A 72,089-nucleotide genomic window follows, 5' to 3' on the forward strand; every position below is an offset into this window, starting at 1 on the left:
TAAGGCAATACAACTTTAACTCTGTACTCTCTTGTGAGATTTTAATAGCTTTGATGTAGTTCTGCTCTCTGGAAGCATTAGAGCACACATAAAGTGTGCATATTCATTGTAGAAAACATGATTGTAGGACAACCACAGTGGCATATTGCAAAATAGCACTAATTCTTCACCTCTTCCTGTATCTATGCCCTTTGTCAGAAAGCTTTGTAAGGTCCTCCCCGCTCTAACTCTGGGGTCAGCCATGTGACTTGCTCAGACAAACAGGGTCTAAAAAATCACTTGTACAATATGGCTTACTCTCTTTAGCTCTCTATCATCCATAAGAAGGACACACCAAGGCTGGTTTGCTGGAAGATGAGACACATGGAAAGGAATTTAGATACCTCAGCCAAGGCCATTCAAAATCACGCCAACTCCAGCCTGCCCCTGACATATGGAAGAGTCTAGCTAAGACTAGTAGATCCTTCCCAGCTAAACTTGAGATTTGTGACGTAAATGAATGTTTCTTGCCTTAAGTTACTGAGTGTTGGAGTGGTTTGATAGAACATTAAACTGCTAAACCCCCTCAAACCTATTTCTGTAAATTGAATTAAATGAAAAATACAAGTCAGTTCCTTGGGGGTCTTTTCCATCTTTAGAAACTAAATTCCTGCAAGCTACCCTGGCTTGCTTAGGTGCTGGGTATAACTCAGGTATTCTGCATGAAATGATTTGGCAGAACAAATCCATACCACCTTTTCCCTTCTGCACATCTCCGTCTTGATTTCAAAATATTTATTTCAATTGGCATAAGGGAATCTTTTCACATGGGGTTAAAAAATTTGATGGATTACATTTGGAAAGAACATGGTGCACTCAAGCTGAGAGATCTCAACAAATAATCATCAAAAGGCTGTAAAGAATAAGCCTAGTGCCAAAAGAGTTATGTGAGTTCTGGCACATCTAATAAAGATATATTTCTATTCATAACATGAAATTAATTCGCCATTTCCAAAATTCTTGAGTAATTAGTGAATGTGCCTAAACTTCTCATATAAAGTGCCTGCATTTTATTTATCTTGAACAGATTTATTGAGGTATAATTTATATACAAAAACTACACATATTTAATGTGTACGATTTGATGAGTTTGGACATAAGCAAATACTCACGGTACAATTACTACAATCAAGGTAATAGACATCCAACAACTCTCAAAATTTCCTTTTGTCCCTTTCTTTTCTTTTCTTTTATTCTTTCTTTGCTTCATTCCTTTCTTTCTTTTTATTTGGGTGGTAAGAACACTTATTGTGAAACCTATCTTCTTAACAAATTTTAAAGTGCATAGTACTGTACTCTTAACTGCAGGCACTTCATTATACAGCCCTAGAACTTATTCACCTAGCATAAATGAAGCTTTATACAGGTTGGATAAAAATTTCTTATTTCCTCCACACCCAAGCACCTGAAAACCACTATTGCATTCTCTGCTTCTCTGAGTTGGACTATTATAGATGCCCCATTTAAGTGGAATCATGCAATATTTATCCTTCTGGGATTGGCTTATTTCACTTAGAATAATTTCCTCAAGATTCATCCATGTTCTTGCAAATAATGGAATTTCTTTCGTTGTATGGATTTACTACATTTTCTTTATTCATCTGTTGATAGTAGACACTTGGGTTGTTTTGGTATCTTGCCTATTGTGAATAATGCTGCATATTTCTCTTCAAAATCCTGATTTGATAATCCTGAATTATTTTTGATATATGTTCAGAAGTGGAATTGATCAATCATATGGCAGTTCTATTTTTTAACTTTTGAGGAATTTGCCATACTGTTTTCCATAGCTATAGCACCGTTTGACAAGGGTGCCAAGAATAGTACACATTGGTGAAAAGATAGTTTGTTTCATCAAGTGTTGGGAAAGCTGCTATTCACGTACCAAAAATAAAATTGGACCCCATCTTACATAATCTACAAAAAAATAAACTCAAAATAGATCAAAGACTTAAACATAAGTCTTGAAACTATAAAACTACTCAAAGAAAACATAGGAGACATATTTCTTGACTGTGGTCTTTGCAATGATTTCTCAGACACAACAACAAAAGCATAGACAATAAAATAAAAAATGGACAAGAAGGATTATATGAAATAAACAAACAAAATCCTTCGCAGCAAAGAAAACAACAGAATGAAAAGGTAAACTACAGAATGAGATAAAAATATTTGCAAATTACATATCTGATAAGTGGTTAATTTATGAAATATAAGCAACTCATACAACCCAAAGCAACAAACAAATAAACAAACAAAACCAATTCAATTAACAAATGAGCAAAAGACTTTAATGGACATTTCTCCAAAGAAGACATAAAAATGGCCAAACAAGTATATGAAAAGATGCTCAAAATCATTATTTATCAGGGAAATACAGGTCAAAATTACGAGATATTACTTCACACCTGTTGGGATTGCTATTCACAAAGAAAACACATACAAAAAAACCAAAATGTAAGTCAGCAAGGATGTAGAGAAATAGAAACCTTTGTATGCTATCAGTGGGAATGTGAATGTTAAAAATGGCATCTAAAATTAAATGCTATAGGTTAAGTGTATCGAATGTATACTGGCTCACAAACTACATAATCTTAATACTTGATCTTACAATGCTTGTGGTTTTTAAAAATATCTGAGGATGTTTATCTTTCAAAAATAAATATGGATGATATATTTAGTATTAAAGTTATAACATATGCTTTTGGCGAGTACAAACAAAAAGATTTCTTAGAACTTCCATTTATGTCCTATGTCCTGCATATAAAGGTTTATTTTACTTTAATAGGAAATTATGTTTCCCAAATTATTAACAGTCCTATTATTTTCATTCCCTTATAACTACTTCCCTTCATCTCTAATATGAAAGTGCCAGAAAGTTATTATTATTATTATTATTATTATTATTATTATTTGAGACGGGGTCTCACTCTGTAGCCCAAACTGGAGTGCAGTGGTGCAATCTCGGCTCACTGCAAGCAGTTCTCCTGCCTCAGCCTCCCAAGTGTGGGATTACAGGCATGTGCCACCATACCCAGCTAATTTTTGTATTTTCAGTAGACACGGGGTTTCACCATGTTGGCCAGGCTGGTCTTGAACTCCTGCCCTCGTGATCTGCCCGCCACAACCCCCAAAGTGCTGGGATTACAGGCTAAGCCACTACACCTGGCCAAGTTTTTTTTTTTTTTATCATTTTTGATTTATAAATCACGTGGCAATATAGTTAAAGCATGTCCAATGCCATTAACGATTCAAAAACGAAAAAAAAAAAAAAAAACGCGTTTTTTCTGGAGACCTGTTCACAAGTTCATTAGTAAAAGCATGTACTGAAACTCATAATTGTATGTCACATTTCCTCTAAGTTTATTTTTCTAAAACCATACTTTTCCTTGTTCTTTCTTATTGGTTAAAAAAAAGGCTAACATATTTTTCATGTTTCAACACTACAAACACGCAAATTCTCCATTTACTCTTCATTGGTTTTCATAATACTGCATTTCCCACTATATCTCCTTGAGTATAATGGAATCACATAATAAAAATATATAACTAAAGTTTTAGAAAATCTACCTCTTTCTAGAACAAGTATATTGAAATATTTTAAGTCATAGAAAAATATGTATGAAAGCCTGCACTGAGAAGTCAAGTTTTATTTTTATGTATTTATTTGCCAAGTGACCATAAAATATACATGTACCCTCTCTCCCCAGAAAAAGCACGTTAAGAAAAGTAATGCTTGCTAAACTTAGTTTACCCGTTTAAAATTAATTACATCTAGCTTACCAGATAATGCAATCAAAATCATTAGGATAAGTGTTCCCAGCAGATGAGACTGAAAGTTCATCAGAAATCTTGTTTTTTTTTTTTTTTTTTTTTTTTTGGAGATAAACGTAGCCATCTTCCCATTCATTCCTTAGACAAGGACTTTTCCCAGATAACTTTAAGTAACAAAGTTCAAATACCTGAATGTGGACCTACAAATGTTTTAAAATTCAGATTTCTTACAGATATGTAACATTAACCAGCACCCACCGAGCACAACATCACATACTGAGTAACTTACCTTTTCCGTTCAAAGTGTAAATTAGAAGAGATATATGTATTAAAATCTTTTCCAGGGAATCTACAACATCTGAGAAAATGTATGCATAAATATACCTGGTTAACTTATCCCATGATGTGTTGTACCTAGAAGCTGTATCTACAATCTCATATTGGCTGGTAGAGAATATACAAAACTATAGCTAATTATAAGTGAGTCTTCAACATTTCTAACCCAGTTATCTCTATTCTAGTGGAAGCTGCTATAAAAGATTGTCGAAGATTATTAATGAGAAATGAAAGCTGGACATGAAGGAAGTGTCCACAAACACCCTTCTCATATGTAGGGGGCAATTTCCATTTTTGAAACTGATAGGGCAGAGTCCCTTATGAGAAAATTTAGCTATATTTCCAAATTCGTATAGGAATTAAGTGTATTATAAATTTGGTGCTTCAAATCAGTGTGTGCCAGGGGAAAGGGATGGATTATTCAACAAGTAATATTGGAACTAATAAATTCTAATAGAATCTAATCTGAAAAAATTAAAGTTGGATTCATATCTCCCATACTACAATAAGAAATATCCCTAATAAATACATAAGTGCATTTAGTAAATGAAAATTTATAAATCTAGAAGAAATCATGACTGAACTTTTTATAATTCTCTAGATTTCACAGCCTTTCTAACTGTAATAAAAAGCTTCAGAAACATTCATAAATGATTGATATATTTGAATATATAATATATTTTAAAAATCTTGATGGCAAAGTCAACAAGTACAGAGTAAAAGAGAAAGCTGACAAACAGTAATAATATTTGCAGAAATATGGGTGCTCTCCTAATAGAAAAAAGTTTCTACAAATCAATAAGAAAAGGGCCAGAAACTCAAAAATATAAGCAATGAATAAAGTATTAACATAAAAACAAAGGAGAAAACAATAGAAACAACAGATTCACATAAATGAAAATAAAAGTGAGTCTCAAAAGTATTAAAAGATACTCAACCTCATTGATAACTTGAGAAATGCAAATCAAAACTATACTGCATTGAATTGGTAAAGATGAAAAAATTTGATGGAGCACTGTGTGGTAATGTGCTGACATGTGTAGCACATGGCCTGCAGAAAATTAACCCAGAGGATTGACACAGAGATACAAACTAAATCATTGTGTCTTTATTTTGTACACCCTCACATAATTCCTTTATTCAAAGTGCATGGGAGCATAATATCAAGAAATCAAAAGAAGAAATAAATAAAAAGAAGAAATAAAGATAATAAATTTTTACTGAACTCCTTCAAATGCATTGTTGAAAAATTAGTATTCTTTTTCAAATAACTTTCAGAGGAAGCAAAGGCAACTTACCTTTCCTAACTTAAATGACTCCTCAAAAATCATTTAGATGGCTGAATTATATATAAATTGGGTTATATAGAGATATGATGATAGATGATACAGATGATGATGATGAAGATCGATAATAGATAAACTAGATAGATAGTTTTCTTCTCCTCACTTTTGCCAATAAAAATCTGTTTGCAGAATTTCAGCTAAGAAATCATTTGGTTACCTACAGAACCTGTTTCCTTTTTAACAAGTGGTTATTCTTATAAATTATGTAACACATCCCATTGTTAAGATTGTGTAAGATTCCACAGAGATGTAATAAAATTCATATGCTTTAGCTGAAAAATGTGCTTACATTACTTGCTTCAAAACCTTTTCCATCTTTGCAATAGGTGCAATAGATATTATATAGATAAATTATTCATGTATTTGTGTTCTTTTCTGCCATGAAACAATAAAAAAGGTTTTTTGAGATCCTTTGTTATGATCCTTTAGCTGTAAGGAATTCCTTCAGCCTTTTAAAGCAATTTCCTATTTTCTTGCTACTGTAATATTCTTAAATTTACATTGGTTATATGGCCTTTATTTTTCCCTCTCAGCATCATTTATGTCTTATGACCTAAAATTTCATAATGATATGCCATATTGTGTTGCTTATTTTTCATAATGCTGGGCTATAAAGAAAATGTTTGAATCTGAAAATATGCCTCCTAGAGTTCTGAGAAATTTTCTTGTATTACTTATGTAACTACTGATTGTTTCTCCTTTTTCTCCATTATCTCTCTGGATTTTCTATTAGTTAGAAATTAAACTTTCTGGCTTGTTACAGTCATGATTATATATTTTGTAATTCATTATACATTTATTTGACTTTTTTATTATTGTGTGGGAGATATTGCCCTTCTTAGCACAAGTCTTCTACAAAATATTTTGTTTTTATTATATTTTTAATTGATAAGACCTCTTTCTCACTATTTATATGGTCTTTTTTTGGAATATAACATGCTTTTTTAAGAATACAACATTATTAATTACATCTATAGGTTTTTATATTTTTCACTCTCTATCTGCATTGCTTTTGCTTCTTCCAAATTCCCTTTCCCTTGCTTTGAATGAAGCTTTTTTAGAAGCAGGTTTTCTCCAAGGTAAGATTATCTTTGCCTGCCTCCTTCAAACGTAAAATAAAGGCAACAACAACAAATAATCACCAAAAACATGTTGGAGGTTTTGTGTGGTGAACAGCAATTTAAAGTAATTAGGCTGTTGTTTCATTAGGGACCAGTAAAATGTCCATGTCAGGTCTTTTTTCTCCTGCCAATCCATTTCTTCAGAGAAGAATCTTCCAGTGCTCTACCTTAGTATCTTTCATGTCTATATTCAGATCTCATGAGAACATTCTCACTATCACGAGAAGAGCATGGGGGAAAACACTCCCATGATCCAATCACCTTCCATCAGGTCCCTCCCTTAACACATGGAGATTACAATTCGAAATGAGATCTGACTGGGAACACAGAGCCAAATCATATTACATATGATACCAATCTTACATAAACAAGAGGGGTGGGCCAGGCACAATGGCTTATGCCTGTAATCCCAACACTTTTGGAGGCCGAGGTGGGCAGATCACTTGAGGATAGGAGTTTGAGACCAGTCTGGCCAACAGGACAAAACCCTGTCTCGACTAAAAATACAAAAATTAGCTGGGTCTGGTGGCACACACCTATCATCCTAGCCGCTTGGGAAGTGGAGGCAGGAGAATCATTTGAACCTGGGAGGTGTAGGTTGCAGTGGGCCAAGATGGCATCACTGCACTCCAGCCTGGGTGACAGAGTGCTACTCTGTCTCTGGAAAAAAAAAAGAAAGAAAGAAAAAAAAAAGTGACAGAGCCTCATCTACATCTACTATGTACCTACAAAAATTATAAAATAAGGTAATAAACATTTTAAAATTTAAAAATAAATAAGAGAGGCACATGTGGGTGTGGGTGTGTGTGTGTGTGTGTGTGTGTTCAAAGAAAAACTTTGAAACTGAGAAAACATGTAGAAATGGTAAGAGAATACATACATGCGTTATATGAGTATGAGTCCATTACAGTCCCAGATGATTTACATCATAGAATGATGAGACACTCACTGGTCTCATTCAGTAAATCACCCAATTAAAATAATTGTTAACCATGAAAGAGGTAAGATAAGGCTAGAGACTAAAAATTATCAATTATTGTTCATTTCTAACATGAAGAAAGGGTCCAGCATGTGTATTGAGCCTCACTGTAATAAACTTCTTTATCAGTAAGGATTCCATTATTATATATCGTCTATTGAGGCCTACCTATCAAATTATCAGATGCCTCAATGCTGAGATAAAATACTAACAATGATAGAAAATTCTGAATATACTGAAGAAGTTAGACGAAAGTAGTAACATGAAATTTTGCAGATAGAAGTGAAGAGTCCTAGAATTAGGTTCAAAATACCATCAGTAAAGTTATATGACCAGGGAAACCTATTGTAACAAGTTGTTCCAAGGAAAACATTCAAATACTGTCATTGAGTTCAAGCCTCATCATAGCAAGGCTTTTCCTAAATGAGTACACTCTCACGCTGCATTAATGGAAACATAGTGTCTACAAGAAGAGAACTCAACAATTCTTTGAAATATCTAGAACAGCATGTTCTGCTCCAAGAACACTTTAGGGCACAAAGAACAAAAGAGGGTGACCAGGACGACACGTGTTTGGAAACAGTTATCAGGAAAGCTTGTAGGAACCAGGGATGTCGAAATGAAAAGAGATGTTTATGTGAAACAAATCTCTATTTAAAAATGTTAGAAGCTTTGTCCAATGATCAGAATGATTACACAGTCGATGCAGCCCAGGAAGCAGGAGTAGGAAAATTGAAAGGAAGATACAGGAAAACTGACTTTCACTTCGGAATCAGAGAGAGAACTTTCCAACTAAGAGGCTAGGGCAGCATTGAATCCTCCCTCCACCTCCACAATATTTCATTATGCCCTAAGCCGCCAGATGCTGCATCCACAATGAGATGATGATGAGCAAAGATTAAAGGGATTAGGCCTCTCCCATCTGGAAAAAAGAAACAACCATTAAGAGATGATATAGTCCATTTTAAGTCAACAAAGATGTGCTCACTAAATCTCAAAACTAGTAGGACCTCGTCTATGAGCTACTGTTTTAAGTTAAAAATGGATAATATTAACAGAAAGCATTTGCTAAACATAGAGTATGTGCCAGAAACAATTCTAAATGCTTTACCTAAATTGTCCCATGGATTCATGCAAGAACTCAATGTGGTAAAAATTATCTCCATTTTGCAGATTAGGAAACTAACATTGGGAAATGTTTTTAAAAGACGTTATCCTTGGTCACAAACTACTAAGTGGTAGAAGAAGATTTTATTTCATTCTCAGGATTGTGATTTCAATGCTTAAGTGTTTTCTGCTTCGATGCTGTGTCTTGGCACACGGGAGGCAGAATTAAAGACTATATTGCTGGCCTAGGCAAAAACAATGTCATCTTTGAAAGAAGATAATGAAATCCAGAAAACAGATTAGTGATTTATTTTCATCAAGAAGTTTCTGCAGTTCAAGAAAATGACCTTGAGACTTTTACATCTTTCATTTTCTTAAAAACAGCACATATAATTCTATTTATAAAGTACTTTACACTAACATACATTTTTTACACTTAAACACAAAGTGTATTTCTCAGAGAATCTGAAATCTGTTAGTTGACACTTATGCATATTTACCATAATAAGTCACGTTGTCCCTGAGATTTCTGAATGATGGTGAATTGCATTTTGAGTCTTCCTAAGAAGGTATAAATTAGACTTATAACAAGATTAAAAGCTGTACAAAGAAATAGAAATCTCAATAAAGGTAATTATATGGACAATTATGGAAGTTAGTATTATAATGGTTTGTAACTACATTTTTGTTTTCTACATGACTTAAGAGACTAATACATTAAAACATTATTAGATTAAAATTTAGTATCATTTTAACATTGGTTTGTAACTTCATATTTTGTTCTCTACATAATTTAAGAGACAAATGCATTTTTTAAATTATTAGTTTATGTTTTTGGGTATACAATGTATAAACGTAATTTTGTGATATTAACAATTGAAAGAGATGAAAAAGGAGCTGTAAAGGAGCAGAGTTTTCATATGTTACTAAAGTTAAGCTGCTATTAAAAAAAGAATAAGATTATTATTAGGTACATTCTATTATGCCATATTTTGAGAATGTGCATAGCATGACTTTTTTTGATAATCAGAATACCTCATAACGCATTTATGAGAAATAGTACATTTCTTGTAGTACTTTACCCAGCAGAAGCAGACGTAAACTTTTAACCTCATGTGGTAGTATAAGTGAAAAATAGATTACAAAAGTGAAAAATAAAATTAAGTTTAAAAATATAGAAAGATTCACAAGCCAGAAAAAAGACAATATGTTGTGGTAGGAAACAAAGCTATTTGAAATTTATTTTTAAAAATTGAGATGATATTAAGGCAAGATAGGCACATCCCTCTTCAGAGAAAGAAAGCTGGCTTGTATAGAGCAGCTTAGACCTGACTCAATGGTTTATTCTTCTGCTCTTACTTTAAAGGTCTGATACTTGCAGATATAGTCAGGTGTCAGATGCTTACTACTGATAGACATCAAGATCAATGGCAACACACCTGGGAAAGTGTCTCAGTTTCCCATTGACTTCTAAAAGCAATGCCAAACAAATAACTATTTTTTAGAATGTTCGTAGTTGAGCCATAAACCCACACAAACTCTTATGATTGCCTCCTTCTTGATACTAGATTTTCCCATTTACATGGCAGAAGGGCTGTCATAATAAAGGTCTTAGTTTCAATTAAGGCCACCAGTTACAGGAAATACAGACAAGTTTAGCTATGAACAGAGAGTTTCTAAGAGGAGACTATAAGCATCAGGTCCACGGGACAGTGAAGAGGAACAGCATAAGGATCGATCATGGGGAGGGAGCCTAAACGTTCCTAAGAGTAAGGCTGTAGGAAAGAGCAGATATCAGAGGAGTTTATATACTGGATGGTGATCAGAGTCATAATATGAGTCATAGTAGATTACATTTATCACAGGGTTGCTAAGGGATTAAACCTTTGCCGTCTATTGGATGGAGTGTAGGTATGGGAAGTTCTAAGGCTTCTCCAGCATCAGCTGTGGCCTTGCTCCCTAGAGGAAATCACTGTTTCTAGTGGACAGAGAGACCCAAGTTTTCTTGGAAGGAGTAAGCAAGATGCAATCATTAATTTATTCATCTCCCTTTTTGTAGAAACGACATTGATATGTCTCTTAACCAATGGTGAGGTCAGGGAATATTTCAAATTCATCTTTGTGCCTCTAGACTCTACTACAGAGTCTAGTACATGCCAGATGTTTAAAGTAGGTATTGAATATACCACTAAAGGTGAAAGACAAGTAAGATATGAAGAATTCAGAGGACCACAACTACTCACATTATGACTTTAGAAAATAAGATGAATGAATAAAGCAAATGTGGTATATGTACACATGGAATGCTAGTCAGCCTTAAAAAAGAAGGTAATCCTGTCATTTGTGACATGAATGCACCTAAAGGACATTATGCTAAATGACATAAGCCAGGGACAGAAGGACAAATACCACGTGATCTCACTTACATGTGGAGCAATAAAAAACATTGAACTAGTAGGAGTAGAGGCTACCAGGGACTAGGTGGGTGAGTGGAGGTTAGGTGGATGTTTCTGTTTTCCCAATCTTACTAAATCGTTTCCCAATCTAGTAAATAATTTTCACCTCTTCAGTTTATACATCCATTATAAAATCACCCACTGTGATGGTTTGGAGTTGAACAGGGAAAAGGATAGGCAATACACTACCTCTAAGTGACTCTAAGAATGCTGCTTACTACTACGTGAATTTGAACAATTAACTGACAGTCTATTATCTTGTTTATCCCAAACATGTAAAAGAGTAATAAAAATACCCACACTACCCGTATGTGGTCTTATATAAACAACAGCGCAAATGAGATCATATATAGGAATGTGCAGGGTAAGTTATAAAGAATTTAAATATGTTGCTTACTATTATCTTGCTGTTTCTACTTTGCCACTTAGAGAAATGAGTGTTAATCCCTGTCATTTCATCTGCTGAGGACTCCAAATTCTGACTATACACAGACATTGACTCTTGACCATGGGTGTTAAATGTAAAGTCATTCAGAAAGGAAAATATTAAACACTAGCTTTTATAGAACTGTGGGTGATGATAAAATTTTTTTGCCCAATTACTTGAAGTTTGCCATCTCTGCCACTGGCAAGCATGCAAACATTTAACAAGTATCTAATGAGAGCAAGTAATTGCACACCCTCTGCACACTGCTCAATTGTTCCCTGATGTGCCCTAAATGTGCTGACATCAACTTTCCTTCATCCATGTCCCTCCAGGCCAGGAACCTCAGATGGCTCTATCAATGGAAGGCACACTGTGCTTATTCTAATTCAGTGGAGAGGAACAAAGACTACGATCTTGGAAGCAGCAAAAAGTACCTCTCTTGAGGCAAGAACTTGGCAATGGAAATATAAAATGAAAGCCTGACTCCAAACAAGCTTGGGATTGTTCCTTTTTTACTAAACTAATATTAACTATGGAAGAAATTTTAAGACAAAATTGACCAATCTGAATTTTCTTTTGCTTAGATACCTGGCCTCATCCTTAGACCTCTCCATCTCTGACCCAGAATATCTATCTCTTCCTCTATAGAAATACTATACACATTGTATTCTCCTTTACATGATGTAATTCCATACATATTATTCATTCATTAATGTTTAACACATTTATACATTTATTATTTTATTCATTCAATTCAATGCATTGCTTTAGTAGTAGTATCAACATTCATCATAACCACTTACTGTGTGTTCCAAGCATCATAACAAGGGCTTGATGTGAATTATTTAATCCTCCTAACAACTCTGCAAGGTAAACCCTTTATTATCCCCATTTGACAAACCAGTCTCAAGGAGGTCACATTACTTGCCTAAATTCACCCAAATAAGCTAGTAAGTGATGGGTCAGTGATTTAAACCAGGTCTGTGTAGCTTCGGAGTCTGAGTTCTTAACTATTATATTAAACTGGCTAGGTGTTGGGGCCCTAAGCATTGGGAGAACGTGCCCTGCCTCTTAATTTTAGTGGAGAAATGCAGAGGGAGGGCTGGAAGACTTGGAGAAGTTTGCTGAAGCTCACTTGAGGTGAAAAGTATTAGGAGAAGGAAAAAGGAGGGAGGGAGATCAGGAAAGGCCTTAGAAATTGTAATAAAGAGTTTTGATTTTATGCTGAAAACAATGGAGAAGAACTGGAGGATAAGGTTACTGTGTCATATTTATGCTAGATGAACTGGAATAGGACATGGCAGGAGGACCAGGGAGCAGATTGGAAGGCGGCGATAGTGATAATCCAGGTGAGAAATGATGAGGACTAAGGTCAATGACTAGGAGAAAGGAGAAAAACGGGTACAGAGAATGAGGGAGATGGAGTGGTACAGACTTCCTCCAAAGTTTTTGCTTGGAGACTCTTGATAGTACATTTACCTGTAAGGGAATACAGGGGCATTGCAAATGTGGGGAAAAATGACATGTAAACTGAGGAGCTTATATAACACAGGTGCTATGCAGTCATGACTTTGAAACGTAGTTGGAGCCATTGCCATTTGTACAATGATGAGCCATAGGATTCCTTTCAGATGTCAACTCTGATCAGTTAGTGCTGACCAGAGCAATATGTCATCTGAAATCTAGAGAAGAGATATGTGAGAAAGGCATTCAAGGCAGGGAATAAGATGTAAAGACTTGTAGTCAGGAATGAACATATAGACCTCTGCTTTAGAAAGATACTGAGAGTACAGTGAAATCAGCAATGCTGTAACACTAGAGTGCAGAATCGGACTGTCTGGACTTGAATCTCAGTTTCCCATTTACTGTCTACATGACCCTGAGTTAGCTACTACTAAATCTGTGTCTCCAAGACTTTACCTGAAAAAATGGGCACAATTATAATTCTTCAGAGTGCTGTGAGAAATCGATATCCTGAGAAGTGCTTAACCATGTAAGAAAAAAAAAATCAGTTGCTCATTTTGTAAAAAAAAAATAAAAAATAAAAAATAAATACGTACTGTGTGTATGTTATACATATGTACCAGACAGAAATTAAAGAGATATGATAGAAAAGAAGTCATTAAATATTTTAATGTGAGAACACCTGTCCTTAAAAGGACAATTTTTCTCATAGGAACTAATATGGATTAATCACTGTGAATTAAGGATTATTCAGTCAATTTTGTTTTCTTTAGACAATAAATTTGAGGCCCAGAGATGTTCAGTGATACAACCAAGGTTACATCCAATCAAGCCAGAGTCAAAAATCAGCAGTTTCCTAATCCTAAGTAAGACGAATCTTTCACTACATGATGCTAGATAATAATATGTTTAAAGAAAAATCTATCAGTTAAGTCAAAATCTTTATGTCACTTCTACCTCATTTCTATCATTTATCTATCAAAAATAACTTGTGTTAAGTTGTTCTTAGAATGTCAAATCTCTGAAGAAGGGGTTGTTTTTGTGTTTTTTTTGTTTTGTTTTGTTTTTTTTTGCCTTTTTAAAATTAACTTTTCCCATACACTGTGCTGTGTATATAGTAGGCAATTTAGACTATAATAACCAGCATTTTGTTTATCTGACTGAAAGAGTGTTATGGGGTATCTGCCCTCTGGTGAAAATCACACACTAGTAAATTTCAATGTTTGTTTTGCTTGTCTCTGGAAAGTTTGTATTTCTTATGAGGCACTTTTTTTCCGAGTTATTTTTATGGATGGATTGGAAAGATAAAAAGAAGATGGTAGACTGAGGGCAAGGTATAAATACAAGCTAATGAGCTAGAAAAATGGATTTCCTTATATAATTTTCACCTTCCCTTTTCCCTTCCCCACTGAGATACATATATAATTTATAATAAAATCATGTTAGACTGTCTGCCAAAGATAGAATATAAATTTCATTACAGTAAAGCTAAAAATCTAGATACATAGTTATGCAAAGTTTTAACTAAGTCTAATCTACTGCCATCAACTGTGAAGACAGCCTCATGTTCCCCAGGATAAATAATGAGAGTTTGTATTAATACATTGAATGAGAAAATGCTCCTTTGCATTAAATTTATTTTTATTTTTATCATACCTTCCCATATGTCATATGTCCCGCAGGACTTGCTCTCTGTTTATTTTGTACTCATTAGATTTACGTAGTTTTTATAGGTTAAAAGAAATAAAAGGGCTTGGGTACTTGCATATTGATTGGGCTGGGCAGTTTAAAGACATATTTCCTTCTCTTGGTTAACAAATAATTTGGAACATAGCAATAGGGGGAAAAATGTAACCTGGATATTGGGACAAACATTTCCAAGAAATTCTTGTAGTTACTCGTAAAGAATGACATCTTAACACAGTACTTTTTAGATGCTTCAAGCAATTTTCAAAAGAAAATGAGAAATAATCCAGTTATGAGGTAATTCAGAGTAAACGGTAATGCATACATAGAAAGCACATAAATGATATTTAAATGCATGCTTAAAAAACGAAGCATTTCCATTTATGGGAAAGACTAGATGACTCCAATAAAATTGTTCTTATCGTATAGCACTTATTTTGTACTTTACATTTTAAACCTGTGGTACTGTTATTGAATTAAGCAGAAGAGTTCCAACATTTTATATGAATTACTTTTCCCCGCAAATTATGCGGGACTAGAAAGTACACGAGAAAGTTGTAAAAAAAAAAAAAAAAAAAAAAGCTATTGTTGATAACTTTCATTTCATCACTAAGAAAGTTTGTAAATCTAAAAAACTGAATGTTGATTTTAGAGAACTATGGAAAGGGGGCCAGAAGCAAAAACAGATCTTTTCAATTGGATTACAAATAATGACACAAGAACCCATCTGCCTATGTTTTATGGTGAAGAATGCCATGATTATTTGATGAGTAGGAGGGAAAGTTTGGTGGGATGAAAAATGGAACAAAACCAGGGAAGCTGGCTGCCTCAAGTTCAACAAGAAAATGTCAAATTAAATGTGTATTCTCTTCCTGAAAAATACCCACCCTCATTATGCAACCATGTGTTGATGACTGATGCAAATGAAATTTTCAAGTCCCATACAAATGTGTTGCTTATGATGTCAGCTTAGAGCGAGCCAGTCCTCAGCAATACACAGAATTAATATTGTAGCCTTAGAAAAAAGATGCAGACATTAAATGTTTATCGGCACAATCTCCCTTTCCTCTTTACTATATTCTTATTTAATCACTGAACTACTAGAATTGGAAGAGTTGTGGATTTGGATTAAATATAATTTGAATCCTGGCTGTCACCTTTATGGGGAAAATTAGGCTACTGCTACTTCCTTAAGGCAAACACATCTGTGATTTAAGCTAATAGTCCCTGCATGTCACTATTGCTTCCTCAAACAGGGCTAAAATAGCATGGCTTTGCAATAGAACCTGTAATCTTAAAGAGAAATCATATCATTTTGAATAAAGTCCACTTCATCTGATAAAACATTTGCTTGCTGACTAGTGATTTTCCAACTGAATAAGTGTTTCAGTTAATGAGCATATGTGTTTGATAAAATGAAAAAAAAAGCTGTAGATTCAGCTTTAAACTCTGAGATACTGTATTCATTCTCAATTTCTAGCTTATAAAACTGAAAATAACTTTTTGAGATAAAAATGAAAAAAGATTAATCCTTTGGTTTTGTTTTCTGAGATTTACCTCTATCAAAAGTAGTTGTTATTTTAGTGAGTACTAATGTAAGCACTGAACACCCGCACTATAAAACATTTTACACAAGAAAGAAATTATAGTAGTTCAGTAAGTTAATGGACTTGTCTTTAAATTAATAAGTAGTAACTGGAGAAAGTAACAGTGATAACAAATGCAAAGTATCAAAGAAAAATTTTCAGAGCATTTAATCTGAACAATTTCTTTAAACTTTAAATTTGAAACCCTTTAAATTTTTTAGTTCCAAATTTACTCATAATTGTCATCATATATATTCATTTTAATAATTTAATTACAGTACTTCAGAGCCATCTATTTTTTCTAATTATAATGAAAATTATACAATAATAAAAATATTCAGTAGTGACTCTGACATCAAATACTGATATAGCAAATTATTTACTCTTTAAGAAAAAAACAAACCCTGAAGTTAATTCGATCTAGGTTCTTTTGTCATTTCCTCATAAGTGTGCAACAAAGTATAGTCCTGTAAATGTAAATACCAATAAAATAGTATCTTATTGTTCTTCATGGAAATTAGTGATGCATAATAATGCATGTCATTAGGGATAGTGAAAACCATTGGAGAAATTATTATTGCATTTTAATGAAAGAGTTAAATGACTGGGATTGTCAACTATGATAAAAGAATAATCATCTGAGAAAAATTAATTCTGGCATTTGGTAATTACTAGTTGAAAAATTATAAATTTCATTGAAAGGATACTTTGTCTAAAATGTTTTATGCTATCTCAAATACTGGAACCACATATGGGGTTGCATGTAGAAAATATTTTATTATACAATCATAGACTATTACAATTCAAAAAATATTTTAAATCATTTAAAAAGTATTCTTATTCAAGTTATAAGGGCACCAATAATAACAACTACATTTTCTGTGAGAGTTAAAAATTTATAACCATCACAGGATTAGTTGGACAATTATTTTTAGTGTGCGTAGTTTTAAAAATATATGTGATAAAACATGAGTTAAACTTTGATGATAAGTATGTTGATTGGCTTGACTGTAGTAATTACTTCACTGTGCATATGTGTATCAACATTAGTATATCAAAGCATTATGTCACACACCTTAAGTATATATAATAAAAACATTTTAGATGTTATTTTTCTGATGTTATGAGGCTAGTACAATCCCATTTTAAAAGTTTACACATCACAAAATTTTTTAAATCACATTTGATATTACCATACATATGCTGAAAAATTTTTACTTTTCCACTGTGTCAGCATTTAAAATGATCATGCAAAATTGGTGGTGGGCAACACTGCTGGTGCCGTTATTAACAGAAATCAAGTCAGTGGCACCAAAACATACTAGTAGTCATTGTGTTCTTCACTGTCACATATTTAAAATTTTCTCTTAAAAATGTTTTAATAAAGCAGTATAATTTACTGAGTTTATCAATTATTGACCTTTGAGTACATATCTTTTAATATTCTGTGTAATAAAATAAGTAAGTATAAAGCACTTCTGCTATATATTATGAAATGCGATGGTTATCTCTAGGAAAAATGCTTATGTGATTGAGTTGAAAGCTAAATTAGCCACCTGTATCATAGAACTTAAGTTTTACTTGAAAGAATAACCAACAAACAAACTATGGTTATTCAAAAGTGGATATTTGAAGAACCAAGATAATTTCGAAAAAGGATGATTTTGAAAAAAGGCAAAGGACTCACACTTCTGGATTTCAAAACTTTCTACAAAGTTGAAGTAACCAAGGCCGTATTGTATAAACATAGACATATAGATCGAGGAAGTCGAACACAGAAGCTAGAGCTAAACATTCACGGTCATTTGACTATTGACAAGGAAGCCAAAAAATATTCCATAGGGAAAGAAGAGTCTTTTCAACAAATGATGCTAGGAATACCAGATATCCAGGTGCAAAAAAAGGAATTTGAAACCCTACTTCACATCATTTATAAAAATTAACTTGAAATGTCTCACATACCTAGGTGTAAAGGCTAAAACTGTAATACACTTAGAACCAAACATAAAAATAAATATTTGTGACTAAATTAGGAAGCAGTTTCTCAGATAACCAAAAGCACAACTGGCGAAAGAAAGAAAGAGATTAACTGAGCTTCATTAATACTAAAAACATTTGTATTTCAAAGAATATCATCAACAAAGTAAAAAGACAACTTACAGAATGAGGGAAAATATTCGTAAATCATAATCTGCTGACGGTGTATTTTCCAGATATATAAATAACTCTCAAAACTAAACAATAAAAATACCCCAATTAAAAATGGGCAAATTTTCCAACAAGACATACCTCAAAAGAAGATAAATAAATGGCCAATAACACATGAAAAGATGCTGAACTTTGTTAGCCAATTGGAAAAAGCTGTAGGATTCCACTTCACACCCACTAGGATGGTATAATAAAAAAGACAGACAATAACAACTGTTGACAATAATGCAGAGAATTAAGCTCTCATACATTGTTCACGGGAATGGAATGTAAAATGGCAGACACCGTAGAAAACAGTTTGGCAGTTCCTCAAAATGTTAAACACAGAATTACTATATGATTCAGCATTTCATTTCTAGTTGTACACCCAAGAAAACTGAAAACGTGTCGACATAAAAAGCTGTACTGTTTATGGCATTATTCATAATAGCCCAAAGTGGAAACAACCAAATGTGCATCAACTCATGAATAAATAAATAAAATAAGTCATATTTATATAATGGTTGTGATATATCTATATAATTTATATCCAATAACATAAAATATGGTATATCCATAAAATATAATAAATAAATACGATAAAGCCATATATCCAAATGCCCATCAACTGATGAATAAATAAAATATGATATATATAATATAATATGTCATATCCATATACCATATATATAATCCATATAATAGTATGTCCATCTAATAATATAATGAAATATTAGTTGGCCATACAAAAGAATGAAGTCCTGATGCATGCTACAACATGGATGAGACTTGAAAACATTACACTAAGTGAGATGCCAAACACAAAAGACCATGCATTGGATGATTCTATTTATATAAAACATTTAGACTAGGCAGATCCATAGACACAGAAAGTAGTCATTTCCTAGGATTTGGGAGTTGGGCTAAAATGAGGAGTAACTGTTAATGAATATGACGTTTCTTTTTAAGGTGACAAAAATGTCGTAAAATTGTAGTGGTGATGGCAAAATTTTGTGACTATACCAAAAGTCAATGAATTGTAAAATTCAAATAGGTGAATTCTATGGTATGTGAATTATATCTCAATAAAGCTGTTTTTAAAAAGAAGTATTTGGCATACTTTTTCTCAAAAATGAGTGAAGTGAGCCTGTCACTTCAAGGAAAACAACTGATAATACATGTTGCCAGTGATATATAATTAAGACTGTCAAGAAAAAATGAACGTTTGAGAAATTTGCTTCTTGCTGCCATGCGCTTAGCGACTTCCCAGTATTAGATTTTTCTAATGAGAATAGTAAGAATATTAACAGTTTTTTAAATATATTTATGAAATGTGTTGACACTTAGAAGATATGCACAACCCAGTAAACCAATATTTTTCAAATGACCAATGAATGATGTTACAGAAGGTCATGCATCGGTAAAAGATCCATTTAAAGCACAAAAGAAGCTGGTAGAATTTAAAGTAACAGAGTATGAAAAGTGTATTGATAGAGTATTAAAAGTTTATTAAAAGATATGGCTTCAAATCTGCATTGTAATTAACCTTTAAGAAACTACCATTTATTGAGTTTAAATGAGGAATTATCCAAAAAGGCCATTAATGTACTTCTTTTTCCAATTCCATGTCTACATAAGCCAGATTTTCTTTTTATACTTCAACCAAAAGAGCATATCATGATGGGTCGATTGCACCCAAATATGAAGATCTAATTATTCTTTATTAAGCCGCACATTAAGGAATTAAAAAGTAAAATACAACTCTGTTTACTAACATTCATTATTTTTATTATTAGAAAATAGTTATTTTTCCTAAAATAGCTATATTTGTTTCATGCTGTCTATGGTAATATTTAATGGGTTTAATATTATTATTTTTAAATGAATTATTAAATATTTTAAATATTTTTTGCTTTCTAATTGATAAATAGTAATAGCTATAACACATCTAAACAAAATCTCTTTGAGATTAGATACTCGTGATTTTCTAAGAGGGTACAGGGGCCCTGAAACTAAGAAGTTTGGGAAACTCTGCTCTACCCGTTTACTTTCTAGATGGGCTGGGCTTCAAGTATTTTTCTGAAGTGTTAGGTATAGAGATAGTATGCCGAATAAACAGTTCAAACGGTGAGATATCTGGAAGTAGAAAGTGTTTTCCAAAATTTTTAAAATTCAATTTTTAAAAAAGTCAGCCACATATTTTTGTTGAAAATGAATTAAAACAAACAAACAAACAAAAAACAGGAAACAATTTCTATGTTGTTCCAGGCAGCTGAAGATGTAGCTCTAGGGTTTTCTTAGTATATTGGCAGAATTGCAAATTGACTAGATGTGGAGAAAGGATCGGATCCCAGTATCTGGAAAATTGTTTTGTGCCACTCGCAAATACCTTGTAAAGGGAATGGTGTTTTTACAATCATGAGTTTTGATTTGGTAGAAATTCTAATTGAAAATGGGATAATCATTTGAAAAGGTGGAAGTACCTAAGTAAATGAGTTACTTGGACTGATAATATAGGTAAGGCTAATTTTGGCTTTTCCTATGTCTGTATATATAAAACCTTTCAAACATTTGTTACAAATGTTTGATCTATTTAAAAATGTGCCGTTTCTGATACTGGAACTGAAAATGGGTCACTTTCAATGACACAAGCAGAAGTTCTAGTATGACTGTGAAAATCAGATCAGGTGAATTAATACAAAACTTTGGAATATTTCAGAAAATATTCTGATATTTGGGCTTTTGGTGTTTCTGAGGCACAAGGCTAAATCTCAAATTTCTTCCTAATGAGAATCGGCCTACTGATGAGGCCAACTGGGTATTTGCAGGGATGTGGGGTGAATAGCATGATCACATGTTTTCTTGACCTTATCCATCAACCTGGTGTCTCATCACAATATTAAAGCCCCTAAGAGGTAGAGTGCCATCATAGGAGATTTCTCTTTAAATTAAGCTCTTTGAAATTAGAGAATTGTGATTCAAACAAAGTAGAGATAATGCCCTTTTCTTTTAAAGAATATTTAACATCCAAGCAATGACACAGGAGATGCTAAAGGACTTCTAACTTTCAAGTGCCCTCTGACCCATCGTACCCAATTAAATATCTACTCATTTCTTCCAGAAATCACTGCCTGTAGAGGTCAAACACTCCAACATTCCCCATTCTCTGTCCTATGGAATAAGTATCTCTAACTTCTTTAACTTAATTTCTGCCTTAATTCTTACTTTCTAAAAGCAACATACTCAATCCCACCCTCTCAGTATTTGGTTCTGGCTTCAAGCACAGAATATTTCTGTGATATCATCTTTGTCATGAGGCTTTCCTGAGCATTGCTATAGCTGGAAATATCTGGAAAAACCACCAGCACCCTTCCTTTATACTGACTTCAGAATTAATTCCCAATGGCTTCTGGGTGGCGCCAGAGAGGCTAAGTCTTCATATGAAATCTGTATATTTACGGCAAAATGATCTAGTTTTCTTTCTTCTTTTTTTTTTTTTTTTTTTTGTTTCTTTTTTTTTTTCTTTGAGATGGACTCTTGCACTGTCACCCCGGCTGAAGTGCAGTGGTGTGATCTCAGCTCACTGCAACCTCAGCCTCCTGGGTTCAAGAGATTCTCCTGCCTCAGCCTCATGAGTAGCTGGGACTACAGGTGCTCCAGCATGCCCAGCTAATTTTGTATTTTAGTAGAGACAGGGTTTCATGATGTTGGCCAGACTGGTCTCAAACGCCTGACCTCAGGTGATCCACCCGCCTCGGCCTCCCAAAGTGCTGGGATTACAGGCGTGAGCCACTGCACCCAGCCGGCTCTCTTTTCATGACAAATATTAATAACATATAGTAAAACACAGCTTATCTATGCACAAAATCTAAGAGAAATTGTGGTAATGCCTTAAAATAATATAAGAAGAAGAAAATGACACTCTAAAGTATTATTTCCATATGAAAATATTTGGGCACAACAACACTGGATGACGGAATGCATTATTAGTCAGGTGTATGATCTCCTAAGGTGCTGCGCAGGAGCAGGGTCTCCAGTGAGAGCGTGTCCCCAGTCCCCCTACCAGCTTCCCTGAGTGTGGTTTTGCGGTTGCCTGGCATGCACGAAATTTCCCCTTAGCTTCTAGATTGCTCAGGAGGAGCATTTGTCTGTGAATTTTTACTTAATTGGTGAGTTTGTGGGAGAAAAGAAGATCCAGGGCTTCCTACTCCACCATCTTACTGACCCATCACTGCTTCCCTCAATTAGCTGGGTGTTTGCACTTTGTATAGAACCACGTGAATATACTAAGGTAACCATGTGTTATCTACTTCAATCCACACGTCACTTTGTGGATAGTAAAATTCTCGCAAATGGTAAATAACTCCTGAAGAAAACAAAATCCAATCTTCTTTCTGATTTATAAGGTAATTGAATTCCTATAAACTCCTGTGTATATTAAAATTTTGTAAAAAATAATGTTTTTACATGCAAAATGAAGTTTGTGTTAGTTATCTACTATTGCATAGTAAACTGCCCCAAACCATAGAGGCTTAGAACAATAACACTGTTGTTTCATGGCTTCTGTGATTTCATAATCCAGGAACAGCTTACTTGGGTGACTCTAGCTCAGGGTTCCTCAAAAAACTACAATGAAGTTGTCAGCTAGGGCTTGCTACTCTTATCTCAAGGCTCAACTGGAAGACCTACCTCCAAGCTTACTCACTTTGCTCTGAAACGGCTCAGATCGTCTCTGGCTGTTGCTTGTGAACCTCATTTCCTTCCCACATGGACCTTTCCATAAGGCAGTTCCTAGGTTATTTCTTCCTCAGAATAGGTACTCTGAAAGAGATAGAAAGAGGGACCACTAGCTTTTTGTAGCATAGTCTTGGAAGCGACATCACATAACTTTAGCCATATTCTGTTTGTCAAAAGCATCACTAAGGACAGCTCACACTCAAGAAGCAGGGGATTGCACAGAGGCATAAACACTCAGGGGTGGGGATTACTGGGAGCCATCCTAAAGGTCATCTACCACAGACGCTTGGATAATTGTGAACAAGCTTTTCACCTGTATTAATGTCATGAAGGACAAAGAAAGGCTCAGGAACAGTTCCAAATTAAAGGAAACTAGAGGCAGGGCAACAAAATGTAATACTTGATTTGGGGTTAGCTCCTGTACTGAAAGAAAAAAAAGTACTATAAAGAATTTAACTGAGTCAATTGACAAATTTGGAGTATGGCATATGGATTAGACAAATGTATTTTTATCAGTGTCAATGTTTCTGAGGTTAATAACTGTACCGCGATTATGTCCTTTTATTAGGAAAAGTACACTGAAGTGTTTAGGGATAAAGATGCATAATTTCCTTTCTTTCAAATGGTTAAAAAACAAAACACACACATATGTTCATGTCAATGTGTATAATGGGGAGAGAGCACAAATGATAAAGTAACCGGAAGAAAGTATTAACAATTAATTGGTGAACCTTGGTAAATTACTTATGATAGTTCTTTGTACTCATTGCAACTTCTCAGCAAAGCAAAATCGTTTACAAATAAAAGGTTTAAAAAATAGTACAGTCACTATAGAGAGGTTATAAAGAGTCCAGTCAGAGAAGGCACTATTGCTAAACATTAGACAACATTTGTTTTAGTGCAAATAACATACAGAAGGCAGTTAAGCATGTTTGAGTGTCTTCTATGTGCAATGTACCAAAAAAATGCTTTACTCATTTTCTCTTATTCTTGTTCAAACTTAAACACATTTTTGTGAGGTGAGAATTATTATTATCCAGTAACATATTCATAAATGAGACAACTCAGAGAAGTTAAGTAACTTGTGAGAGATGTAAAGTTTTAAAATGGCCCAGCACAGATTCAAACCTTGAAGGAACTGACTCTAACAGATAAGAAAATTATTTACGTAGTAAGCCAATAGGAAACTGGGATTCAAACCTAGATTAGTTATATCCTATTAGTTCATTAAAGCAGGTCAGCTACTATCACTAGCTAAAAGTAAGTTCCAAGTTAGTTCAAGTGATTTTTGCAGATGCAAATAGTGACATTTCCTTAGAAATACTTTTGAATCAAGAACTCAGTAACTTACGATAATCACCAATAGTTTACTAAAATTTGATGTCTGAGCAAAATCTTTAAAATTCTCTGCAGTTTTGAATGCCTTTGATTTCAGGCATTGTGAAAAACTCAGACAAAATAACACAAAGATTAGTGTTCAAAACCAGAGAACAAATAATTCTATCAATTGCAGTTTTCCTTTAAATCTGTGCTCTTCCATTTTTACCTGTGTATCTTTATAATTCCATTCAAGCTAAGGCCCAAAGAAAATAGGCCATTCAACTCCAGTGCTGCAAACAGTGAGTTTTGGCATGGGAACAAGGTGGATGGCAGGAAGGCAGGAAACCACGTGTTTTCCTGGGACATGGGACTGCCTTTGCCAAGGAATAGCTTCCTGATGACCTGCTCTTGTTCCTGCCCTGGGGCTAAGCTTCAAGTCTTCTTGACATTCTGATCTAAACTCTACTTTTCAGTGCTGGTGAGAGAGATGAATGTAGACCAAGAACTCCTCCTGTGAGGGCAAATAAGCTTCTTTCTACAACATTCAGCCTTGGAAGACAGGATATTTGCTGATCTTGTTTTTCTTTCAATAAAGGAATGTGAACTTTTAACTTGTGCGTCAAAAGTAGTTATGTCAGTCGGCTGTGACAGTCGTAAATGTAGGTCTTTGGTAATTCCTTAATAGTTAGCATTCACTGAGTTCCTGCTATGTGTCTGGCATTGTGGAAATTAATTACATAGGTAGTAAGTCAGGCCACTGGAATTTAAATCCCATTCGATTGACTTGTGCTTAATAATTAATTTCTATTCTTTCTATGTGAAAGGAGCTGGGATGAATACAAGGTTAAATTTGACATGGACAACAGTCTCAGCAGATTACAATTAAATAGTGGGTTTAGCATATGTACATAAATAGTTAAAATATACAGTAAAATGTACTAAATGTTATAAGAAAGAGTTAAGCAATTTTATGAGTGTGAGAGATACTAACCGACATGAATGAGAAACAGTTTTATACAGGTGGGAAAAATTAAGTTAAGCAATTTTAATATCAGATGTAATTAGATGAATACTATGCCATTCTCATCAAAAACAAAACAAACTCCCTAAGGAAAATATGGTTGCTAGAATATAAGAGATAGTTTTGAGAATGGCAAATATTTACTTTGGATGAAATACTGATTGTATAAAAAGCAAAGTTTGAGAACAGTTTATGGAATTTATTGGATGCCAGCTTAAGATACTCGAATGGCACATTTTACTCAGAGCAAAGCTATAGAAAGTTTAGAGTAGAGGAGAGACACAGTCAAGGCTTGCTTTGGAACTGTAATGTTCACTGCAGAAGCCATCAGCACATGTAGTTATTTAAGTTTAAATTTAAATTAACTACAATTAAATAAAATGAAAAATTTAGTTCCTCAATTGCCTTAGCCATACTTCAAGTGCTCAGTAGTGTTCTGTAGCTAGCAGCTTGTATCATGGGCAGGAGAGATGCCGAACATTTCCGTCATCACAGAAAGTTCTATTGAGCAGAGATGCTTTAAAAGATTAATCCAGTAGTGCATTATAAATGGATAGGACAGGGGAGGAAACTAGAAGGAGCGAATTGACTTTCAGTTAATTTTAGAAGTCCTGAGCAGCTATAGGTGAGAACAGAATTTAATTTATCAAATACAAAATTTTACCTTCTACTCTTTCAAGTTTTTTACAGATATTCATGATAAGGACCATGTATTGCATACTCCAGGGATACCAGTCAGAATTCAAATTCTTTACAATCATGAAAATACATTTTCTTGGGCACTCACGAGAAAAGAGAAAAAAAATGAAATGATTCATCAGATTACAAATATCTAGAGACACCAACTTCCACGCGGAAACTGGGGAATTCGAGCAGATAGACTTCCTGAGAGTTACCTCATGAGGGGATTTCAGGTAATAGCAATGTGGCTTCCAATTTGATTTGAGTTTCACTGTGGTCCAAATTCATCTAATTGCTCTCTAAAGTCTGTTTATACACAGAAATACATTAGTAAGAATTGACACTTTTGATTTTTTTTCTACTTTTAGGCTTTACTTTGAGTTTTCATGTAATCATCATAATCTAGAATGAGGGTCTTTTACTTGTTACATACAGGGAAACTGAGGCCAAAGGTAAGTGACTTGGCCAAGATCACACAACTAGTCAGTTTCAAAGCTAAGGGTAGATCCAGTGGCCCAGGTTCTTTCTCCTCTACTGTGGCATTTTCAGAGTAACCTAGAAAAAGATACGTTAATTTCTTTTCATATGCTCAAGAGTTAGGGTGGTAAGTATAGCTCTGTAATTTAACTTACAGTCCAAACACTGTCATCTTCAATTATATATTTAATAAATATTTTTTGTGAGCAATTTGCTTGAAATTAGGAGCAATGGGACTTAAATCTCACCAACTTTCAAATGGATCCATGGGACAAAAAGCTTAAAGATTCATGTTCTGGTTTGACATGACTCCTTTCTCCCCCACTCAACCTTGATCTTCTGACTCCTCAGAATACTTCATGGCCCTTACCTGTTTTCCTGCCTGTCATCCTCCACTCGACTGGATGCTCCTTCATAACAGAGTCCATGTCATACTTGTCTTTGTGTCCCCAGAGCTTATCTCAGTTCTCAGTGCACGGTAGAAGAACTGGTGAATAATGTATGAATGATACATGGGTAAAGAGGTTATTTGGAAACTCTGCTTCTGTCTACTCTTGTTAATCTTTCTTCTGACCTTTAGAGTACACAGCCTTACCAGGGGCACAGAGGAAAGTCAGGCTTGTCCAGCACACTCCAGGAGGCAATTCAAAACTACAGTGTGAGAGGACAGGACTCCACAGAATTCTCATTCTTTCATCTCCACAGATATTTACCTAAGCAGTCTTTGAGCATGCCTGGGTCACTTTAATATGGGGCCATTTTGTCCAGTCCCTTTTGTTTACCCTTTTTCTCTGGGGACAAAAGATAGCCTGCCAAAGCTTCATAAAGGTAAATTCAAAAGCCCCCATGGGATCCTTGGGTATACGAGAACCTGTCTGCCACCTGGCAGGGACAAGGAGGCTGGCTGTGCCCTCCATAGCTCCATGGCTTCATTGTTGTACTGTCCAAAATTGCAAGAGAGAAGTCAGAAAACGTGACTTAGCCCTACCATTCCTTTTTGTATTCTAAAAGAGCAGATAGAGATTTCCTCAAGTTGAATCAAATGGTTTGAAATTCAAAATGTTTTCTATGACCCTAAAGTCTGAAGCAAAACAATACAAGATAAAAATGATGTGTTGTAGGCATATCAGGTATGAAGTACCAATGCCTATACTAGCAGCACCTCTATGTCTCTTGCACCTGGCAAAAGGTTAAGGAAGATTGAAGATTCCCTCATGATCCAAAGAACAGTGATCCAGATACAAAGAAACAATGTTGTCCTTTGTTTTCGTCCTGGCCATCCCATTACTGCCTCCTACTTCCCGCCCTTCAACACGATCATATTTCTAGTAACATCTCAGTAATTATAATAGATGCACAAGCTGTCAGACACTAAGACTCCCCAGGCTCCTTTCCAACTTTGTGTCTAGATATTATTGTTGTTCATGTTACAATAAGGAAGTTAGGGTATAGACATTAAATTTTTTTTTTTTTACAAGACAGGCCTTCTCTGGCAATCAATGTTGTATAAAGCTTGTCCTAAAAAATATGCTCATTATCGTATTCCCATCAGATGACATAAAACAGCTCATATCATAGAGAAATTATTTTTCATGAATGAGTATTTTTTAAATATCTCTTTAAAAACATATATTTACCAATACTAAGGCAGTTAATTTTTCCATCACTGGGTTAAAACTACTACTTTGCTCCTATGAGAACATGCCTTTATTTGTGTTACTGCATAGTCCATTGAGAGGAGATATTTCCAAACCCCATGCTAACAACTTTCATGCTAATAGACTTCAGTGCAGGCTGATGCTGTGCCATCACCAAAGGGAAGGAGAAAGCTCTTGTTAGAAGTGACATGACTTGATTAGTTTCATTTCAATGCATTTAACACAAAATTCAATGTCTATTTGACAAATATGTACAAAGTCAATGACTGATTTAATCTTAATTGACAAAAATTGTATACATTCAAAATGTAAAACATGATGATTTGATATGTATGTATACCTTATGAAATGATTACCACAATCAAGTTAATTCACATCTTCATTATTACCTCACAAAGTTACTATTTTGTGCATGTTTGCATGGGTGAATGTATATGTGTGAGTGTGTTGAGGACACTTAAGTTTTACTCTCAGAAAATTTCAAGTATACAATACAGTATTATTAGCTATAGTCACCATGTTGTACATTATATCTCCAAAATATATTCCTCTTGTAACTGAAAATTTGACATTTTGACCAACATCTCCCCATTTCTTCTGTGCCCCAGCTGTTGACAACCACCACTCTACTCTCTATATGAGTTTGACTTTTTTAGATTCCACAGATGAGCAAGGTAATGCAATATTTGTCTTTCTGTATCTGGCTTATTTTATTTAGCATAATGTCCTCTGGGTTCATCCATGTTGTTACAAATGACAGTATTTCTTTAATTTTTATAGCTGAATGAATACTGTGTTCTAAGTACACCACATTTTCTTTATCCATTCATTCACTGCTAGGCATTTGGGTTGTTTTTATATCTTGGCTATTGTAAATAATATTGCACCTGGTTCTCTTGGGCACAACAGTTCACAGGTTTTAATGATAAACCTTGAAAGGTATGTTCAGCTAAATAATAATGAAAACATAAAAAATCTTTTGAAAATGCTTTGAAAAGGCCCCAACTATTGTTGAATGCTTTCAGTAGAGAGTATAGATTCTATTCAGTGATTAAGACATAATTTTTATCAGGAGGCTGAGGCAGAGGCAGAGAATTGCTTGAACTCAGGAGGCAGAGGTTGCAGTGAGCCGAGATTGCGCCACTGTATTCCAACCTGGGCAACAGAGTGAGACTCCATCTTAAAAAAAAAAAAAAAAAAAGACACAATTTTTAGATTTTATTAGTGATTAAGACATAATTTTCTAATGTCATTTTATACATAACAATACATTAACAGTAATTTTGGAGTTGGGTGTGGTGGCTCACACCTGTAATCCCAGGACTTTGGGAGGCTGAGGCAGGAGGATCACTTAAGGCCAGGGGTTCAAGCCCAGCCTGGGTAACATAGTAAGACTGTCTCTTAAAAAACAAAAAAAGTATTACCCAGGGAATTGAGTTCAGCCTCTCTTTCTCACTGCAAAACCTCGTGTCAGTGATCTCTATAAAAAGAAAACAAAATAATAACTTGCATATTTTCCTGTATCTGCTTCTTGACTTAATTTTTTTTTTTTTTTTTTTTTTTGGTCTTTGAGGACTTCTTGTTTTTTTTTTTTTTTTTCTAATTTATTTATTATTATTATACTTTAAGTTGTAGGGTACATGTGCATAACGTGCAGGTTTGTTACATATGTATACTTGTGCCATGTTGGTGTGCTGCACCCATCAACTCGTCATTTACATCAGGTATAACTCCCAATGCAATCCCTCCCCCCTCCCCCCTCCCCATGATAGGCCCCAGTGTGTGATGTTCCCCTTCCAGAGTCCAAGTGATCTCATTGTTCAGTTCCCACCTATGAGTGAGAACATGCGGTGTTTGGTTTTCTGTTCTTGTGATAGTTTGCTAAGAATGATGGTTTCCAGCTGCATCCATGTCCCTACAAAGGACACAAACTCATCCTTTTTTATGGCTGCATAGTATTCCATGGTGTATATGTGCCACATTTTCTTAATCCAATCTGTCACTGATGGACATTTGGGTTGATTGCAAGTCTTTGCTATTGTGAATAGTGCTGCGATAAACATACGTGTGCATGTGTCTTTATAGCAGCATAATTTATAATCCTTTGGGTATATACCCAGTAATGGGATGGCTGGGTCATATGGTACATCTAGTTCTAGGTCCTTGAGGAATCGCCATACTGTTTTCCATAATGGTTGAACTAGTTTACAATCCCACCAACAGTGTAAAAGTGTTCCTATTTCTCCACATCCTCTCCAGCACCTGTTGTTTCCTGACTTTTTAATGATCACCATTCTAACTGGTGTGAGATGGTATCTCATTGTGGTTTTGATTTGCATTTCTCTGATGGCCAGTGATGATGAGCATTTTTTCATGTGTCTGTTGGCTGTATGAATGTCTTCTTTTGAGAACTGTCTGTTCATATCCTTTGCCCACTTTTTGATGGGGTTGTTTGTTTTTTTCTTGTAAATTTGTTTGAGTTCTTTGTAGGTTCTGGATATTAGCCCTTTGTCAGATGAGTAGATTGCAAAAATTTTCTCCCATTCTGTAGGTTGCCTGTTCACTCTGATGGTAGTTTCTTTTGCTGTGCAGAAGCTCTTTAGTTTAATGAGATCCCATTTGTCAATTTTGGCTTTTGCTGCTGTTGCTTTTGGTGTTTTAGACATGAAGTCTTTGCCCATGCCTATGTCCTGAATGGTACTACCTAGGTTTTCCTCTAGGATTTTTATGGTATTAGGTCTAACATTTAAGTCTCTAATCCATCTTGAATTAATTTTCATATAAGGAGTAAGGAAAGGATCCAGTTTCAGCTTTCTACTTATGGCTAGCCAATTTTCCCAGCACCATTTATTAAATAGGGAATCCTTTCCCCATTTCTTGTTTCTCTCAGGTTTGTCAAAGATCAGATGGCTGTAGATGTGTGGTATTATTTCTGAGGACTCTGTTCTGTTCCATTGGTCTATATCTCTGTTTTGGTACCAGTACCATGCTGTTTTGGTTACTGTAGCCTTGTAGTATAGTTTGAAGTCAGGTAGCGTGATGCCTCCAGCTTTGTTCTTTTGACTTAGGATTGTCTTGGAGATGCGGGCTCTTTTTTGGTTCCATATGAACTTTAAAGCAGTTTTTTCCAATTCTGTGAAGAAGCTCATTGGTAGCTTGATGGGAATGGCATTGAATCTATAAATTACCTTGGGCAGTATGGCCATTTTCACGATATTGATTCTTCCTATCCATGAGCATGGTATGTTCTTCCATTTGTTTGTGTCCTCTTTTATTTCACTGAGCAGTGGTCAGGATCAAGTTCACATATAACAATCTTAACCTTAAATGTAAATGGACTAAATGCTCCAATTAAAAGACACAGACTGGCAAACTGGATAAAGAGTCAAGACCCATCAGTCTGCTGTATTCAGGAGACCCATCTCACATGTAGAGACATACATAGGCTCAAAATAAAGGGATGGAGGAAGATTTACCAAGCAAATGGAGAACAAAAAAAAGCGGGGGTTGCAATACTAGTCTCTGATAAAACAGACTTTAAACCATCAAAGATCAAAAGAGACAAAGAAGGCCATTACATAATGGTAAAGGGATCAATTCAACAGGAAGAGCTAACTATCCTAAATATATATGCACCCAATACAGGAGCACCCAGATTCATAAAGCAAGTCCTTAGAGACTTACAAAGAGACTTAGACTCCCATACAATAATAATGGGAGACTTCAACACTCCCCTGACTTAATTTTTTAACATTTTATTGAAGTAAAATATCCATTCAGAAAAGTGAGCAATCATGATTATGCCACTCAATTAATTTACACAAATTGTTCACATCAGTACATCCAGATCAAGAATAAAGAGATGCCAGTAACTCATAACCCAATAAGCCTCATTCATACCTCCTTTCACTACTCTACCCTGGCAATGATAACATAACTACTATATTTATGTCTAATGATAGAGCTTAGTTTTAACTTTTTTTTTTTTTTTTTTTTTTTTTTTTGCTTTATTTGAATGGGATTATTCAATATGTACTATGGTGTGTCTGGCTATTTTTGCTTGTCCTCATGTTCATGAGTTTAATCTATGTTGCTTCATATGGCAGTGAACCTTAGTCTCACTGCTATATGATATTGTGTTGACACACCACAATGTATAGGTTGAAAAATATGATATTGACAATATTTGAACTACTTGACTAACAAAACCAACAATTGTACATGGTTAAACTAATATTAATCCACTTTACTCTTGATAGGCATTTTAGTTTCCAATTCTTCAATAATATTAGTAGTGTACTATGAATATTTCAGCACATTTTTAATGAACATATATCAAATTATTGGGTCAATGGATGTGCATATATTCAGCTTTAGAAAGTAAGGTCAAACAGATTTCCAAAATGATTGTACTTACTCACTTTCCCAAACACATCATATGAACTTTCCAGTTGATTGATACCCTTGCCAACACTAAGCATTTTCCCTCATTTTGATTTTAGCCATTTTGGTATATGAAGTTATTGCATTATGGGTTCTATTTGCATTTCTTTCATGAATAATAAAATTGAGCCTCTCTTCATATGTTTATAGGCCATTTCAATATCTCTTTTGTGAAAGGTTTGTTCACATCCAAAGTTTTCCAATTTTACCTATTGTTTCACCTTTCACTGATTTGTAGGACACTTTTAGATATTCTGCAATCTTTTGATGTTTATTTTAAATATTTTCTCACACTCTGTGACTTTAATTTTCATTTTCGACCTACTATCTTATGATGACAAAAATTTGTAATTTTTACACTGTCCTATTTATTACTTTTTTTCTTTTCGGCCTAGCATTCTATCCTTTTTAAGTAATCAGCCAAATCAAAGTCAAACAATGTTCTATATATTGCTGTAATGGATTTTTATCTTTCACCTTTAAATTCGAAATTCACATATAATTGATTTTTGCTGTATGATGTGAGATAGGTGATCAGAATACTTTTTTTGTCAAAGAACTATCCAATTGAACCAGAATCACTGATTTAAAAAAAAAAAACAAAAAAACATATTTCAAACTACGCTGCGTTGTCATCACTGTCATGAGTCAAATGAACAAAGAAGTGTAAATATATATATATAATTCATAAAAATAAGAGATATCTTCTGTTCTATTAGTCAATTGTCTACTTTAAACCAATATTGCATTGACTGAATTACCAGAGCTTCATAGTAGTTCTTATTATTTGGTAGTATTTACATCCTTGAAGCATCTTTGTTCTTAAAAATATGTCTACTCTTGGTCCTTTGCATTTGCATTTTAATTTTAAACCTTCTGTTCATTCCAGAAAAACACTTCTGCTAGAATTTTAATTGGTATTAATTGAATCAATAGATTAACTTAGGATTAAATATCTTTATAATATTGGACAGCAGTATATCACTTTCTCTCAATAGTGTTGTTTAGTTTCAAAGTACAGGTCCTCCACAACTATACCTGAATTGATTTCAAAATTTTATGTTATTACAAATACCATATTTTAAAATTTGCTTACTATTTGAATGACTGGCATATAGAAATGCAATTGATTTTATAGATTGACCTTGTGTTCAGTGACTTTTCTAAATTCACTTATTGATTTTAATAGTTTGATCATAAATTCGTTCGGATTTCTAGGTATATAATCTGCTAATAATTAGATTTTTGTCTTTATTTACAATCCTAAGGGATTTTTTTTTCTTACCTATTGCATTTAGTAAAATCTCTAGCACAATGTTAAATAAAAATGGTGAGAGTGGGCATGCTTTTTAAACTCCTGATTTTAAGGGGAAAGTTTTCAATATTTTACCATTGAGTATAATGTTTGTTGTAGGTAGTTTGCAAGCATTCTTTGTCAGATTAAGGGAGTTCTTTTCTAGAATCAGTGTGTTAAGAATTGCATCGATAACAGATGTTGATTCAAAAGCTTACTCTGCCTATATTGAGAAAATCGTGTAATTTTTCTTTTTTTCTCTGTTATGGTAAATTACACTGAATTTGAAATAAAAAATCAGACTTTTACAGGTGAAATAAATTCCACTTTGTTGTGTTGTATTTTCCGTTTTGAATATTGCTTGAATTAAATAATAACATTTTGTGAAGAATTTTTACCTCTATGTTTATGAGAGAAATTGGTCTCTAATTTTTCTTTTCATAATGTCTTCATCAGATTTTGGGTTATGCTAGTCTTATTTAAGATAAGTAGTTGGGGAGAATTTCCTCAGTTTTTATTATCTGGGAAAGGTTGCATAAATTAGATGTTAATTTCTTTCTTAATAGACAAAGAAGCCTGTAGTGAAGCATTTTCTTTGTGAGAAGATTTTTAATAATAGATTTAAATTTCTGGTAATGACAATGTATGTTTTCCCTCATTTTTGTTAAACATTCGTCCTAGAGCTTTATTAGTTTTATTAATGTTTTTTAACAAAAGCTTTTGGCTTCGCTGATTTTCTCATTCTGTGGCATTGCTTTCTGATGTTATCCTTATTTCCTTTTTATTCTCTTTTCCGTGGGACTGATATGCTGTTCTCCTCCTAACTTCACGACATGGAGCTTTAAATCTTTTATTTTCAACTGTTTTCTCCCGGTATAGGCATTTACAAGTATACATGTCCCTGCAAGCACTGCTTTTAAGATGCTTTAGTTTCATCCTACCAATTTAAATATTTGTGTTTTTATTATCATTTAGTTCAAACTAATTCTCATTTGTATTTCTCATTTGTATGATTTAGATATGTGTTATTTAATTTCCAGACAGTTGTGACTTTTCTTGTTATTATTGAAATTTAACTTAATCCTTTGTGATCAGGAAATATACAAGAAACCATCTCAATATTTCAAAATTTCTGGAGGCTTTTTATGGTTTTTCAGATATTTGATTTTAGTAAACATGCTGTGTGAACTTAAATTCTGTTATTGATGATTGCTTATGTCTGTGGTCCCTTAAGATTCTGATTTGTTGCTCCAGACTCACACAATGGCAAAGGTGTCCTTGTTTCTCTCTCCTCAGCAGAGGGTCTGTACATGGGCCATGTCTGACCATCAGCTCAAACCCAGGAATAGTAATTCCTCCACAAGAAAAGATATCTGGTAATCCGCAGCTCACCTGTTTGCCATTCTATTTTTGGTAATTTTATTCCACCTAGTTTTTATTGACTCCATAGATTTTTGAAGTCTTGAATAGTATGATTTTTGTAATTTATGTAGCTTTTTCACATAAAAGTATAGTGGAAGCATTAGTTTTCTGTGATCTACTACACCCTACCTGCAATGTAAAATCAAGACTCTTTTAAAATACTTGCAAAAATATACATATATTTTTGAAAAAAGAATCATTCCATGCAATTTGTACAATGAAAAGAATAGTGTTTCTGAAACCTTGATTTACTTTGGGAAGCATTTATTGATTTTCTGCTAGGTCCCCACCATGCCATGTGCTGTGGAATCTATAATGATTTAGACAGTCCTGAGACCAGATGACTTTGTAGTCCACAGATGAGTCAGGTATGGAAATGAATAAACTGCAAGGCAATGTAACACATCTTGTGGTTTGGAGATATTTTTTTCCTCCCAGAACCCAGAAGAAGCAAAGACCACCTGCCTAGAGGATTCAGGAGAGAGTTCACAAAAAATCAAAAAGTTACATTTGGTCCAGAAACCTGAGCAGAAGTTGCCAGGCATAAAAAAAGAAGTGATATTCTAGGCAAAGGGATAGCATTCGCAATACCTCGGTATTATGAAAAGATATGGAACGTTTATTAAAGTGAAACATGAACTATAGAACCACATGGGTGGGGATTTGGGATATGTGCAGGAAAATAATGTCAGAGACATAAATTGGGGTCAGATTAGGAGGGGCATTGAATGCCAAGCTAGACACTTTAGTAGTTTTCCTGAAGGTTATATGAAGTTAATAGAGATTTTCACACAAAAGGATATTACATAATTAGAGATAAAATGTTTAAGAAAGAGTTCTGGCAGCAGTGGAAACAGCAGAATCAAAGGGAAAGAATCTAAAGGGGATTTAAAAATGTTTTCATGGAACTCAATATGAAATTTGTCTATAACAGAATGTTATTTATAAATTGATTACTGGATTTTGATATACTAAACCATAAAAATGGCAAAATTGACCTCTGAAATTTATTAATAGAGATGGCAATTGGCCTAAACACAAAGCTTACCTTGCTTGCTTTTCATTAATGTATGTTTAATGCCACTAAGTGAGTAGCACTTTGTCCAAATCGGGCTGTTTTCATAGTGTGTCACTGATTTTCTTGAAGATCCTGAAAGAAAATCTTAAAAACATCCCTTTAGATCTCTGTTTTATGTGCTATGTTTTTAAATGTCATTTTGTTAGCCAAAATATTTTCTTTTACTTAACTTTTAGATATATAAATTCAGGGTAGAGGGAGAGATAGAGAGAGATTGGTATGGAGGAAGAAATGAGAAGATTGTGATGTAATGCCATGAAGTCTAATTTCTAGTAACTAGCTCTGTGGCTTATTCTGGTCTGTCATTTTGTGAACTGGAGGTATCTTGCTGACAAAACTTCCATAAGATAGCTTCATCTTTGGTGCAATTGGGACAATATCTACCCTGCTTAACTTTAAAGTACTGTTCAATGCAAGACATTAGTACACACACATAACAAGCAGAGAACATCTCCCTTGGCCAGATTTTAGTTTCTTGCCATTTATTTCATTTAAGGCTTTTCCACGTCGCACAAAGGTTTTAAGCTGGTTAAGTGATTTCCCACAGACAGGTACCTCCTGTGATTTAAAGAGTCTGACTGAAGTGAGAATGGATACTAATGCAGAATCTCACGGAGCATCAGAGGTCCCAGATTGCATTTTATAAACACTCTTTTTTTTTTTTTCTTTTTTGCTACAAACTATTACCACATCCCATGCTGTGATTTGACTGCTGGAGTCATTTCAACCTGCCTCTTCCCTATGAAATAAACACTTGGATAGTAGGTAGCTTGGAGCCATTGCAAAATAATAACTTGGGTTATTGTGGAAATTTATAATTTGCAAACCCATTGAACATTTATTATTCTTCCTGTGAGGCTGTCCCCATTTTTCTGAATAGAAAACTGAAGACATAACATGTTAATAACTCATCCAGTGCAAACACAAGTCACATCAACAGGATTGGAAGAAAACTTTTTGATTAAAATTCAATGTTCTTTCCACATGCTGCTTTTCCTTATTGTCTCTTTTAGTCAGGTCCCTGGTATTCAACCAACCTGAGAACCAAGTTAAATACCAGAATCATTCCCAATTCCTAAATTTGACAGATTGAAGTTTTATTTTATAATTCCAATTATTTTATAATTCCAATTATTTCACAAAATGAAGGAATCTTATGCTGACTTTCTGTAAATTCATATTCAGCAGGTATTGAATGTTGTAAATAGCATTAATATTTCACATCTTCTAATCTCCAAGTCAAACTAATATATACCCATGTCATTTCTTTTATACTTGAGCCCTGAGATCATTTTATTACTAAAAGTGCAATTTAAAAAATCTAATAAACTGTCATCTATCTGAAGGGCAACATTTTGCTGAAGTAAGTAATGTCTAAACTTGTGATACCAGGTTGTGAAGGCTAAATGACAGCAACCACTTGCAAACTCAGTGGAAACTTTTCCAAGTTCTTCTTTCCAAAGGTGTAAGTATTTGGTAGGTTGGTTGATTGTTATAACCCTGAAGTTACTTGCCCTTTTACAGATGTTTGACCTATCTTAATATAGGTTTGGCTGTATATTCTAAGACTTCTGATTTCTAAATTTTAATTATTAATTCTAAATTATATTTATTGTTCTTCTATAAGACAGAAATGTACATAACCTATAAATTAACTTCTTCAATGTTTTCAAGTGTGCTAGGAATCACGTTGTTCTCTGATATCTAAGAAAAATGGAATCAAATCTATATACATGGTGGATTTGACCACACACGTGGTGGAAAACCCATGTATCCAATATATTCAAGAAGTTTTAACTACTCATAGCTCCAAGTTAGAATTTACACTCAATTTTCAGTCTCTGTCTGTAACTTATATGCAAAAAACATTTCTGAGATCCTGGAAAACTGTGCAGTTTATATACCAAAACATTATTGCAAATGATTTTACATCAAATTTTAGATTTATGAAGCATTCTGGCTTCTGAATTTTCATGGTTTTATTGAAACCATGATTTTGGGCCTGGCTTCTCTCTCTTTTCACCTTCTTTTCTCTCTTGCTCACTAGTTCTCTAAATAAGTATTTATGTATCATGCAGGGAAGTTTAATTATCTTTTATCTCACCTATTTCCCAATATGGCTGAGATTTGAATGCTATTTTTTATTAGAAAAATGGCAGGCAGATCTCTTCTATGGCCCCCAAAGACTCAAGCCCTTGTATAACCTCCTCCCCTGAGTACAGCTGAAACTTGTAACTTGCTTCTAACCAAGAGAATATGACAAAAGTAATGAGATGTCACTCCCATGATAATGTTACATTAGATGACCAAAGTCAAGGGATTTTGGAGATGTAATTAAGACCCCTAAATAATGAACTTTAAGTTAATCAAAAGAGAAATTATCCTGAATGGGCCTGACTTCATCGGGTGAGCCTTTTAAAAGAGGGTGTAGAAGTCAGAAATTCTTTCTCATCTGGACTTGAAAAAGCAAGCCCCCATAAATTTTAAAGCTTCAATGAAATCAATTCTGCTGATAACCATATGAGTTTGGAGGAAAATCCTGATGCTCAGATGGGACCCCATCTTGATTGTAGCTTATGAGAACTCAAGTAGAGGACTCAGGTAAGCTATGCCCATATTCCTGACCCACAGAGAATGTAAGATATAAATTGGTGTTTTAAGAAGCTAAATTTGTGGTGATTTGTTACAAAGCAATATAAAAAAACAATACTTTTTTTTTTCTTATTCTATGATGATCTTAAACTAACCACTCCTTTTCATTACCGCAACAACCACAACTTTGTAAGACTAGTTTGTTTGGAATTTCAGATGTTGGAGAAGAACTAATGAAAATCAATTTAACTTAAAATAAAACAAAGGTGGCCGGGTGTGGTGGCTCACACCTGTAATCCCAGCACTTTGGGAGGCCAAAGCTGGCGGATGACCAGGTCAGGAGATGGAGACCATCCTGGCTAACATGGTGAAACCCCATCTCTACTAAAAATACCGGAAATTAGCTGGGCGCGGTGGCAGGCACCAATAGTCCCAGCTACTGGGGAGGCTGAGGCAGGAGAATGGCGTGAATCCAGGAGGCGGAGCTTGCAGTTAGCCGAGATCACGCCACTGCACTCCGACAAAGCAAAACTCTGTCTCAAAAAAAAAAAAAAAAGAAAGAAAAAAAGGAAACAAAGGTGAACACACCTGAGAAATATAAATAATGAGTCAATCTGCAGAAATTTTTGTGATCATTTCAATATGCAAATTATTAGAAACTAGAAGGTAGATGAAATATCAATCTCCAGCCAAACAAATTAATAATTAGCATCTTCTACTGAAACACACACACACAAACAGGCTAAAATAACTAGATTTTTGCTTCCTTTATCGTGATATAATCCTCATATATAAAAAATGAAGCTGCAATAATACCATCGGGCATTTGACAAGAATTTTTTTGATAATGGGTAACAGATTGTGTTTAGTTACTCTTACCTACTGAGTCCCATTGTTATATGACTAACCACAATCATCTCCAAGCTGAGAAACCAAAATACATTTCTAGCCTCAGGACAGAAAGTAATGACAAATTGACATTTGGACCAAGTAAGAAAACAAATCTGTTTACAAGTGTATGAACATGAGCTAAACCATAGAACTTTGTTACCTAGGAAAATTCTTACCGTATAGTTATGAGATCTGTCCTATAGGACACTGACTCTTAATTTTGATCGTATTTTAGGGTTGCCAGATTTAAATTTAAATTTCAACAAACAACACGTATGTTGTTAGTGTAAGTTAATAAAAATGTGTCCCATAAAATGGAGCTCAAGATCTTATATTCTTTTTTTTTTTTTTTTTTTGAGACGGAGTCTCGCTCAGTCACCCAGGCTGGAGTGCAGTGGCAAGATCTTATATTCTTAATTAGTGTTCCAGGTGATTCTTAGGAACCTTAGGATCTGAGAACAATGGACTTTATATTAGGTGCTGTGCTTAGAGGTGGAGATGCAAAAATAATATAAGCTAATCTCTGCCCTAGATCATTTCATTGATAAGTGTAGGGTATGGGGAAAAAAATAATTATCTGATCTTTTCTCCTCTTATTGCCCTGTAAAATATCACCAGTTTCCAATTTCATTAGTTTTATTATCAGAGTTTTACAGAATGCCATTGTTAGCCTGGGACTGTACTCAAATTTTAGAAATATGATTGATGGTTTTTGAACACTCAGAGTTTACAGAGTGCCAAGCAATTATCAATGAAGCATCTATTTCTTTGTTGTTTTCAAAAAATCCTAGTTGTTCCGTCCTACTTTCTCTAAATTGGTTATTATTAAAGATAAAAATGTCCTCAAGAAAAGAACATGCTCAAAATGTTTTTAACAAGAGATTTTGAAATATTTGACCTGTCAGAAACAGGGATTTCAAAGGGTGACAGTAAAGTTCATCCAATTCCCACACAACTACAGTGCCATCAGAATGCAGTACTGCTGTCTCCAAACTAAAAGCAAAAAACATTATATATAAGACGTAAGAAAATGATTTCTGCTGATCTGAAAAAAATTCTCTGTTTTGAGAATATTCATGTCTTTTTTAGAAGTGTTAACATTAAAGAGATGATTTACAACTAATACAATCTCCTTCCAGTCCCTCTTACCCTGATGGACTTTTTTCTATAGTGCCTATTAGCCTGTAACATACTATATTGTTTACTTCTCAATTGCCTTTATTTCTTATTGTCTATCTGTCCCCAATAGAATATAAATGCCACAGAAGCAGAGATTTTTTTTTCTTTTGACAGTTTTTGTACATTAATACACAAAGTGGAGGAGAGCTAACTAGCACATAGGCAGTATCTACTAAATGTGTTGAATGAGCAAGTTAACTAATAAAATAATACTCTATCCCTCTTATTCCTAATCCATCTCTGAGGGATGAGGCTGTAAAAGCACTGCCGTGCTGGGTTTTGTCCAATATTCCAGAAAACATTTTTAGATAGATATAAATAATGCTGACCTTTGTGTACGGAAAGGAGCTAGTACTCAACAACGGGTCCTGCCTTTTGGCCCCTTTGACAGTTGTAGGGCTAAATTTACGCTGATTTGCTCCTATACTCTCACTTGGAGATCATCTGACCGATGACCAAACTCTGCAAATATGTTTGGCTTAAGAATACAGCAGTGAAGAAGTCTCAGAACAAAACCTCAGTGCCCACCTAAGGGGCAAGGTCCTGACACTTCTCACTAAAACCTGTCTTGAGAATATCATGCTTTATATAATTTATTTTAATTCTACAGGACTTACGAGGGTAGAATTCACCTTCAAATACCTCTTTTATGTTAGAGAACATGTTACATTCATTAATAAATTCCTAAAATATTATTTTAGAAAATAAAATTATAATATGGATCTCCTCCCATAATAAATCTTTTTTCTAGAAGCACATTTTATTTCATGCTTTTGCCCAATCATCTCCCTCTCTCTCATGCAGAGACAAATGTGTTTTGCAGGCCAAAGGATAGAAAAAATAAATAATAACAAGGAGAGAATGAATACTACACAAATTGATCCCCAGATAATTCATAAACAGTACATTTGCCTAATGTGGCATATTTTCTTACTTTTTCTCCAATCATATGCATAATATTAAATACCACGCTAAAGCTGTCATTTTAATGGCTCACCAGCTGTGCAGTAGTGGAAAGAGCATAGGATCTGGAATAGAACACAACTTGAATTTCAACTCTGCACCTTACTAGATACATCACATTTGGAAATTACTTAAATCAGCTGAGTCTCAGTTTTCCTCTTTTGTAAAACTGTTGGAGCAACACCTACTACTAGACAGAGATCCTGGAATAGCTCCCAGAATGGAGAGGAACATATTGGATCTCTTCACCTGGACACTGGATCCCATCCTTGATTGCCTCTCAAGGACTTCAGGACTGCACCAACAAGTCTTTCTTTCTGGCCTAGACAGTATTTCTTTTGATACTGTATCATTCGCTCAACATTCAACTTCTCTTTTCCTTCCTTAAAACATACATATAGTCTCACACACACATTCAGATACAGGCATACACACACAGCCACACACACACACACACACACAGAGAGAAGTTGATTCTGGTTCCTCCAACTACCTATTTCCGAGAGGAAAACTGCGCCAAAGTTGATAGTCTCTCCGCATTCTCCCCTTTATACAAAATTGAGCTCTTTCCCCACCACTCCTTTAATCTCACTGCTGTTGATGTCATTCTACATTAACAAACCCAGTGGTCATTGTCAAGTTGCATCTCATTTGACCTATAGCAGTATTTAACACAATCAGGCTGTCAGTTCTCGCTGTCTTGAAATATTTTCTTCACTTGACTCCCTAGACACTACAGTCTTCTGATCTGATTTTCCTCCTATCTCACAGCCATTCAGCCCCGCTTTCCTTTCCAGTGTTTTCCTCAGTTTCCCAATCACTGAATCACAGTCATTGAACCTCTCATCTTTTCCAACTACACTCATTCCCTGGGTGCATTCTTCATTCCAAGGACTATGAACATTGTCCACTTATTAATGAATACTTAATTTAGATATTTAGCCAAGACTGTTCTACTAAACTCATGACTTAGAAACCCTATTTCCTACTATAGGAAATTCCCTCCTCTTAAGGGTCTGCTATGGTTTGGCTTGTCCCCACCAAAACTTATGTTGACATTTGATCACAAGGGTGGCCATGCTGGGAGGTGAGGCTTGGTAGGAGGGGTCTGGGTCATGGAAGCAGATCCCTCATGAACAGATTGATGCTATTCTTGCGGTAGTGGGTAAGTTCTCGCTCTCTTGAGTCTGAATTAATTCTTGTCAGAATTGATTAGTTTCCAGGAAAACGGGTAATTATAAAGCTAGTTTCCTCTTCCTCTTGGTTCTCTCTTCGCATATATCCACTTCCCTTTTAACCTTCTGCCATGTTGTGACGCAGCATATAAGCCCTCACCAGAAGCCATGCAGATGCCAGTACCATGCTCCTCATACTTCTCAGCCTGCAGAATCATGAGCTAAAGACATCGCTTTTCTTTATAAGTTTTCCAGCCTTAGGTATTTTTGTTATAGCAAAACTGGTCTAAGATTAAAAATGGACTATGGCAATGTCTAACAGGCTTAGGCAACTTTACTTTTCCAAAATAAAGTTGTAATCTTCTATACAAAACTGCTCCTCCATAGTCTTCCTCATCTCAATCCACTTGCTTAGTTCAAAAAATTCTTGTTATTTTCCTTGATTCCTCTCTTTGGTTCACTCTCCACATTTAATCCATCAGCAATCCACATTGGATTTAAATTGAAATATATCCAGATACTGACTATTTTTTGGTACCATCCCTGCTATCACCCTAGTTCAAGTTACCATCAGATCTTGCCTAACTGGTCTCCCTGAGTCCACTTTGCCCCACCACAGTCTACTTTCAACATTATTGCAGAGTGATGCTGTTTAGACGCAGGTCACTACAGTCTACTTTCAACATTACTGCAGAATGATCCTGTTCAAATGCAGGTCACATTATCTCATTTATTGGCTCAAAGCCTCCAGTGCTTCCCATCTCCTTACAACAGGACACAAGGCCTTATATGATACAGCAGCTTCTCATTATCATTCAGATTTCCTCTGCTCTTCTCACCGTCTCACTCCAACTCCAATGGCCTCCTTGTCATTCCAGGAAGATTCCATGCTTGCCTCAGGGCCTTTGCACTTCTTTCCCCCACAGCCTGCAATATTCCCCTCCAGGATATCCATATTGATCAGTTTCTCACCACCTTGAAGTCTTTGCTCAAATTTCTCCTTCTAAGTGAGTCCTTTCCTGGCCATCTATTTGAAACTGAAAACCCTCATCCCTGACACATCCTATCTATTTTCCCTGCTCTATTTTCTCTATAACACTTATTGATTTCTAACTTACCTTTCAACTTACTCTTTTAAAAATTATCTTTTTCTGTCTACTAAAGTGGAGGTTTCATGTGGGTGTTTCTGGCTGTTTTATTTTTTAATGTATCTACAATATCCAGAATAGTGCTGGGCCTTAGTAGGTGTTTAATAAATATTTGATAAAATTAATATTAGATATTTTTTTAAAAATGTATCAAATAAACCAACAGAAACATATATTCACCTACACTATTTAATCTTGCTTATAATTTGACTAAGTGAAATGTGAAAATCCTTACATGGTTCTATTTACATTATTGGTACAAAAGCAATTGCTTTTGCAACAACCTAATACAATTACTCACTAAATATTAAAAGCCAAAATAAGGAGTACAAAGATAAATAGAACAGAGTGTAGCAACTAAAGGGGTTTATAATTTAGGGAAAGGGTAAAGATATCTGCATAAATATCTATAATAAAACTTTTGTTATATATTACATACTACACAAAATGAAGTAGCACATAATTATAATATTTAATTTAAATCTAAAATTAAGCCTATATTTAAATATAGATTTAAATTATTGCTATTCATAAGATACTTTAAATTTTAATAATGTTATTATAGACTAGAATACCAAAGATACTGATATGGTTTTGCTCTGTGTCCCCACCCAAATCTTATCTTGTAGATCCCATAATTTCCACATGTTGTCAGAGAGACCTGGTGGGAGATGATTGAATCATGGGGGTGGATTTTTCCCATGCTTTTCTCATGATAGTAAGTCTCATGAGATCTGATGGCTTAAAAAATGGGAGTTTGCCTGCACAAGCTCTCTGTTTGCCTGCTGCCATCCACGTAAGATGTGACTTCCTCCTCCTTGCCTTCCACGATGATTGTGAGGCCTCCCCAGCCACGTGGAGCTATAAGCCAATTAAACCTTTTTCTTTTGTAAATTGTCCAATCTCAGGTATGTTTTTATCAGCAGTGTGAGAATGAACTAATACAGTAAATTTGTACCTGTAGAGTGGGGCATTGTTGAAAAGATACCCAAAAATGTGGAAATGGCTTTGGAACTGGGTAACAGGCAGAGGTTGGAACAGTTTGGAGGGCTCAGAAGAAGACAGGAAAATGTGGGAAAGTTTGGAACTTCCTAGAGACTTGTGGAATGACTTTGTGCAAAATGCTGAAAGCAATATGGACAATAAAGTCCAGGCTGAGGTGGTCTCAGATGGAAATGAAGAACTTGTTGGAAACTGGAGCAAAGGTGATTCTTGTTACATTTTAGCAAAGAGACTGGTGGCATTTTGCCCCTTCCCTCCCTAGAGAATTGTGGAACTTTGAACTTGAGAGAGATGATTTAGTGCATCTGGTGGAAGAAATTTCTAAGCAACAAAGCGTTCAATGGGTGACTTGGATGCTGTTAAAGGCATTCAGTTTCAAAAAAGAAACAGAGCATGAAAGTTCAGAAAATTTGCAGTCTGACAATGCAATGGAAAAGAAAATCCCATTTTCTGAGGAGAAAACTCAAGCTGGCTACAGAAATTTGCAAAAGTAATGAGGAGCCGAATGTTAATCCCCAAAACAATGGAGAAAATGTCTCCAGGACATGTCAAAGACTTTTACAGCCACCCCTCCCATCACAGGCCCAGAGGCCTAACAGGAAAAAGTGGTTTTGTGCGCTGGCCCCAGGGTCCCCATTGCTGTATGCAGCCTAGGGACTTGGCCCCCGGTGTCCCAGTCACTCCAGTTGTGGCTGAAAGGGGCCAACACAGAGCTCGGGCTGTGGCTTCAGAGGGCTGCCAAGCTTCAAGCCTTGGCAGCTTTCACATGATGTAGGGCTTGCCAGTGCAGAGAAGAATTGAAGTTTGAAAACCTCCATCTACATTTCAGAGGATATATGTAAATGCCTGGATGACCAGACAGAAGTTTGCTCTAGGAATGGGGTCCTCATGGAGAACCTCTGCTAGGGCAGTGCAGAAGGGAAATGTGAGGTCATAGCCCCCACATAGAGTCCTTACTGGGGCACCACCTAGTGGAGCTGTGAGAAGAGGGCCACCATCCTCCAGACACCAGAATGGTAGATCCACCGACAGCTTGCACTATGTGCCTGGAAAAAAAGTCACAAACACTGAATGCCAGCCCGTGGAAGCAGCCAGTAGGAAGGCTGTACCCTACAAAACCACCAAAGCAGAGCTGCCCAAGACCATGAGAACTCACCTCTTACATCAGTGTGACCTGGATGTGAGACCTGGTATTACAAGAGATCATTTTGGAACTTTAATATTTGGCTGCCTTGCTGGATTTTGAACTTGCATGGGAACAGCAGCCCCTCTGTTCTGGCCAATGTCTCACATTTGGAATGGCTATATTCATCCAATGTCTGTGCCCCCAATGTATCTAGGAAGTAACTAACTTGCTTGTAGATGGAAGGGACTTGCCTTGTGTCAGATGAGACTTCGGACTGTGGACGTTTGAGTTAATGCTGAAATGACTTAAGACTCTGGCGGCCTGTAGGAAGGCATGATTGGTTTTGAAATGTGAGGACATGAGATTTGGGAGGAGCTAGGGGTAGAGTGATATGGTTTTGTTCTGTATCCCCACCCAAATCTCATCCTGTAGCTCCCATAATTGCCACAGGTTGTGGGAGGGAACCAGTGGGAGATGATTGAATCACGGGGGCAGATCTTTCCCATGCTGTTCTCGTGATAGTGAATAAGTCTTGTGAGATCTGATGGCTGAAAGAAACAAACAAACAAACAAACAAACAAACCAACAAACAAACAAAACCCCACGAGTTTACCTGCACTGCTCTCTCTCTCTGCCTGCTGCCATCCACGCAAGATGCGACTTGCTCCTCCTTGCCTTCTGCCATGATTGTGAGGCCTCCTTGGCCACATGGAACTATAAGCTGATTAAACCTCTTTCTTTTTTAAATTCCCCAGTCTCAGGTATATCTTTATCAGCAGCATGAAAATGGACTAATACCGATATATTTAGCCAAATATTTATAAGGAATGTCTTTGCTGTAGAAGTAGTCAGGGACTATGTTGAGGTACATTGTGCTTCTATAAAAGGGATAGACACAGGCCTAGTTTTATCAAGAAATCAAGATTTTTTTTTAATTTATAACTTTTGTTCTGAGATACATTGGAACTCATGGAGGTATACTTTTTAATTTAATCTCAAAAGTGACTCTTTGAATTAATGTGAAAGTATATTTACCTAACTGAAAAGGAAATGTAAGCTCAGAGAGAGTTAATAAATTGTCCAAGGCTGCAAAGCATCCCCCCAGGTTTTCCTGGGGGTATACTAGAGTTTTCTTACCTAGTTAAGAAATCTTCCTAGCCTAATATATGTACATTGGCCTTAAGAATGCGTATCCTTGCACTTGACACAATATTTAATAATGTAATAATTCCCTGCTTACATGACTTTCTTACTATGCTGTTAGGTCCTTGTGAACAGAAGCTCTGAGTAATTCATTCTTACAACTTCAATGCCACGTATTATGTCAAATATGGTGGAAGTGTTCAATAAGTATATACTGAATCAATAGATGCATTAGTACATGTATATAGTCACATGTTGCTTAATGATGCAGATATGTTCTGAGAAATGCATCATCAGCAATTTTGTCATTGTACAAGTATCATAGAGTATACTTACACAAACCTAGATTGTACAGCCTACTGCACACCTAGGCTGTATGATATAGCCTACTGCTCCTAGTTTACGAACCTGCACAGAAGATTACTGCACTGAATACTGTAGGCAGTTATAACACAATGGTAGGTATTTGTGTCTCTAAACACATCTATCTATGAAAAAGACATTTGCACATGTATGCATATGGCAGTACAATTCACAATTGCAAAGACGTGGAACCAGCCTAAGTGCCCATTGACTAAAGAGTGGATAAAGAAAATGTGGTATATATACACCATAGAATACTACTCAGTCACAAAAAGGAATGAAAGAATGCCTTTTGCAGCAATTTGGATGGAGCTGGAGGCCATTATTCTAAGTGAAGTAACACAGGAGTAGAAAACCAAAAACTGAATGTTCTCACTTTATAAGTGGGAGCTAAGCTATGGGTAAGCAAAGGCATACAGAGTCATATAATGGACTTGAGAGACTCATAAGAAGGAAGGTGGGAGAAAGCTAGAGATTAAAAAAATGACACATTAGGTATAATGCATACTACTCAGGTAACGGGTGCACTAAAATCTCAGCATTCACCACTATACAGTTCATCTGTATAACAAAAAACCCACCTGGACCCCTAAAACTATTGAAATGATAAACAGCTATAAAGAAAAAGAGTAAAAACAACTAGTATTCCCAGCAATCCTAGCTATGAACTGTTCATTTGATATATTTCCCTAAAAAACACATATGAAGATATATTAATTTTACAAAATTAAATGAGGTTCATAGTGTAATAAAACACCAAAAAAAAAAAAGTATCTGAACATAGAAAAAGTACAGTGAAACACAGCATCAAATATTTTTTAAAAGATACACCTGTATAGGACACTTACTATGAATGGAGCTTTAAGACTGGAAGTTGCTCTGGGTTAGCCAGTGAGCAAGTGGTGAGTGAATGTGAAGGCCTAGGATATTGCAGTACACTACTGTAGACTTAATAAACACTGTACACTTAGGTTACACTAAATATAGGAAAAAAATGTTTTTCTTTTTTCAATAATAACTTTAGCTTACTGTAACGTATTTACTTTGCAAAGTTTAATTTTTTGACTTTTATAATAAGACAGCTTGAAAAACAAATCTTATACAGCTGTACAAAAATATTTTTCCTTATATCCTTATTCTGTAAGCTTTTTTCTATTTTTAAGTTTTTAAATTTATATTTTTTACCTTTTAAATTAAAACAGAAACTAGGACACAAAAACACACATTAACTCAGGCTTACATGGGTCAAAATCATCAACATCACTGTCTTCCACATCTTGTCCCACTGGAAGGTCTTCAGGCAGTAACATGCATGGAGTTGTCATCTCCTTATTTGTTCGCTGATATTACAGAGGTCAGAGACCTCAAGATGGTTTTTTAAAAATAATTTTACTCTCCACATCTTATTCTGTTGAGGAAAGATCCTGAGTCTTTCCAAGCATGTCCAGGGCTGACTGCTTGGAATTTTAATGCCTCTTAGTCGATATGGTCCCTGGACTCAAAGCATCATTGGTTTTAAACATCGCTAATGCCAGGAGCAGTAAGCATTTTCCCTGAAGTTTCTGCTGATGCTCCTGAATAAATTTGTTTATTTTTCTTTCACTACTACTCAAACATAAATAGTACCCAATATCTAGCTTGTTATCTTTATCCATATATGATAAAGGTAACAACTCATTTCTGGTCACAGTTTTGATTAAAAACTATTTTCACACATCTAGGAAAACAGCACAGCTAACTGTGGAGACACAGAGTGTGATCTAGAGGATTAATAAAGACCAATGAGCACTGACAAATGAAGCTTATTTGTTCCCTTCCTATTACTAACTCTTATTCTCCAGGAAGAGGGGCTGCCTGGCAAAAGCAGAAGTTTCAAGTCCAGTGAGACAAGCATTAACTATACACTGCAGCAAAAAAAAGCAAGAAAGAAGGAAGAAATTAGAAGATGGCTGTATAGTGCAAATAGAACTTTTGAAAAGATAAAACAGATATTTACTTGTGGGAATTTCAGATACATTTACGTAAGAATTCAGCACGATAAAATTTTTAATGCAAAGATACGATATTTATTTAATAAGCAAGAAATTCTATATCTGTTCTAAGCAGCACAAAAAATATATTAAATATTTTGTTGTCATCAATTCATAACCACTTTAAAGGTTCTTGCAACATGTTCTTCTATTAGTAATAAACAATTCTAAAAATCCATGCTGATTTTGAAAACTCTTTGTTTCGTGTGAAATCAATCCATGAGTTTTTTCAAACTGTTAACAAATGCTTGAGATTTTTAAATGAGGATTTAAGGCTGGGTTTTAGGGACTGATCACAGCATTTTGGGTAAATGAGCATTTTTCTCAAGAATGCCCATAGAGTTCTCTGTATTCTCAAAGGGATCCTTCATATCAAAGAAAATAAAAATGCTAAGAGCTTACTTAGAACACAGTTTACTTAAGTGTATTTAGACACCTAATCTGATGCTAACAGCAACAAACCAGAACGACGCTGTTTGTCTGAGAGAAGAATAAGCTCATGATAGCAAAAAACAATTTCTCATTCTTTGAAAATTATCTTTGTTACTTTTAAAGCAAAACAGACCATACTCTACTCACTTACTAGTTTCTTTTTCAATAGTTGAAAATGTTTTGGAAGAACGAAGGCAGACTAGGCGTTTGGGCCATGGAAAACTTTAGATTTGGCCAGGGCCAGCCTCAAATGTAAAACACTTTGGTCTGTCCTTAGAGCAACTGCTTGACCAGATAAACCTCAGCATCCTAATCTGAAACAGTATCTGCCAAAACATAGTTGTAGCATCTCACATATGATAAATATCCAGTATAAATTAGCTTCATTCTTTTCTCTCAATTGCCTTAAAGGTGTATAATGAGAATTGTATTTTCATTTTTATTTATTTTCTCAGAAGTGAAATTGTAGTTATTGGTAACAGTATCCAGTGACTGACTCAATTTTTCTCATACTCTTTAGAAAGCACAGGTGACACAAAACAGGATCAGTGCCTCAGGGACTCCTCAAACCTATTTGTATCTTGGCCAAATTAGGTTTTACAAAATACTGAAAGAAAATTGATTGATCTTGCCTAACTTTTATTTCTGTTTAACTGGGCCAGAGTTTTCCATACACTTGATAGACTATCACTGAATGAAAAAACTTAACAGGTTCTGGAAAGTTGTTTCCCCAAATTGTTCTCTTATCCCACTTAAATAAGTAGTTTAAATAGCCCTGAAAATTTCTGTTTAAGAAATGAGATTTCAGAATCTTTCTGCAAATTTTAACTCTATAATTTACTAAGCCATGTCCAATCATTATATCTGAAGAAGAATTAGTTTATGGAATTACATGCTAGATACAGATGCACATTGAAAGAATAAGAAGCTTAATTTAGAAGTAGCCCTGAGAGTGTGGCTGAAGAATCTCTGGTAAAAGAATTGTGGCAATTCTGCAATGAGACATTACCTGGGGGCACAGGCTTAGGGACATCAGGTCATTAGGAATCCTGAGAAGAAGGGAAATTGGATGGCAAAGACACACTTCCAATTTCTCACTGTTACCAGAACAGTTTCACCCAGATCTCGTCATTGTTTATGAGTTGTTAATTGGTGCTGAGACACGTATAAGAATTGAGGAGACTGATTCTGATTTTCATGAGTTTCTGACAGTATTGTTCCTGCTTACAATTTAATACTATATGATTCTCTACTGATAATGATACTCCTAAAATTCTTAATAAACATTCAGTAATACCATCGGATTCTCTGGGAAGATGAGACAAAGGAAATATCTGTAAGATATTTTCTCAAAAACAGTAATGAATAGTAAGGGTGAGTTATTGAAAAGGATTACATAGCCTGATGTAGCAGTAATGTAAGGTTGTGATTATGGGATCTGTAGGTCAGAAACTATCTTTAATCTACTCTTTATTTTCCCAATAAACATATATGTGTATCTACCCCTCCTAAACTTTTTACAATCTCAGATGGCTTCTTTCCTTCTAAAAAAATGTTATCTATCTGGCCAGGCACGGTGGCCCACGCCTATAATCCCAGCACTTTGGGAGGCCGAGGTGGGTAGATCTCCTGAGGTCGGGAGTTTGAGACCAGCCCGACCAACATGGATAAACGCCATCTCTACTAAAAATACAAAATTAGCTAGGTGTGGTGGTGCATGCCTGTGATCCCAGCTACTCTAGGAGACTGAGGCAGGAGAATCGCTTGAATCTGGGAGGCAGAGGTTGCAGTGAGCTGAGATTGCACCACTGCACTCCAAGCTGGACAATAAAAGCAAAACTCTGTCTCAAAAAAAAAAAAAAAAAAAAACCTTTATCTATCCACCTGGGCTTTGAAACTGTGCTTTCAAAAAAACTTTATCTTCTCTCTGCTGTATTATCCACCACCTTGAACCTTGCTCTTTCAACTGACTCCTGTTTCTGAATGCAATATAAATAAGAAACTCCCACAATAAAATACAAGTGCACAATTTTTCCATCACATGCTCATTTTTAATTGTCTTTCATAATTAATGACTCAAAAATCTTCATCTTTTGCTCAGATTAAGCTAACTCAATTATAATTTATTTGATGATCAATATGTCAGATAGTTTTACATGATGGCTCTCTCACTTTCCACTTCAAAATAAACACTAATTTCAGTGTAATCAGCTTTCTCAGTACCTTCTGAATATATATTCTTTCTCTCTCCATATTGTAACTTAATCTAGAGTAGCATCATTTTTCACATGCACTATGGTAATTTTTCAATTATACTAACATACTTGAATCTGTACTCAAGTACATTTTACCTCCTGTTACAGTGAATGAATTTGTGTATGCTTCTCCCTAACACTAAGCTGTCTTACAATAGATCACATCCCTCAAGTTACTAAAGGTCTTTGATTATTTTTATCTCTTTCACTATCACCAATATTTTTCCCTTTTGTTGATTTCCATCAACACACAAACGTGCTCTATTGTGATCCTTCTTAAAAACTAAAAACTTTCCATTGATCCTACACAACCCTCCAATTATACTGTGTCAAGTCTCTTATGTTTAAAACAAAACTCCTTGCCTTTCTTAGCCCTTTTTTCCATTCTCTCATCCTCTTTTTTTTTTTTTTATTTTCTCTTGAACTAACTTCAGTTAGACTCTTGCTTCTACCACATCTCCAAACCACTATGGTCAAGGTAGCAAGTAATCTATAAATTAAAAATGAACGATCTCTTCTTAGTCCTTTCTTCCTCCATTTACCAACAGCATTTAGTACAATGATTTGCTCTTTTCTTTTTGAACATATTCTTCGTTTGATTGGTGGACTACATGGTTCTCTTCCTACCAATAATACCAGCTACTCCTCATCCTCCTTTGCCCAGATGCTCCTTTTTGTTCCAAACACCAAATGTTAGAGTGCCACAGGACATAGTTCTTCCACTCATCCTCTCAATGTGCCCTCGTTCCCAAAGCAAATGATCCATATCCATGGCTTAAAATAACATTCATATGTTGATGATTCCCAAATCTATATTTCCAACCCATATGTCTCCTCGAAATACAATCTCATAAATTCATTTCCCTATTCACAATCTCCACTTGGATGCCTAATTGGCATCTCAAACTTAACACAGCCACAACAGAACACATGCTATCACCACTTCCCTTCAACACAGGTCTCTTCACCATCTTGGGAAATAGCAACTCTGTTTTTCCAATTGCTCAGGCCAAAATCTTGAGGTTGATTTTTACATATCTCATTCGGTCATATTAAAGCCAGCATCAAATCCTATCATCTCTGTATTCTAAGAATATCCTGAAATGAACACTCCTCCATCCTCCACCATCACAATCTTTGTCCAAGCAGTCGCCAACACCTCTTTCCTGGATACTGCTTTAGTTCTCTAACTGGCCTTTCTGCTTCTTTTCTACATAGTTTATTTTCTACAAGGATGAATTATCCTTTGAAAATGCTATAAATTGTATCATTCCTCCACTCAAACTCTCCATCTCAGTCCAAATAAAACTAAAGCCCTTACAAAGACTGAGGGAACACTGTATGATGTAACTCCCAACCCATTCTCTTGTCTCTAAACATTCACTTGAGCGATCTTTCTGAATGAAAATCTGTGGGTGTCATTCCATTGCTTTGAATCTTCCATTGACATCTCCCCATTGCCTTGAGAATAAGCCCAGATTCCTTAGGAAAAAACATTCAGTACTCTTCATTGTGAAGCTCCTGCTTACTGCCATAGTTTTGATTCCTACCATTTCTTGTTTATTCTTGGTTGAATTGTATACTCCTATCTCTGTTTTGTTGTATAAGCTGTTCCTTCAGCTTCAGATAACCCTCACCTAGAATTCCCCTTTACCACCCACCCAAATTTCCCTTTCTTTGATTGAATAAGCATTTTCTTTGACTCCCTTCAAGGATTAACAACTTATTTTTTCTTCAAGACTGTGCTGTAGTAAAATTTTGTATATAGGGTTTATATTTGCTATCTCTCTTCTATCACATTGTATTCAATTTGTTAGTCTATTTCTCTATCTCCCTTTTTGAACAATAAGAGCTTCAGCAACAAAAGCTGTATCATATTTATCTTTAAGTCTTCACCATTTAGCACAGCGCTTGGTATATGCACAGTTTTCAAAAACATTGAATGATATTTTTAACCAATACAAATGTAGGCATGGCATGTAAGATGAATGATATTCTTTGAAATTAAAACCATTTAACTATTTTACCATTTAATTGGTCACCTTTTAACCATTTAACCAAAATCAAATGAAAAGACGGATGTCTAGAGAAAATGGAGGATAAGACAGCAATTTATGTTTTCTGTTGTTGTTGCTGTGGGTTTTAGTTCAGAACAATCACAAGACAAGGTATTTATAAACTGAATTATTCTGATCACCACAAATTATTCCATTTAATATTTAAGAATCTAAAATGTCTAAATAAAATATCCCAGAACACTATATAACTACATTTGCTCTCTTTTCTGAGAATTTGTGCTCCCCGAGTTACTACCTAATTTTCTATTTTATTTTTCTTTACTTCAATACATTCTAAAGCTACACACAATAAAAACAAATGAAAAGGCAAGCCATAGACAGAAAGAAAACATCTTCAAAACATATATTTGATAAATGACTTGTATTCAGATTATAAAGAACTCTTTTAATTCAATGATAAGAAGAAAAACAACCACAAAAAATGTTCAAAAGATTTGAATAGACTACACTGAAGAAGCTATATTAACGGCAAATTAGCAAATGACAACATGCTCAACAGTATTAGCCATTAGGAAAATGCAAATTAAAACTACAAGATATGATGTAAAACCTCTAGAATGATTCAAATAATTTTTTTTAAAACTGGTAGTGCCAAATGTTGGCAAAGATTTGGAGAAATTGGAAACCTCATACATGAGTGGTGGGAATGTAAAATTATGTAGACATTTGGAAATTAAGTTTGGCAGTTTCTTTGAAAGTTAAACACACATTGGCCATGTGACCCAGCTAATCTATATTTGTGTATCTCCACTCAATAGAGATAACAATATATGGTCCCCAAATCTGTGTAAGTGAATTTTCATAACAACATTATTCATTATGGCCAAAAACTGGAAACACGACTAATGTCCATCTACCTGGTAGCAATAAAAAGAAACAAACTTCTGAAATACGCAATGACGTAGATGACCCTCAATGATAACAGGCCAAGTGAATGAAACCAAACACAGAGGAGTACATATTTTAGGATACTATTTACATAACATTTCTAGAAAAGGCAAACCATGAGAAAGCTAAAGTGGATTCCTGATTGTCTAGTGTTCGAGGTAGGAATGGGGATTGTTTGCAAATTGGCACTAGGGAGTTTTAGGAAGGGCGGCAATGTTGTAAAACTGAATTGTGGTAATAGCTGCAGGGTGATAACATTTCAGCAAAACTCATGGAAGTATACTTCAACTGGGTGAAACTTGTGATATGTAAATTATGCTTCAATAATGATGTTAGATATTAACTAATATTATTTTAATTATAATTTAAATAAGTTCTGTGTTAGATTATAAATTCATTCATACATTAGGTTAATATAATTCAGTTTCACAAGCCACAATAACACCTATGTGATCTAATGAAATCAAGTACTACAATCTTCAAAGTCAAAGGATGGAATCTAGATCAGCATTATCCAGTAGAAATTCCTTCAGTGATAAGTTTATACCCATGCTATCTCATAGAGCAGCCATGAGTCATATGGAGCTCTGGAGTGGTTAAAATTGTGGCTAATATAATTTAGTAATTGAATTTTTTAAATTGTGTGTAATTTTAATTAATTTACATTGAAATATCTACATGTGACTGAGCGTGGTGGCTCACACCTGTAATCCCAGCACTTTGGGAGGCCGAGGTGGGTGGATCACCTGAGGTCAGGAGTTCGAGATCAGCCTGGCCAACATGGTGAAACCCTGTCTCTACTAAAAATACAAAAATTATCTGAGTGGGGTGAGCGCCTATAATCCCAGCTACTCAGGAGGCTGAGGCAGAAGAATCACTTGAACCCAAGAGACAGAGGTTGCAATGAGACAAGATCATGCCACTGCACTCCAGCCTGGTCGACAGAGCAAAACTCCATCAAAAAAAAATAATAAATAAATAAATAAATAAATAAATATCCACATGTGGCTAGGTACTAATATATTGTAAATAGATCCAATACTTTATGTGGGTAAGCCAGTCTGCATAGGACTAGGCTACAGAGATCTCAGAATAGGCCAACCTAGATAGTAATGAAATCAGATGATTTAGGTGCTATTCCTAGGTTCTGAGCCATACAAAAGTCCCATCATCTGATAACATGGTATGTGCTGCCTTTACATTGTACCATAATGCTTTGAACTACTACTCTAGTCACTTTGGACATTACCGGAGATGTTTTGTTTGTTATGGTAATGAAATTGTGTAGATTAGGTCAACTGTTATTACAGCAGTGATTGTCAGGATTTTTTTGGTTACCTCTCCATTCTGACTAAATGCAGGTGCCATCTACATTGTCTGTTTCATTTTATTGTTCCACCCCTATCCGAGCACTACTTCCAAAACAATCATTCCTTTGATTTGTATGACACTTTCCCATACATAAAATACTTCTCATATTAATTATCTTGCATGAGCTTTGTGACAACCTTGGGACGTAGGAAGGCTTTGTATTGATGCATAAATTTAATAGAAAACAAAAGTAACATTAGCAATTGCCATTTATCGAAAAATTCCTTGATACCAAATACTTTATTAGAAACTTCATTCCTTACTTAGTCTCATAAATACATGCTTTATAGTTTAGGACTTTGAAGTTAAGTAACATTGTCCAAGGTGAAATAGTAAAATAGTGGCAAAACAGGTTTTTTTAGGGCAATGTATATGTGAAAGTATATGAGTGTGTGTGTGTATATATATACATATATGTGTATATACATATACGAATAAATATATGCATTGTTTATGTGTGAATATATATTTACTCCAGGGCCCATTATAAAGCATGGACTAATTTCTAGAGCTCCCTTAAAATTCTTAGTACCCTTTCCATTTTATCAGAACTAAAAAAGAATTAGCTTTGACTTCTAATAAAATCAGTTACATTTGGTGAGATTCAGATCAAGCCAAGGCAAAGCATCTCCCTCCAGGAGGTAGCAATTAAAGAAAAGGTTTTATGGCGGAAAAGATTAAAATGGAGTATGCGGTGTCTTTTTAATCTGAGATAGTGTTATTCCTGTTAATTCAAGGAAGTGACTCAACTTTCAGGTGTGGAAACCTTGGCTTCTTCACACAAAGTTATAGACAGCTGGAGCTCAAGAATAGAATCACTAAATTTACAAAATTGGCTAGAAATCTTCCAGAGTCTACTGAGAAATGTCTATCTATTTTGCCCAGGTCTTTCCTTGTTGGAGAGTTGTTAGGCAGAATGGCTGAGAAGAATGAACCAGGACACCAATGAACAGAGGGAAGAATGAAGAATAGAAGCAGATCTCTTCTGACTTCGACATAAGGAGCTAACCAGTGACGTAACACAGTCCTCCATTCCTTTGAAACCCAGAATGTATCTACAATATTCAGCGAAACTAAAAGTGGATAGTGCTGAGGAGCTTTTAATATTTGTGGAAAGAGATAGGAGACTATTTGGATATGATAGTTAGTGACAATCATGTTGACCGCTGTCTGTCTGTCTGCCTCAGTGTGGCTTTAGGTGATTGGGTTGTCCCTGGTAAAGAATCAGCATCTCCCAGCATTCTGTTCCCAATAGTACAAGATGGAAAGTTCAGTAAGAACTCAGGACTAATCTCATGGAAAAATCCCTCCAGTTTGGACATTTTCAACACCCACGTCTACACAAAAATTTTTCAAAACTTAGGAAAATTAGGTCACATTATCTTACTTTATTAAGCATTCATCTGTATATTCTTAGTATTAGCACTATTAGACATTTGGTTATCATGTTCCATCTTCATCATTTAGGCTACGTAGGATTAGAAATTCAACAAAGAAAATTTAAAAACTTTTTTTGTACTTGAGACTAGTATTTTAAAGTTTTACGTAACATATGAAGTTATTTTACCTCATTATTAAAATTTTTTCATTCTAATTTTTTTCCAAATTTTTGGCATCTTGGAACCCTAGAGTTCCACAGTTGAAGGTATAGATGACTTTCAAATTAAATAACAATGATACAGGCAATTTTTAAACTTTTGATAAATTGGCATTTCATGTAATTGCATCTGATCTCAATATCAAATATGTATTCCCTAAGAGAAATGGTGTAATTTTGATGCATGTGGTTGTTTTATTTTTATAAAGATTTTAAATTATTTATTCTTGGAAACATTTAACATTTCTTCTCAGTTCTGCATAATCCCTGGATCATAGGGTTTTGTGAAAACCCACTCATATTGAAGACAAGCTGCCTTTTAAGTAGTTCAAATGAATGCTAAACTTACTCCACAAGTGGCTATAATATATTCCAAAAAGACGTTGATTGTACTAAGCTATAATTTTTGTCATTTGAGGGGAGTGATTAAGATTGAGTAAGTATACAGCCATTTAACTGCCAAGAAAAATAGTTGCCTACACTGTGAGTCTCTGTCTTCCCAGTTATCTGAGTGAATTAACAACTAAAACAGTACTGGTAACTCATTGTAAAGCAGTTTTCAAAATTCTGTACCACGATCCCTATTTTGGCCACCAGCCCAGCCCACAGACAGATAGGTAGTAAGGCTTCTATGACTTTCTCCACCCAAGCAGTTGGTTCTACTGACCGGTTGAAAGGCTGGAAGTTATCCCCATTGCCTCTTTCAGTATAATGGCTTTCCCCATCAAATACCATCAAAATATATTACTTAGGTGAGGAACTAACTCAATTAACACCAAGTATATTATCAAATAAGTACAATCATAAACATATGTGTTAAGGTTATGTGTTAGACCCCTCCTTGGAGGAGCTTACTATCTAGGGGAAAATAGGACCAGAGGGTAACTAGCAAGGGAGAAGTTAGAGAGTGATGGCAAATCCAGATTTAACAGCACAGTCCTGGAAAGCTAAGAGCTAAGAATTTAAGCCAATAATAGATTCTGGGACATGGAGAGAGAAAAGGAGAAAAGATAGGGCTGAAGCTAAAGGAGATGAACAACAATCAGTAATTGAATTAGTCAATGAAATATTTATTGCATTTAGTGCCCACCAATTTAGCACACTTGGTCTTAGATATCTACAAAATTTGAACAAGTATGAGACTGTATCCACAGAGAATTTGGTTTATGACATAGCCTAAGGCTGGCTTCTTACAGATGAGACTAGGTTGTAATGAGTTTCTCATGATATATCCAATAATAAAACTCTTTGGATGGAATCCAAGGCAGATTTGCCCTTGCTGAATCACATCATTTGTTAGAGAGATGCTCCAGTGTGTTGCAAATGCACTGCTTGGTCACTCAAAACTTCAACAGGTACCAAGAAATTCAGGAGCCACTAAACTTGAACATGACTTTTAGTATTAGCACTTTTCTTAATGTCAAAATTTTGTATATTGTAGAATGGTTTTACTGAAATACAAGTTACATTTTATCATCAGTTTTCATGATGCAAACAAGAAACTAATGTTTGAAATTTGCTGATATATTTATTTTAAATTCTTAAAACATTCTTCACTCCAGTACATCATTTCATTTATGTGGATACATAAGAAAAATGTATTTTAGTCTTATCCAGAGTAACTGATTTGCTTTTATTTTATTAATGTTATGGAACATTTTATAGATTTTGTTCCCTTCTTTGCTTCCACTATTAGGTAACTCAGAAACAAATTATCTTCCTACCTGATGTTCAGGACTGTATGGCATGCATTTTTGTACATTTATCTTGTACATAACTTTGTTTCTTATCCATAGATTTTTTAAATTTTTGTTGCAATAGTTTTCTGTTATATTTTTTATCCTGATATATTTTTTATCTTGATATATCCTATTTTATCCTGATATATGTATGTCCTACAAATATAAACATGCACACATAATATACACAAGAGTTGACATTAATATAAGAAAAATATAAATACCAAGATTCATATTCAATATTATGGATTGTAAATTTGGTAATAACTATCCGTTTGGCTATTGAGTGACTAAACTGTGTATAGGTATGCATATACAAATACGTACACATATACACATATATGCATATTCATAGATCGATAAGTGATAGATTTGTTATCATATCACTTATCTTACTGAGAACAAGACAAGTAGTTCTTAACATTTCAAAATTTTATTGCAAATAATACTATAGCCAATATCAATTGACAACTAGTATAATGAAACAATATAAAGATGCTTCTCACTAGTTCAGTCATGTGAAGTTTTGTTAAGTGATTCGTGCACATACCAAACAAAAATGTTAAAGCAACCTTCTTTTTTCACATTCGATAGTGAAGGTGGGATTTTCTTGTCATTATTTCCGTGTAAGACCAAAGCGCTTTTACTCCATTAATTTTACTTCATTTCTCAACACATTTCATATTAGTTAATGTTATAAAAATGGAATAATAACTTTCATCCCCCAGCAAAATTTATTTTAAGAAAGGGAACTTCCAAACACAAAAAAAATTATTTATTATGATTTTATCCTTCTTATTATAACCTGCAGACAATATCTGAAATAATAAGACAGTCTTCTAGAAAGATGAGATTTGGTATTTAAAGCTTTTATTGACTTTTTCTTCAGCCTATTGATATGTTTGTTATATAAAGTTAATAGAGAAATATATAAAATCTTTAATTATTATGAAAGTACTTTTTACAAATAATGTTGTGTCAATCAGGACAGACAAAATTATGTCTTGCTATGAAGAGCCCTCACATATCAATAATTTCAAAAGTAAAGTTAAATTTTGTCCAAGGTGGATCAACTAGAGTCACTGTTCATTGTAATTATTAAAGGTTTGAACTTGCTGAGGTTCCATCTGGATCACAAACCACATACAGTTATCAAAAACTTGAAATGTGCTAGTTGGAACTGAGATGTACTCTAAATGTAAAATAGCAGATATCAATGAGTTATCACCAAAAAACAAATAAAAGTATTCAATTAATAATTATTAATTGATTACATGCTGAAATGATATTTGAGAAATATTAGTGAAGTATAACATATTATTAAAATTAATGTTGACTTTTTTTCTTTTTTAAATGTGGATACTAGAAAATTTAAAATCGCCTAACTGGTTTATATTATATGTCATCTCAGCAGTGACTGTTCAGGTACCACTTGAACAAACTCCAAAGCAGGAGGAAGAGAATGTAGCAAATCATGCACTAAAGTTTCTATCAGAAAACAACATTCACCATTTCCAACCACATTGCAATGGTAAAAGAGACTCATAAAATATTGCATAATTTCAAGGGATTGAAAGTATAGAGAAATACAGACCCACTCTGTGTCTAAAAGGCCAGTAACTTTGAACATGACTTCAACATACAGTCATCCCCAGATATTCATGGGGAATTGGTTCCAGGACCCCTATTGGATAACAAAATCCTCAGATGTTCAAATCCCTTATATAAAATGGTGACATAGTTGCATATAACCTATGCACATACCCTTTAAATCATCTTTAGATTATACTATCCAGTATAGCATAAAGGCTATGTAAATAGTTGTTATATTATATTGTTTTTGTTTGTATTAGTTACTGTTGCATTGTTATTTTACTCTTTTTTCAATATTTGCAATCCATGTTGGTTGAATTCATAGTTTTAGAACCCAATATGGAAAGCTGATTGTATACTCTCATGACTACAATATATATCCTTAATCTGTGCATACACTTTTATAAGCATATTGACCACATCTTTTTAAATTTTTTTTCTTCTTTTAAACCTTTATTTTAGGTTTGGGGGTACTTGTGAAGGTTTGTTACATAAACACATGTCATGGGAGTTTCTTGTACATATGATGACATCGCCTAAGTATTAAGCTCAGTCCTCAATAGTTATTTTCTGTTCCTCTTCCCTCTCCCCCTCCCTCTCCCTCCCAAACTAGACCCCAGTGTCTGTTGTTTTCTTCTGTTCATAAGTTCTTATCAAAAAATATTTTTTAAAATTCCATTTTAATTACTTCAGTGCTTACCACAATATTCCTATGCTTGACTTCCTAGCGTTGATTTATATACTACCAGCAAAATAGACTACTTCTTTGAATAATCTTATGAATAACAGTATATAGATGGTTCTTACAGGAGGATGGGGACACCAAAAAGGATTTTATTAATATTTCTGAAAAATAAGGTGCCGAGGAAGAGGAGAAGCATGAGAGACAAAAAGAAAAGAAATATAAAGTTCTAGAATCCCTTAAGGAAAGAAGATAGCAACATCCAGGCTTTTGGGGAGAGGTTACTCATCAAAGTATTCTTCAAAAGAGAAAGAACAGACTTCAGAATTCTGATTAGCGAAATGTTCTACCTCATTACATTAGTAACCTGATTTTCTTCTTTGATGATTGTAGAACTTTAAGTTGTGCTTTTAATTCACAAGCTTTGCCAGGCATGTCATACAGTAAATAAATTCCTTATAGTTATTTTGCCTTAAATATAGTAAAAGCTCTTAAGCTCTTCTCTCAGTTCCAGAATTTGTCTTCTGATTTGTCTGCATTTCTTTTCTTATTGCTTTCCTCCATAGAAACACCTAAAATTCTAAGATTTCTCTTGGTTCTTTATATTTATGTAAATGTTATATTCATGCCTCTTTTTTCCTCACACAAAAACCAAAAGCATATGTTATTTTCATGCCTTTTTTCTCTGTATTAAGATAGAAGTTTGTTGCAATTCATCTGCAATTCTGAATTTAGTCTTCTGCAGCTCCAATTCTACTTTCTATTGCTTGCAATTTTGATTTTGATTATACAGTTGCTCTCATGGGTTTCTTGCAATACCTTCAAAATTTTTTTATGTAATTGCTTTTTTATTTTCAATTACTTTTTGTGTTTCTGTATAGAGCAGCACTGTCCACTAGGGCTTTATGCAATAACAGAAATGCTCCATATCTGTTCTATCCAATACAGTAGTCACTAGCCACATGTGTCTATATGGTACTTGAAATGTCACTGGTAGAACTGAGAAAATGAATTTTTAATTTTTCTTAGCTTGAGCTAATTTGCAAGTTGAATTCAATAGCACATTCAAAAACTCATTCACCATGATCAAATGATATTCCTCCCAGGGATGCAAGGATGGTTCAAAATATGTAAATCAATGCAAGATATATAACATCAATGGGATGAAGTACAAAAACCATATGAGCATTGTGGTAGATGCAGAAAAAGCATTTGACAAAAGTCAACATTCCTTTATAGTAAAAACTGTCAACAAATTTCGTGTAAAAGGAATGTACCTCAACACACTAAAGGCCATATATGACAAACCTACAGCTAATATCATACTAAACAGGGTGAAAGTGAAAGTTTTTCCTCTAAGATCTGGAATAAGACAAGAGTACCACTTTCACCAGCCCTATTCAACACAGTATTGGAAACCCAGGAAAAATCAATTAAGCCATAGAAAGAAATAAAAGACATCCAAATTGGAAAGGAGGAAGACAAATCATCCCAATTTGTTGACATGTTCTTACATATGGAAAACCACGAAGATTCCACTGAAAGCTTTAAAAAGTAATAAATTCAGTAAAGTTACAGGTTATAAAGTCAACATACCAAAATTAGTAGTATTTCTATGTATGAATAATGAACTATTAAAAAGAAAATTAAGGCCGGGTGCAGTGACTCACGCCTGTGATCCCAGCACTTTGGGAGGCCAAGGCGGGTGGATCACGAGGTCAGGAGATCGAGACCATCCTGGCTAACATGGTGAAACACCGTCTCTACTAAAAATACCAAAAATTAGCCTGGTGTTGTGGCGGGTGCCTGTAGTCCCAGCTACTTGGGAGGTTGAGGCAGGAGAATGGTGTGAACCCGGGAGGCAGAGCTTGCAGTGAGCCGAGATCACACCACTGCACTCCAGCCTGGGCGGCAGAGTGAGACTCTATCTCAAAAATAAATAAATAAATAAATAAATAAGAATAAAAAGAAAATTAAGCTAAAAAATCCATTTATAGTAGCTACAAAAAAATACCTAGGAACCTATTTAGCCAGAAAGGTGAAAGATCTCTACAATTAAAACTATAAAACATTGACAAAAGAAATTGAACAAAGCACAAATATATGGAAAGATATCTCTTAAACTTGGATTGGAAGATTAACATTATGAAAATGACCACATTTATCCAAAGAGATCTACAGATTCAACAAAATTTTTATCAACATTTCAATGTTACTGTTCACAGAAATGGAAAAATAAGCAATCTTTAAATTTGTATGGAACCACAAAGCCCTGAATAACAACAACAACAAAATCTTCAGAAAAAAGAACAAAACTGGCATCATTACCCTGACTTTGAAACAAATTATAAAGCAATTTTCATCAAAACAACATGCTACTAGCATAAAAACAGACATATAGACAAATGGGACAGAATAGAGGCCCCAGAAACAAACCCATATATTTATAGTTAATTGATTTTTTACAAAGGTGCCAGGAACAGACAATGGAATGAGGACAGTCTCTTCAATAAGTGGTATTGGTAAAAGTGGATATCTACATGCAGAAAAATGAAACTGGACCCTTGTCTACACCATATACAAAAATAAAATGAATTAAAACTTAAATATATGACATGAAACTATAATACTACAAGAATAAAAATAAGGGGAAAATTCCATGGCAATGGTCTGGACAGTGATTTTTTGGATATGATGACAAGTGCATAGGCGACAAAAGCAAAAATAGACAAATAAGACAGCATCAGACTAAAAGTGTTCTGCAAAGCAATTAACAAAATGAAGAGACAATTTACAGATCAGTAGAAAATATTTGCAAACTATACATTTAATAAGGGATTATTATCCAAAATATATAGATGACCTAAATAATTCAATAGCAAGAAAACAAATAACCCAATTTTTAAAATGAGCAAAGAAACTGAACAGATATTTTTCAAAAGAAGACCTACAAATGGCCAACAGGTACATAAAAAAAAAAAATGCTCAGCATCACTAATTATTTGGAAAATGCAAATCAAAACCGCATAGAGCTATCACCTCACATCAAGTAGAATGGCTTTTACCAAAAAGACCGAGGATAGCAAGCGTTGGCAAGAATGCAGAGGAAAGGGAACTCTTGCCCATTGTTGGTGGAATGTAAATTAGTATAACCATCATGGAAAATAGTATGGCAGTTCCTCAAAAAATTAAAAAAAGTACCACCGTGTGATCCAGTAATCCTGCATCTGGGTATACATCCAAAGTAACTGAAATCAACATGATAAAAGGATATCTGTACTCCCACGTTTATTGCAGTACTATTCACAATAGCCAATATATGGAATCAAACTAAATGTCCATCAACAAATGAATGGATCATTAAAATATTACGTATATACCCAGTGAAATACTATTCAGCCTTTAAAGGGAGGGATATACTGTCTTTTGAGACAAGATGGATGAGCCAGGAGGACATTATGCTAAGTAATATAAACCAAGTACAGAAATACAAAAACCACATGATCTCAGTTATACGTAGAATCTAAAAAAAGTTGAACCCACAGAAGTAGAGAGCAGAATAGTGGTTGCCAAGGGTTGATGGAGTAGCGGGGAGGGAGAGAATGAGCAGTGATTGATCATAGAGTATAAAGGTTCATATAGACAGGAGAAATAGGTTTTGACATCTGTTTACTTCATGTTGATGATGTATAGTATATCTCAAAGTAACGAAGAGAATAAACTTCAAATATCCTACAATGAAAACTGATAGGTAAGTGAAGTGACAGAGATGTTAATTCACTTGATTTAATTATATACATTATATACATATATCTAAATATCACATTGTACCCCATAAATATATAATTGTGACATTCAGTCAAAAATAATATTCATAATAAAAAGATTGATAGAATTCCAGTGTGTGACTGGAGGTCGTGATGACCTATGAGAGCAATCAGAGAAGTAGAGTAAGGAGCATGAAGCCAGATTATAGTGGGTTGGGAAAAAAATGATAAGTGAGGAGTAGAAACAATGGGTATAAATCACTCTGATTTTGAGAAGAATTTAGATTTAAAAAGACCAAGGACAAGACAGTTACGAGGCTTTTTCAGAAAAGAAAAAAAATAATCATACATGTATTGTTTATGAAAACATTGATTATGGCACTCAAATGTTCTATTTAACAGTTAATCATGTAGGAAATTGTAAATTCCTTCCAAATTACTTCCACTTACTAATCACCTTTCATCTCCTAATTACAGAAAGGATCACAATGAAGCACATTAACTGCATTAGTAAATACTCAAGTGATCAAGTGATTTCCATATGCCTCTGCTGTCACAGTCCCCATGAGAACGCCCTAAGCCAACTGAGTACTTGACTGGCTTTCATGAGAAAAGTCTTGGCTTCCCCTAAAACATGTATTTCACACTGAAGAGTAAAATGAGGACTGATAAATAAATCTCAAATTTCAAATTCAAATCCCCATTAATGTTTTTACTTTTCCAACTACCTTTATGTCTACAGGAATTTCCTGTTGAAGATTTTTCTAGGTGATGCCTGGTTTTCACAGTAATAACCCTTGAATAAAGAACATTTCACTTATAAAGAAGAGGCAGATCCTCATATTAACAATCTCTTATTCACCACTGTTAAGAATTCATTTACGGTCAATGCCAAATTTTATCTGAACTAAAGATTTGGCTAACTTTAAAATTACCAGGCATGTCAATATTCCTTTATATCAACTTTTCTAACTTTACCTTCATGGTCTGTGGATCTTTGGTGTCTCCAATATTTAAGAATCAATTTCTCAATTGCAGTTTGTTTTCTTTTGTTCACTCTCCAGGGATACATTTAATCCCTTCTCATACACCTTGCCATCTTCTAAATAAGAAAATTATTTCCTCTCTCTTTTTCTTTCAGAGCTACAATGCTCAAACAAATCTTTCTTTTCTAGATGAATTTCAACAGACTTTGTAGATTATTAGCCTCTCTCTCTATATATATATAGGCTAATATATATATAGAGAGAGGGGCTAATATATAGCCTCTATATAGAGCCTATATATAGAGAGAGAGGCTTATAGGCTAATATATATAATATATAATATAATATATATTATAACCATATATAATATAGCCATATATACACACACACATATTGTACCCCATAAGTATATATTATATCTATTTTACATATATTATCCAAAATATATATGTAACTCCAAACAACTCAATACCAAGAAAACAAATAACCCAATTTTTAATATGGGCAAAGAACCTGAACAGATATTTTTCAAAAGAAGACCTACAAATGGCCAACAGGTACATGAAAAAAATGTTCAACATCATTAATTATTTGGGAAATGCAAATTAAAACCTCATAGAGCAATCACCTCACACCAATTAAAATAGTTTTTCCCCCCAAAAAAGACAGATAACAAGTGTTGTCAAGAATTATATTATTTATATGTATATATAATATATACACATACATTGTACCCCATATAATCTAAGAATCTGCAAAGATTTATATGAATCTACAAAGCATAAAACTGCTCATGCCTTCTCCTGTTGTGCTTTAGCTAGAGTGACCATATGCTTTATCATCCAAACCAGCACATTCAGGAGAGTGGAAAGGGATGTTATTCCTAAGTACTTAAAAAGGCAGTAATTGACTGGGACAGATTGAGGGAAACCAGGATAGTCACACTATTTTCTCTCTCCTGTGCCAAAAAATTGAATAAATACTAAAGAAACTACAGCAATTAAGGGCAAAGAGTGGGACAATTTCAGTTGCTTTTTCTCTTTACAATCCCTGCACACTCCCGTTGTCACTTCAATGTGCAACTATCACTTCAGGATAGTGCTAGCACTACCCAAAATAGTTGACCATAGAACCACGAGTTCTGACCAATTCCTTAAACTACATTACTGCCTTTTCTTTTTCTCCAGCCTCTGACTTCACTGTCAATTATTTTTCCCCAACTGTGGTCTTGCTTCACTCTTTGAGTCTGTTGTACATTGCACTGCTGTTGTTGTTCTTTTAACTCCAGCCTTGGTTACCATTCAATGATTAGTTGAAATCTCTCCCAGGGTAACCTGTGCCCAATTCCAACATGAAGCAACCAAAAAATGCTGAAATTACTTACCCAACATTTCCATTACCCTCTCATCATAGAAAGCTATATGGGAGCCATGCATTATTCTCAATGACTTTGAATTCTATAATTCTGGATAAAAATAATGAGTCTTCTCTCACAGTATGAACAAAATGGGTATAATATTAAATATTAACATATTCTTACCACTTCCAGTTTTAATTACTTCAATAGAAACCAGATGAAACAAAACCTATGGAGTTGACATTGGTTGCTAATTTAGAAAATAACTCATTGAGCTTTTTTCCATTATTCTCTAAATATCTCTATAAATAAATGTGTCATTTACAGTCTGAAAGAGTTGGTTGGCAGGACTGAGTGACACCCAAGTTTATTTTAGATCAGGGCTTCAGCTTGGAAGTTTTCGTGTAAAGAATTCATTTATGGCTATTTTTGTTTAGTGCCAATGGGAATGGAAAATCGTGGAGTGTGTATCTTTGTTTTAGTGCTTCTGGGAGGCATACTGCAAATTAAGATGACAGATGGAAAGAACCACTTTTGACTTGGAGTAATTCAGAGAAGGTTGCCAAGAGCCCATTAATTTTGTGTTTCAGAAGTTTAGGCACCAGCTTGAAAATAATAAATTAACTGTGCTAAAGTAATGAAAACCCTTTGCTTCTTTAAAATGGAGAAAAACACAAATAATATACATATATTTTTAATACCCAGCCTATTGGGTGTTTAGCCCTTTTGGTAATAGCCTAGCAGTTTATAAGCTATGATACCCCTACTCTGACATTGAAATGAGTTGTAATTAAGGACATTTGGGAATTCCAAAGGACACTTTTGATGCTGAAATTATTCCAATTCTTATCATAATATAACATTTCTCAAATCTGAGAGAAGAAAATTCGCATATATTTACTGTGTGGAATTCTTATTCTGTAGATCTAACAAGCTCTTACAGGACTAATGTTCATTAGGATGGATTAAATGTAGTAGATGATCAAGAAACAGTGAATAGAGTGAGAAGGAACTCCACAGGGCTGCTCAAGGACAAACTACACTAGACACGAAATGTTATCCAAGCTTCTCCTCCTTAGAAAGAGCAAATTTTCTTGAATGACACAAAGACTCAGGCCCTATTTCTGTAAGGCCCCTTGAACTACCTTTTACTTAGATTCCAACATGGATTTTAAGTCCTGATTTCATCACTGATTGTCTGGGTAAACCTGAGGCACTATGACATAATTAATGCTAAGAGATTCTGGGCTCCAAAGTCATGCTGTCAAATTAAAGTTCTATTGTTCAGTAACTGTCTAGATTCTGTGAGGTACAGTTTTCTCCTTTACACACACAGCGCTGTGAGAATAAAAGATGTGAAGAGTTATGAGAGTATCCAGTAAAGAACACAAGAGTCTATTATTAAGGGTTAGTTTTCCATGACCCTGACCAATGCATCATTAGCACAATACCTTTTAACACCACCCACTTCTCATAAGATACTGCATCAGTGCATCATGTCAGCTATCATTAATAACAATATATTATACACTTGAAAATTACTGAGAGCATAGATTTTAAGAGTTCTCACTACAGAAAAATGATAACTATGTGAGGTAACGCATATGTTAATTAACTTGATTTAGCATTCAACAATGTGTACATACATTAATACATCATGTACACTATAAATATATGAAATTTTTATTTATCAAGTTAATTTATTAAATTTTTAAAATAAAAATAAAAATAATTTATCAAATGAAGCAACTATCATTTTCACTCTTTCTTCATTGATAACCTCTGTCGTTTCCCACAATATTACCAATAATAAATAATTCGGGATGAAGTGTTAGAAGATCAACATGTAATAAAATATGAGCTCCATAAAGTCAGTGGCGTATTCATCTTTTACTCCTATAAGCTACACACTTTGTTCATATTATTTCTTGAATAAATGAGTAAACTTAAATGTGAAGTGTTATCACCAGACTTATAAAGCAAAGTACAAGTAGAGAACAGGAAAATTTCTGCATCACACCAGTTCAATGGCCTCAGGATAAAAGAGACCCAAGCCATGGATGGTACCAAGGTTGTTTGTCACATCAGCATAGTGGTGACTAGGCTCAGTTTCCTCAGGGGTTCTCTCTTAGATATGATCATGGCCAAACCCACAGACTTTGAAACCAAGCATATCTGTTTGGAGTCCTGGCTCTACCACTCTATTAACCCGTTTTCACACTTTTGTAAGGAAATACCTGAGACTGGGTAATTTATTTATTTTTTTAAGAGATTTAACTGACTCACAGTTCCACAGGCTGTACAGGAAGGATGATTCTGGCATCTGCTCCACTTCTGGGAAGGCCTCAGGAAACTTACAATGGCAGAAGGCAAAGGGGGAGCACGCACATTACATGACCAAAGCAAGAGTGAGGGAGCGGGGAGGGGCCGTACATTTTAAACAACTAGATCTCATGAGAACTCACTATCATAAGAACAGCACTGAGAGGATGATGTTAAACAATTCATGAGAAACTGCCCCTATAATCCAATCACCTCCCACAAGGCCCTACTTCCAACAGTGGAGATTGTAATTTGATATGAGATTTGGTGGGGATTTGGATTGAAACCATATCAACTGCTTTTCTACCTGTCATTTTGAGCATGATACTTGATATGGTTTGACTGTGCCCTCATCAAAATCTCATCTTGAATTGTAACTCCCACAATTTCCACGTGTTGTGGGAGGGACACAGTGGAAGGTAATTGAATCAAGGGGACAGTCTTTCTCACACTATTCTCTTGAGAGTGAATATGTCTCACAAGATGTGATGGTTCTAAAAAGGGGGGTTTCCCTGAACAAGCGCTCTTCTTTTGTCTGCTGCCATGTGAGATGAGCCTTTCACCTTCCACCATGATTGTGAGACTTCCACAGCCACATGAAATGTAAGTCCATTCAACCTCTTTCTTTTGTAAATTGCCCAGTCTCAGGTATGTCTTTATCGCAGTATGAAAATAGACTAATACAGAAAATTGGTACTAGTAGAGTGGGGAGCTACTGTCAAGGTACCCTAAAACGTGGAAGCAATTTTGGAACTGGGTAATAGGCAGAGG

This window comes from Chlorocebus sabaeus, chromosome 21 (genome assembly GCF_047675955.1).
Source record: "Chlorocebus sabaeus isolate Y175 chromosome 21, mChlSab1.0.hap1, whole genome shotgun sequence".
Classification (NCBI taxonomy): Eukaryota; Metazoa; Chordata; class Mammalia; order Primates; family Cercopithecidae; genus Chlorocebus; species Chlorocebus sabaeus.